This window comes from Oreochromis aureus, linkage group 3 (assembly GCF_013358895.1).
Source record: "Oreochromis aureus strain Israel breed Guangdong linkage group 3, ZZ_aureus, whole genome shotgun sequence".
Lineage (NCBI taxonomy): Eukaryota > Metazoa > Chordata > Actinopteri > Cichliformes > Cichlidae > Oreochromis > Oreochromis aureus.
In genome coordinates this window covers 108411824-108483912 of record NC_052944.1, presented here as the reverse complement: position 1 = coordinate 108483912, position 72089 = coordinate 108411824, and the positions used below count along the sequence as shown (strand labels likewise).

Here is a 72089-nt window from a genome sequence, read left to right as displayed (position 1 = left end):
GTTGCAGAGATCACCTGCGGCTTACCTTCCTGAAACCTCCATCGTGGCTGGTATGTGTTTATTCGGTGCAGTGCGTACATTATTTCACTCAGTGCTAAGCCAATGTAGTTTATAGGTTATAGCTGTAAAAGCCTCCTATGAGCCACTCTGTTAATGACTCGTGTGACGCCATTGATTTGGTACGTAACTCAGCTTTGTTATGATCTCTGCCTTTTATTGTTCTTTTATAGTAAACACTCATTATGTATTGCAGGAAGTGTGGGCCTTAGTAGGCGGCCAGTAGCTTTACAGCAGGGTCGCTATGGCTTTTCTTTTTATGGCCTTTTACCATCTGTTTCCGTTTACGAGGGCTCTTTTTCCCTGCTGATGCCAGCCTCTTAAGAGTGGACGTCGGCGTGGACAGCGGCTACATACATGCCGGCTCTTTGGTGGCAGGGCCCATCGGGTGGATGAGGTTCGTCCTGAGTTTCTAAAGTCTCTTTATCCTCTCTAGGATACATGAGGGTGCTTGGGAGTTTGCCCAACTAGTCTACATGTACTTTGTGGACTTGGAGAAGGCATTCGACCGGTTCCCTCTGAGTGTCCTGTGGGAGGCGTTTCAGGTGTGTGGGGTGTCTGGCCCATCTTGTAAGTTGATTGTGTTCAGCCGTTTTCCCCAGGTGTTTCCTCTCTGCCCTGAATCTGTCACAACAGCCAAAAGCTGGTAGGAAAACAAGATAAGTAAAGCACTTAGCAACAAAAACACGGAGCATGTGAGCCGATTACCAACTTGGTGTAATTGACAAACTGTCATTGAAGGAGCGTCAATGTGGAGCTTAAATCTCTCAGCCTGATTGCTCTGAATGAGCTCCAGGTATGTGAAGCTGCTGGAGATGTGGCAGCTCCGCCCAGGGGTGGAAACCAGTGAAACTCACAAACCAGGCGGAAACTTCCAGTCTCATTGCAGAATCCCTTTTGGTGTCCTTGTCTCCCAATGTTCTACGTCGTCTTCTCCCTCATGGCTGGCCGTGTGCTCCGTTTGTCAGTTTAGTTTCCTGAATTCCCAAGTTTAGCTTTGTATCTTTGGGACTCCATCAATAAAGGTGTGTTTGTGAGTTACAGGCAGACTGTAACATTTGAGTTACTTCACACTGTCATATGACATTTATTATCAACCTTATATTCTGTCACTCATACACTTTACAGGAATAGTTAGTAGAGCAAGCTTTCAATACTTCTTTTATACTTTTTCTCTCTAATGTTTTGGCCCTGTGAGAGACAGATAAGAAGCTTCATATACTGAGGTTGAGCTTAGCATAAAAACTAAAACAGAGGACTTGGCTCTCTCCAAAGTTAAAGAGCAGCTGTAGCTACGGGCCTCTTTTATCTGATGGTTATTTGTCCGAAACTGACATCTTCAGTTTTCACTGGTGATTACAGCTGACTCAGTCTCTGCAGAATAAATCATATCTAAATTACCACAGATACAACTACAGTAATACAGCCTAATAATATTATGAAGCATTATGGAGGGCTTTCTTATAAAGTAGCAAATTATTTTTTCAGGCTAAATGATGATCCTCTAAATTTGTTATACACCATTTCTTCTCCAGCTTTTGAGTTATCTGCTTTAAAATGCTGCATCCAGGATCAGTTGTATGAAAAATAATCAACTTTTTGGGATTAACTAACCTGGGTAACTGCGCATGCACCAAAACATTAGCCGGTTTAGGTTAATTGGTGATTTTAAATTGTCCATAGTTGTGAATTTGAGACTAGTTCTGTCTCTCTGTGTTGCCTCTAGGACAGGTTGGTGACCTGTCCAAACTGTACCCCACCTCTTGTCCCTCTGGAGAAGAGGAATGATCTATCAATTGAAATTGTTTGTTGCGTTCTTTCGGAGTACAGTGAGTCATTAAGCTGCTTGAATGTCAATAAAAATTAGAAAAATTGTGGTGTTCTGCAACCTTTGACAAGTAGTTATTATATAAACATAATTACATCATAGATGTGGCCACATGTGTGTGTGGACCACATCTACATCACATCAGGAGAACACAGCATGAACTGTTCCCACAGTATTGACCATCCTGCTGATCTTTGACCTTGTGACAGATACTCACCATCACACCTCAGCTTCATTATTATGAATTATTGAAATTGCTGTTTGTTTTAATCTTGTACAGCACTTATTTTATTTGAAGGTGCAAAGTAAAAAGAATAGCAGGAAGAAACCTCCAGCAGCACCAAGCTAAGGGAGGGAGGGCCATGTGAGAGCAGTTTGGGCGAGGGGAGGAAGACGGGACAGAGACACGCTGTGGAAGAGAGATTAATAACAATAACTGAAACTTAAATGCAGAGAGGTGTATAAACACATAGTGAGTTTGTGTTTCACATAGTGAATGGGCTAAACGCAGAGAGGAATTCCCCCACGGGGATCAATAAAGTATACATTATTATTACATTATTAATATTATTATTAAGAAGATACATTCAGCACACCATGGGTTGCATTGAGTGTGCATCGAATGCAGCACCCCAACCCCCCATACCCAGTCAGAAAAAGGTGTGAATAGGTTGCAAATAGCAGGAAACAGTCAGACGTGTACAGGAAACACTGAGTGTTGTTCTAGGTGAGTAGGTGAGAGTGCAGATGGCCGAACACATGAATTTACTGAACTATATAATATAATCCACCCACTGTTATATTATGTGCGAAGGAGGGTTATTGCAAATAAAGCACACACTGAAAAATGGCAGAACCAAACAAAAACTAAACTAAACTGCGACAAAACTAAAACTACAAAACAGCAAACCAGAACATGAAGGCAAAGGTACAAGAAAGTGACAGCAGGGAGAACACACAGATGAAGCACAGTGGGTACACAGACGGACCAGCAACTACAACAACAGAAGACACGACTTAAATACACTCAGAGAAACACAGGGAGATTACACACAGGTGGGGGACACAGCTGGGAGTGATTAACGAGACGAGACAAGGGAGGTAAAACTGAATATGCTCACATGAGACGCAGATCTTCACAATAGAACAGGAAACAAGAAATTACTACACAAAGACGCACACTAGACACAAAACCTGAGAACAAAACCCTGAACCACAATCGCTGAACAATAGATAAATAAATAATAAACAAAGCACCAGAAAAACAAAACGATCATTCAAAAATAAACCAAAACATAACTCGAAATGCTGGGTCAAACCCACGCAGAACCTTAGGTTTAATTCCTTTATTTCTATCACAAGGCAAAACAAAGTGCACACTTTGGAGACCAACACACTACATCTCATGCAGTCTATCATAAAGCTGATGTAAAAACATCCTAATGCAACGGTTACATTTATAATCTATTGCCCCCTCCCATTAAGGTTGATCTTTTGTACAAAGGAGAAGTACTGACAAAACATCTATGATAATTATAGTTACTTTGTCTACCCATCACCTACAGTAACTTTTACCACCTTTTATCGAAGAGGTGGTTTGTTCCTTAGATATATATATATATATGTATATATATATAAATATGGTTATATGTTTTCCTTCTACCAGCCTTCAGGGTCGGCGCCTATATTACGAAAAGCTTTTACATGCCATATTTGGCTTTAATACTCTTACACAACTCTGCTCATAAGATGAGCATGTTAAGGCATTTAAGTTTACTTCCTCTCATTTAGTATGCAAGCTCCACTCCTTTCTTCCTGTTATACTATTTACAATCACCCTATGCCCTACATTCTCTACACTAGTGAATAACATATGTAGGCTTATGAGCCTCAAAGTACTTGGTATAATAACTCGTAGGTTGGAGAGGAAATGGCATGTCACAAGTTTAAAAGATCATCATTTAGCCTGGAGAAATAGTTTGAAAGCCCTCTGTGAAACCAGAACATCTTACTATTCGTCACTGATTGAAGAAAATAAGAACAACCCCAGGTTTCTCTTCAGCACTGTAGCCAGGCTGACAAAAGTTGAAGAGTTGAACGCGCGCGGGCAGAAATGTTGAGAGCATAAGCAACACATTGCGAGCAAGCGCAAATGCAAAAACTGAGCAAGAGGGGCTGCTGTTGTGTGTGTGTGTGTGTGTGTGTGTGTGTGTGTGTGTGTGTGTGTGTGTGTGTGTGTGTGTGTGTGTGTGTGTGTGTGTGTGTGTGTGTGTGTGTGTGTGTGTGTGTGTGTGTGTGTGTGTGTGTATAACAGCAAACACTGAAATACATTTTTTGCACGCAGCAATGAATTTTGTTCACTCAAATTTAGCTTTTCTTCACTCAAAATAAATTACTCCTCAAAATGCAACGCTTGCAGCTGCAAGTTTTTTTTTTTACATGCGCTCAAAAAATTTTTCCGTGCGCTCAGAATAGTGGCACAAAAATAACAGCATATGATATGAAGCGTCAAAGTGTCACTTCAGTAATGCTGCTGGGAGAAAGACGTGTGGAACACTAAACTCTAATTTCAGGGGTTTATTTTTAGTTTATAGAAGTTTACAGAATATCTGGTATGACGATGAGTTTTACTTCTCACTGTCCGTGTTATGTGTATCTATTTATCATGTATGCTACTTTGCTCTGTGGACTGTAAAATGTTTCATTGTATTCATGAAATAAACCAGAATTTCAATGTCCGAATCTTTTACTGTTTTTCTGCTTTTGTTCACTCCAAGTTTGACAAAACCCACAGCTCACAAACAACGTGGAGCAATCTCAGTGTATTTATCTGCTTTTTCCCTAAACACAATCAGCTGACTGAGAGGTGTAAACTGATTGTTGACCAAATTAAGAGACACCTCACAATCAAAAAGTCCTTAGTCATCTAAATCTGCCATTTATCATCTTGTAAAATGTTCCCTCTGCTTCTCTTGCACATCTCCCCTGACACCTGCCTCCTTAAACTGGTGTGTTTAAATCTCTTTACCTCTGTTGTGAACTTCACACAAAGTTTGTGGTAACAAAATCAAACTGATGAATATCTCCTTTGAAAAACACACACTCACGAGACAAAATAAAACCAGACTGCTCAAAGTAAAAGCAGAGCCCTCACAGCTGGTAGTACAAAAACACAGTGACAACGTGTGTATCAGGTACCCTCACTCCAAAAGCATAAATATTAAAAAAAAGAATCTCCAAGAATCTCATCCTATAAAAATGGCATTGAGGGGGGCATAAAATGACTTTTGAGAGTGGATAAAAACTATTGAAAAACAGCAATGTTGAGCCTGTTCCAAAATTTGAATGTACATGTGTTGAAGGTGTGGTTGAATTGTCAAACATATTTTTCTTTAATCTGTAGAGCAACAAAAAAACACCTTAATTTTCTTCAGCTTAAATCTCGGCAGGTTCAGCAGGTTCTGAGGTAACTGTTTACAAGGTGTTGTATCCTATCCAAAAGTTCGTTGCAATTTTACATTGATAAACATTATCCTTAACATATTTGACCCTCATCAAGTTCTGTGGCCGTCACACTGTCATTTATAATTGTTTTAATAACTCGTGTCTTAAGTCCTTCCATCAGACAGAAAATAAAAAAGCTGTGTGGTTCACTTTTACATCACAAAATGTTAGAAATATAAGCCGTTCATAACAACCTGAAAGGTTGGGAGTTTAAAATGCAAACCAATGGAAGCAGAAGTAGAAGCCTATAATGTCACAGAGCACACGGTGTCTATTACTGTATAGACATTTATAAATAAGAGCTTATTAAAGACGCTTCATTTCTTAAGAAATATGCAAATGGAGTGATCTTTATCAAAAAGTGGAAGTTACATCTAACTTTAAAAATCTGAGGCTGTGTAAGTAAAGCTTGCCCTTCTCGCCCGCATGTGACAAACCATCTGTTGGAGGTCGTGGATTTGACACCTTAGCATTGTGAAAGTGGGGGAAACATGCTTCTGGCTGGGCATAAGATTTATGCTTACAACTTGTAATCTCAGTTCTAAATGAAATTAAAAAAAAATTTGTTGTAAGTGTGGCTAATTTATACTTTGACTTCCAAAGCATACACACACACACACACACACACACACACACACACACACACACACACACATAAGAACAACACCACAGAGAAGAAGAGGGGGTAGTTTGCTACGCATCATAAAACAACGCAATCATTAATCTTCCAACTGTATCTTTCTGTTCTGACTTCAGAGTTCTTGTTTGTTTACTGATCCGTACTTTGGGAGTCATACTGTTGTGATACTGGAGAGAAAAGAGTAAGGTGTGAGAGACTAAACCATTACACACAAATCTTCAAAAATCTAAAGAGTGTGTGAGACTGCTAGCTGTGTGGTTCAGCAATAAACTTATCTACAATGTGTTAGTAAAGAGTGACGTGTACTTCTGTCCCATTAAGCAATGGTTTAACAAATTTCACTGCAAACTATAAAAGGAATCTGAATTTAAATAGAACATAGTAGTGTTGGATTAAGTGTAGGAAACACTAGTATAAGGTGTCTATGGAACAAATCTCCTTCAGCGTTCAAAATGACCAAAGTGGATGACTACAGGCATTTCTCTCAGTCAACTGATTGTGTTTAGGGAAAAACCAGCTAAATACACTGAGATTGCTCCACGTTGTTTGTGAGCTGTGGGTTTTTGTCAAACTTGGAGTGAACAAAAGCAGAAAAACAGTAAAAGATTCGGACATTGAAATTCTGGTTTATTTCATGAATACAATGAAACATTTTACAGTCCACAGAGCAAAGTAGCATACATGATAAATAGAGTGAGAAGTAAAACTCGTCGTCATACCAGATATTCTGTAAACTTCTGTAAACTTAAAATAAACCCCTGAAATTAGTTTAGTGAGTCCACACGTCTTTCTCCCACCAGCATTACTGAAGTGACACTTTGACGCTTCATATCATATGCTGTTATTTTTGTGCCACTATTCTGAGCTCACAGAAAAAAAATCTGAGCGCACGTAAAAAAAAAAAACTTGCAGGTGCAAGCGTTGCATTTTGAGGAGTAATTTATTTTGAGCGAAGAAAAGCTAAATTTCAGTGAACAAAATTCATTGCTGCGTGCAAAAAATGTATTTCAGTGTTTGCTATTATCCACACACACACACACACACACACACACACACACACACACACACTATCAGCCCCTCTCGCTCACTGTTTTGCTTGCACTCTCAACATTTCTGCCCATGCGCGCTCAACTCTTTCTGTACACTGTTATATTTGTACCACAAAACCAGCCAATCACAGACTTGGATGCAAAAAAATCTGATTGGCTGTTTTGGTCTCCAATCAGCTCAAAATGACGAAATGCAATATCCCAGAATGCATTTCGTCCAAAACTTAAACGAGGCAATGGCGGAGGAACTCAGAGTGGTGGAGTTTGAAATATTAATCTTCCTGGGTCACAAAATAAACTTTTAAGATATTTTCATGCGATAATGTAGCTGTGTAAACTTCAAATATCTGCTCGATTTATCAAGACATCACATATTTGCACATTTTTTTGCCTTTTGCTTCAATTAAGATGTGTCTTTAAATCTACCACACCTTTCTTGTTCAAAAAGTTTACTGACATAGTAAAGAAGTGGTTAGGGAACTCAGTAAGTATGAGCAGCAATACCTTAGGGACACTTTCTCAAATAAAGAGGATTTCATCATCTGCAGTTCGTGAAAAAAAAGTGCCACATTAAAAAAGCAAATCAGCAGATCCACAAATTATGGATACAGACTCTTTTCAGCTATAGAAGCAGAGATACGCTTCATGTACTTATCAACATACAGTTTAAAGGCTTGCATTAGAGTGCATTGGTGCACACTTGGGCATCTTTTATTTAACATGGTTATACCACTGTGAATTTTGCTATATAAATATGCTCAAGAGTCTATCATGTGTTTGACATCTAGCTAAAAATTGAAAGTATATATTTTTAAATCAGTAACTTTGCAAATTTAGAGGAAATGTTTTTGGACAACAATGAGTCACGTTTTAAACAGGGTTAAAGTCCTTAAAATAAACCGTCCGTAAGTCCAGGGGGATGTGTGTGAAGAAAGGGAACAGCAAGTTCAAAGTGGCGTGGTGTGTTTTTGTTTTGTTGCAGCTGGCCTACCACACTCTGCTGTGCAGCACAGAACAAATTCAATTGGTCCTTCAACGGGGTTGGCTCGGCATCGATTACAGGATCCGTTGCAATGCATCAAAATGAAGATAGAAAGGGAAACAAAAAAGAAAACCTGACCTGTCAACGACAGTGTCATAGGACATGTTAAGTTCTCATATAATCACAGTTCACTATCACCTCAAATGTATTATTTGCAATGTTAGCCATGTTACAAATTGAAAATAAACAGTAAAACACACACTCTGCATTTGCTTCAAATGCTGTTTTTCAGAAGATTCAATAACGTTTTCAACAAAATATTTTTAAACAATTATCCAATAAACACTGGAACATTCTGCTTGCAAAGAACTCATTAAAAGTGCAGATAAACAATAAACTATTAAAATACTTTGCTCACCGATCTCAGAAAAGAAAGGCGGAGCAACGCAAGATGGCGCAGGAATGATGAAATGGCGTCGTCTCTGGTCGTGTCCAAATTCATGGGCTGCATCCTCCTGAGGACGCATTTGTAGACCGATTACGTCACAGCGACGCGCCGAAGGCTGTCCAAATTCGTAGACTCCTCCGAATGCAGCCCACAAATGCGTCCTCCTTTTCCCCGAATTTGAAGGATGGGTCGGGTGTGTCCTTCGTGGCCCACCATATCCCAGAATTCATAGCGTGGCCCAGCCAAACTCCAGTTTCCGGCAATGGCGGCCGCTACTAAGTTTTAAAATGACTTTTATTAATCTTTCTGGGTCACAAAATAAACTTTTAACATATTTTCAGGCGAGAATGTAGCCTGAAAATATCTGCTCGGTTTATCAAGGTATTGCATATTTGCAAAAGTGCTTCGACGTTTTCGGAGATGTCTGTTACCCACCAGCTCGATAGCAAGCCGGGAGCTCGAGGGTCACTGAAGCTGCCGAGAACGGCACAACTCCCGGCACATCATTTTCAGATCACCGCGGACTTTCGCTACTCAGGTTAAACGTAATATATAAGTCACTTAGACAACCTAAAAAGGATATTGTTTGGCTTTTTTCAGTGTTTTATTTGTTCGTGAGTAAATCGGTTTGGCTGAGATTAAAGTTATTAGATTAGATTAGATAAAATAAGACTTTATTAATCCCCCGGGTGGTTTTCACACAGCTGAATAAACGTCAAACAGAAAACTGATTAAACAGAAGTGTGAGATGGTCGAGAATTTACGCCAGTGTCCTGTTATATTTTACATAGCAAGGAGCAGACGGCTGAGTTTATTAAACTCCACCAAGACAGCGGTGACGCTAATCAGAAGGCTAGACCGTCCAATTTCACAGCCGTTTACTTCCAGCCTACCCGACCTTCTGAGGACCCGGCCCACGTAGACCACGAAGGCCAGGTCCTCAGGAGGATCCAGCCCATGAATTTGGACACGACCAGAGTAACTACTAAGATTAATGGTCCTGTTTTTTTCATTTTGGTATATTTTATCCAAGCCATCCTTAAATATGGGTTACACTAAGGTTAACAGGCCTATAGCCTACTTCTTGCTCTCGACAAATAACAAAGTAACTTAAAGGTACCATATAACTCCTACCAGTGCTGGTCAAGTCACTTGAAAAAAGTCATCAGCAACTAATTACTGATTACTTCCCCCCCAAAAAGTAATCCCGTTACTTTACTGATTACTTATTTTCAAAAGTAATTAATTACTTAGTTACTTTTTAAAAACACGATTTACAACCTGAATAGGTGATAAAGCGATAGATCTTTTAGCCCAATTCTACTTTTTCTGCATAATCCATCATACAAAATGTAATCAAATGGAAAAGTCTCTTTTTAAAACTTGTTTTATTAGTTTTAATCTTTTAACTTTATGCATCAAGCAAAAATTTAATTATATGCAACATTCTCTGACTGGAAGAAATTTGTTTAACATTTAAACCTATTTTCTGCACATTCCTGCACAGAAAATAAAATATTTTTTTGTGTTCACACTCATTCTTTCAAATAAATGCAAGTGAAACACAGCAGAAAATACATAAAATCAAAGACTCAGCGGTCCTGTTGCTCTATTTTCACCTGAAAGCAGGTGGATGTTTGCCCTGGTGCAGGTGTGCTACAGCGTTCAGTGGAAGAATCTGCAAGTTTGTCTTTGAATTTCCCATTCCGTGGTAGCGTACTCAGTGCTTGCTCGGAAGTTTAGGGTTTTCTTCCCACGCAGTGAACAGCGGACGCTAATGTTTTTGTCACTTTTTACGGAATCAAACTCAAAGTAAGGTCAGTACTTCCACGCTTCAAATGCTGCACGCTCATACTCTCTCCCGCACTCGATATATTATCCATTGTTGATCTGCACACAGCTGTTGCCACGAACGTCGCACTCGTTTACGTCATTGTCATGAAACACTCGCAAAAAGATCACGGTTTTAGTAACGCAGCATTCCTACGTGAATCTAATTACCGTTTTTGCAATAGTAATCCCTTACATTACTCGTTACTTGAAAAAAGTAATCAGATTACAGTAATGCGTTACAAGTAACGCGTTACTGCCCATCTCTGGTTGTTAGACAGTCGAGCTGAAGCAGTGCTTAAAGAATGGAGAACACAAACTTTGTCCAAAAACCTCTCATGTTTAGCTGTTTTCCACTTTTTCTTTGGTCATTTTAGCCTTTTTGGCCAGGTCGAAGGGAATATCTGCCATCAAACAAGAAGACAGCCGCATGTAACTATGACGGTGTTTGCTAGTTCACCTTACATGCATTAATTTAATAACGTGGTTAACCTACTCAATGTGAATTACACACGAACAACATTAAGCTACTCACGCAGACAAGAACGGCTGCTGCTGCCATCATCATCTGTCATCATTTCTGCTACACTGGCAGGGCTAGGGGCCAGGACTTTATTCTTCGGGTTCTTGGGGGATGTTGCTAACTCCGGGTCTGATAACAGGCACCACACCTGTAGTAGATGTGCTGCTCGGTGTGAGGTCTTGCAGCAAGCTATCAAATACGGTGCATTTCTCGGCATTTAAAAAAACGCTATGCATCGCCAGGTGTTTCATCAGATTCGAGGTGTTACCTCCTTTGCACAGTATCACCTTAAAGCACTTGTTGCAGGCTGCTGAGTTTGCATCTTTTGCTGTGAAGTACAGCCAGAGTTTTGACCACTTCGCCTTGGGCATTTTTAATCTGTAGCTCTGCTCTAAAAGAACGTACGTACCTGGGCCCGCCTACTACATTCGCGAAGGTAAAATGATTGGCTAGAATCCAAAGTATATGACATCTCAGGAAAAAAAGCACCGAAATAAAGCACCGAAATGTGCGCTGCTTTTCGGTCTGGTTGCTACCATTTATGTCAGAACCGGTGCCATTATGACGACTGCAGACGTCAATAATGCAGCATAATGGAATAATCTCCCGAGCTTCGCGAAAGTTATAAACTACCTCCAGAACCCAGTTAAGGTACAAAAACACCTATTCAGCAAAACTAGTGATGCAGTTCAGTCTTTTTTCGCTCAGCTGAGCCAATCTGTTACTGTGTGGAGCAGCCTGTCAATCACCTCTTTCACACGTCATTCACTCACTCATGCACTGTGGTCTCAACTAGTTCATGCATTCATTACTTCCAGGCTGGACTACTATAATTCTTTATTATCAGGATGTCCTAAAAACTTGCTGAAAATCCTTCAGCTAATCCAAAATGCTGCAGCAAGAGTCCTGACAGGGACTAGAAAGAGAGAGCAGATTTCTCCTGTTTTGGCTTCCCTTCATTGGCTTCCTGTTAAATCCAGAATTGAATTCAAAATCCTGCTCCTCACATACAAGGTCTTAAATAATCAGGCCCCATCTTATCTTAATGACCTTGTAGTACCATATCACCCTATTAGAGCACTTCGCTCTCGCTCTGCAGGCCTACTTGTTGTTCCTAGAGTATTTAAAAGTAGAATGGGAGGCAGAGCCTTCAGTTTTCAGGCCCCTCTTCTGTGGAACCAGCTTCCAGTTTGGATTCGGGAGACAGACACTATCTCTACTTTCAAGATTAAGCTTAAAACTTTCCTTTTTGCTAAAACATATAGTTAGGGCTGGACCAGGGGACCCTGAATCTTCCCTTAGTTATGCTGCAATAGGGCTTTGAAGTTGACGTCACCTCCCAGTGCATTGTGGGATCGCGGCGCCATGACAGAAGGCCACAAATCAAAACAAACACACTGTGTTGGAAGCAGGACTGCCAGAACCATGCTTAAAATCAGCGCAAAAGACAAAGGGTTGTATCGCGACCAATTGCGCCCAGACGCCAAGAGACGGTACTTGGAAAAAATAGCGTGCATCGGTAATGTGGACCCGTATGAAATACGGCAGTGGAGTGGAAACCCAGACAGGCTACCGCCGTTGTCCTATCCCGATATCTTCGCGTACCTTGTCTGTGGAGTCAGCGCATAGGGGAAATCATTTTCGTAATTATAAATCCCTGGAGGCGCACATCTAATTCACAAATGGTTGGGTATGAGATTTGGCCGTTTTTAAGCCTCCACGTTGTGAGTACGTTGGCCATATGACCAAGATACAGCCTGAGGTTGCACATAACATTGACTTCTCCTCAGCAGCTGCCCCCAAAATATGATGTCAGATCTTCATCTATTACTTCTGCACACCTTCATACTCTGCAGCTGCATAATGAAAGCATGTATGATAAAATTAGTGCATGCACATAAGGTAAATGTACACCAGTATTCCAGGTGCGTGATTCATCTGAAAGTTATGTGCAGATTAGCGTACAATGAGTGCAATTTTGTATGTTTTTGGGGCGGGGTTTACCTCCGATGGGTGCTCTTTTTTGCTTTCGTTGCACTCGTCTTGCATGCCGGTCCGAGTCTGACCGCTACAATCCAAGCCTGACATCTTTGTTTAGTAATATCGAATACATGAGATCCCTCCCGTTGCCTCCAGGAGGGGAAACGATGAAAAGAGAGCCCATTTTCCAGCTTCTTGCCTTCCTTATCATGTGATCTACCGTTGCAACCAGCAACACAGTATGTACGAACCATAGCTGACGCTTCCGTGTGCCTCGTTTGGCCTACTGTCATGGCAGGAGGGGGCGTGCCACCCCTCCGGTGACATCACGCTCCAAAGCCCTATAGACGTAGGCTGCCAGGGATTCCCATGATGCACTAAGTTTTTCCTTTCCAGTCACCTTTCTCACTCACTATGTGTTAATAGACCTCTCTGCATTGAATCATATCTGTTATTAATCTCTGTCTCTCTTCCACAGCATGTCTTTATCCTGTCTTACTTCTCTCACCCCAACTGGTCACAGCAGATGGCCCCACCCCTCCCTGAGCCTGGTTCTGCCGGAGGTTTCTTCCTGTTAAAAGGGAGTTTTTCCTTCCCACTGTCGCCAGGGTGCTTGCTCATAGCCGGTCATATGATTGTTGGGTTTTTGTCTGTATGTATTATTGTAGGGTCTACCTTACAATATAAAGCACCTTGAGGTGACTGTTGTTGTGATTTGGCGCTATATAAATAATATTGAATTGAATTGAATTGTGTTTTGTACACATTAACCTCTGCCTGACTGTGCACTTTTCCTAAACACACCTCCCCCAAAATGAGCCAACCCAGGTCTAGCCTTTGGGCATATGGTGCATAATTAGGTCCGTTGATTTGCTCACGTACATGGACTCTGAGGATGTCCCTTCCTGGGGGTAAAAGGATCCGGGCATGGTGGTCCGCAGGTGGGATTATCTGTGACTGGAAGAAGATGTGGGTGATGCTGGGCAATGTCTATTGAATTGAATATACATGTTTTTTAAATCAAAATAATGGTAAACTAGCTTGTATGGTGGGTCCCGCAGTTTTTTCATGTATTGCTGCTTACATACAGCCAATTTAAATGTTTTTAAATAAATCTTTTTGTGATATGTTTTAGGAACCAAAGAGCAACCGGCTCAATTTATTAATATGAGAGGAGAAAATGATCACCTCTTCACTGGGGTGAAGAATTCACCACTTTGGCATAGAGATACAAGAATAAATCAATTTACTCATCATATTCATATGAGGATGGTTTTATTAACCCTCATGCTGTGAATTTGACTGATCAGGACAACGGTCCTTTAATGCAATAAATCATTCTCATTTTGTTAGAGTTCTGAGTTTAAAACCACAGCAGCTACTTCCTGTTGTTGATTTCATTTGACATGTAGTCTCACACTACAGACACTACTCACCACAGAGTGCACTGGTTTGGCCAGTAACAGTCTTCATGTTATGAGAAAGTCTTCACTTTGTGGTGAAATGTGCGAGTGTGCAGTGAAAAAAGAGGACAGCTTTGTGGTTGTGTATGTTTCCTTCTCACTCAGTTCTTTGTTTCACAGCAGAGGTGTTCCGAGGTTTGAGGAAAAAACTGTGAAAACCTCCTAACAACTATTACTTAATGTCATTTTAAACAGAACTAAAGATATTTTGCCAGAGTGCTATTGTAATATTATTACAGTACAGTCGGCAGATCACATTGACATGCAGCACCTGAGTGCAATTGAGCCTGCCAGTTTTGTAAGGACCAGCGCTCACAATCGCACTTTGCCAGATCGTCTGCAAAACCTCGTTAGTCATGCTGCCACAGTAAAGGACTAATTCTTAGTCATTTTTTGTGTTTTCTAACCCCTGTGCCTTCTTCCTCACAGAAGACCACTGGATATTCTCAAGTCACGGCTTTCCTTTTTCCTTTTCCTTTTATTTGGACTTTCTTGCTTGACAATCAGCTTTTCTCACGCTCACCTGCTTATCCCAACCTGCCCAGCATTCGGACCCACGTTAAGTAAGACTGTGGCCATTTCACTGTGAACACTTTTGGATTGTTTTCTAAACCTTCCAATAACAATTATTTTTCCTCACTTTCTGCAGTGACCTCCCCTCTTCTCCTGCTCCCCTCCCTGGGAGTTCCTTCACTGGATGTTACCCAGTGTCGGGTTCTCCACCCTGTGCGGGACAGCCCCAACACTCCCTCACGGACACCCCCCATAACTCACCATGCTCAATTGTCTCTCGCCTTTTAGCAGTTTCAAAGTTAATATCTGGATGTAAACATCTGTTCACGAGTTTCTAGATTTCTTTTTTTATAAGACTAAGACTGAACTTTATTTTTCCATGTTTGTTCGCATTCTGTTTAACTTGCTGCTTTTTTGAAGAAGTAGTGCAGACTAATGAAGCAGTGTAGTGACAAAAGTTACAAATAGTTGTTTGTTTAAAACAAAAATTACTCAAGGATTCATTATGAATGAGTTTGTTATCTAAATAAATTTGCAGCTAGGTGTTTCTGTCACTGTTTTTTTTTTTTTTTCAATTCTGGATTTAACAGGAAGCCAATGAAGGGAAGCCAAAACAGGAGAAATCTGCTCTCTCTTTCTAGTCCCTGTCAGGACTCTTGCTGCAGCATTTTGGATCAGCTGAAGGCTTTTCAGGGAGTTTTTAGGACATCCTGATAATAAAGAATTACAGTAGTCCAGCCTGGAAGTAATGAATGCATGGACTAGTTTTTCAGCATCACTCTGAGACAGGATATTTCTAATTTTAGAGATGTTGCACAAATGGAAGAAAGCAGTCTTACATATTTGTTTAATATGTGCGTTGAAGGACATGTCCTGGTCAAAAAATAACTCCAAGGTTCCTCACAGCATTACTGGAGGCCAAGGTAATGCCATCCAGAGTAAGAATCTGGTTAGATACCATATTTCTAAGATTTTCAGGGCCGAGTACAATAACCTCAGTTTGATCTGAATTAAGAAGCAGAAAGTTAGAGATCATCCAGGTTTTTATGTCTTTAAGACATTCCTGCAGTTTAACTAATTGGTGTGTGTTACCTGGCTTCATGGACAGATAGAGTTGGGTGCCATCAGCATAGCAGTGAAAATGTATGCTATGTCTTCTAATGTTACTGCCTAAGGGAAGCACATATAATGTAAAAAGAATTGGTCCTAGCACCAAACCCTGTGGATCACCATACATTAACCTCAGTGTGTGAAGAGGACTCTCCATTTACTTGCACAAATTGGAGTCTATTAGATAGATATGATACAATCCACTGCAGCACAGTACCTGTAATACGTACAGTGTGCTCTAATCGCTCTAATAGGATATTATGGTCAACAGTATCGAACGCTGCACTGAGGTCTAGCAGGACAAGCACAGAGATGAGTCCACTGTCAGAGGCCATAAGAAGATCATTTGTAACCTTCACTAAAGCTGTTTCTGTGCTGTGATGAGCTCTGAAACCTGACTGAAACTCTTCAAATAAATCATTCCTCTGCAGATGATCTGTTAGCTGTTTGACAACTACTCTTTCAAGGATGTTTGATATGAAAGGAAGGTTGGAGATTGGCCTGTAATTAGCTAAGACAGCTGGGTCTAGAGATGCTTTTTGAGTAAAGGTTTAACTACAGCCACCTTGAAGGCCTGTGGTACATAGCCGAATATTAGAGATAGGCTGATCATATTTAAGATTGAAGCATTAATTAATGGCAGGACTTCTTTGAGCAGTTTTGTAGGAATGGGGTCTAAAAGACACGTTGATGGTTTGGAGGAATTAATTATTTTATTTTTAATTTTTTGCCTGTCCTGTTTGGCTATTTTGCAATCAGAATTATTGTCTAAAGGCAAAGAAAGATGGCCAACTGATTTACTTTACCAAATGGACCATCCCAGCCTTGCCGTAATAGTCTATTTGATTCACCTTTTATTGTTTATTTTATTTTATTTTCACTTGCTAAATACGGGACAGACGTGACTGAGGAAAAGAAAAGGGAGAATGAAAGAGGGAAAGACAAACAGCGGGGAAGAGGAACGGTCATAGAGGGCAAAAACCAACAAAACAAACAGTCAAAAAAAACCCACATATATCAATCACCTGATCACCTGTTGAGAAAGAAAAAAGAGAAAACAAGCAAAAAAAAGAGAGCGCAATATAATAAACAACATCATCACGATGATCTATGTGAATATAACAATACATACTAAATATTAAATATTTGCAGCACGTAAGATCGACGGCGCACAGTGTGCTTTGAGGTAGGAGCCAAAAAGGGTGTAGTTTGTGTGTGTGAGCACCCGTGTGTACACCTGTGAGCATGAACACGCTTGTATTTAACAGGTTCCTTCATGTAATGACCTGCCAGAGGGTGTGGGGGGGCCATAACCCCATCCTCCAGGGCATGAAGCAGGTATGGAGGAGATCAAGGCTCCAGACATCCAGAGACCCCCAGAACACAAGAGACCAAGGAAGACCAACAGAGGGGCAGCCGCACCACCATCCTAGAAAGAGCTGAGGAGAGTCCCAGACGAGGGGTCACTCAGTAGCCGCGGAGCAGAGGCCGGGGGGGTTGCAGTGACGTGCCCGTGAGCTCCGCCGGCAGCCAGCTGTGCCTGAGTGACCGAGCCCCAGGCCGAGAGGCCGAGGGCACCCCATCCCCAAAGTGGCCCGAGCGAGCTCCAGGCTCCAGGCCCCGACAAGCAGCCACCAGGAGTGAGCCGGTGTGTACCTGGACACCCATCCCCAGACACAAAGAACCACCAATGAACCAATGTCTGAGGGTGTCTGCCACTGGCAGGGGGAGTGGGGGGGGATAGGCCTCCATACCTTGGAGGGCCTGAGATGTCCCTAGAGAGGTGGCGTCTGATACCCGACCTGACATATAGACACAGACATACAGGCACACACAGATACAAACATCCACTCCCACCCTCATGCTCTCATAGACAATTACTCAGCACTCACCCAAAGTGTTGATGTATGTGTGTTCTAAGGTGCATTTAAAACCCAGGAGGGCATGGAGCTACCTGCCAGAGAGCAACAGGTAAGCGCATAGCCCCTCCTGATAGCCCTCAATGTCTACGTGTATCTAAAATTGAGACTCCAAAAAGTTGACTCTGTTCATCTGGACGTAGCGTTTTTATGGGAGAAACATTTCGTCACTCATCCAAGTGACTTCTTCAGTCTCAGCTGACTGCAGGGTTCCCCAATCTTATAACCAGTGCATTTGCATAATGACTGAAACTAGCACCACTGAAAGAACAATGGCCTGGGAGGTCAGTTCATCATGATTATGCAAATTCTTATGACCATTGACCAAAACCCACTGATCAAAGACCACTGATCAATGGCCATGAGTACCATTCACAGAGAGTTGGGGGATAGCTGCAATCACAGTATTGTAAGATGGTGACAGATGTACCCTTAGGCCCCCTCTTCGATTCAGAGATGGTCTTTGCCTTTTCACGTAAATGGTCTCCTTGACTCCACACTCAAACCAGCGTTCCTCCCTGTCCAGGATGTGTACATCCTCATCATTGAAAGAGTGTCCACTGGCCCATAGATGTAAATAGACTGCAGAGTCCTGGCCTGACGAGGTGGCTCTTCTGTGTTGTGCCATCCGCTTTACCAGAGGTTGTTTGGTTTCCCTGATGTATAAATCCTGGCAATCCTCTTGGCACTTAACAGCGTACACTATGTTACTCTGTTTGTGACGGGGGACCCGATCTTTGGGGTGGACCAGTTTTGCCGCAGCTTGTTTTGGGGTTCAAAAGCCACAGAGACCCGGTGCCTAGAAAAAAATGCGTCTCAACTGCTCCGATACTCCTGACACATATGGGATCAGTACAGGTTTTCGCTTGAGCAGCAGTTGTCCTTCTCTCCTGGATCGGCTGGAGCTTTCTTTAGGTGCCTTCCCAGCTTTGACAAAAGTCCAGCTGGGATAACCACATTTACTCAGGGGCTTCTTGATGTGCTGTTCTTCTGCCTCCCTGGCTGCTGTGTCAGTGGGTAAGGTGTTCGCTCTGTGTTGTAGCGCCCTGATGACACCCAGTTTGTGCTCCAGTGGATGATGAGAGTCAAACCTTAAATACTGATCTGTATGCATAGGTTTACGGTACACATCAGCTTTTAGATGTCCCCCATTACTGATGGAAATCTCACAATCTAAGAAGGCTAACCTGCCACTTTTCATATCCTCCCTGGTGAATTTGATGTGTCGGTCCACTGAGTTAATGTGATCTGTGAATTGTGGTACATCCTGAGATTTGATTTTCACCCAGGTGTAATCAACACTTGGGTGTTCACGGATCAAATCAAATCAAATCTCAAATTTGTGTAAAGTTGCAAATAGAAATTTCCAGTTAACTCTGTCAAACGCTTTTTCTGCATCTAAAGAAAATATTGTAGGTTCGATGTTTTTACTGTATGAGTAGTCTATCAAATTAAGTAATCTACGTGTATTTGTTGATGAGTTTTGGTCAGGATAATTTAAGAGGGGGGTTATTTTCTCTAGTCTCTTTGAGAGAGCTTTGCAGATTATTTTAAGGTCTACATTTATAAGGGATCTTGGACGATAGCTTGAGGGATATACAGGGTCTTTTCCTGATTTTAGCAGGAGATTAATGTTTGCAGAATTCATATTTGATGGAAGTCTGCCATTTTCTTTGATTTCCAACAACGTTCCGTAAAAACCGGTGCCAGAATCGTCCAGAATTCTTTGTAGAATTCTGCAGGAAAGCCGTCTGGACCTGGAGCCTTATTATTGGGCATACTTATCAGGGCTTTCTGGAGTTTACCTGGTGTCAGTGCGGAATCCAGTGCCATTGCTTGAGTGTCTAATAATTTTGGAAGAGTTACATTGTCAAAAACTGATCCATTTCATTTTAGATGGGTTTTTTGTGGTGAATACAATATTTTATAGAAATCCCTGAAAATTGTTTCGGTCGATATTGTTGTCATGGTTGTGCTGTGTGGCAGGCAGGCAGGCAGAAGTGGTGGACCCAAAATGCAGGACTCTCTGAGAAAGGACTTAAACTGAAAATGCAGCTTTATTGCTGGAGAAACTTACTCAAAAAATAAAACTCACAAAAGCAAAGCAAAAACAGGACTTAGAACCGAGGTGCAGGAAAACTGGAGATAACAAACACACAGCATGTTGAAAGTACAACGCGACACTGACACAGAGAAACACAGGGCTTAAATACACTGGGAAGTAATCAGGGAATGGGCAACAGGAGGGAGACACAGCTGGGAGAAATTAGGGCTCACAAGACAGGGGCAGGTAAAACAGGCTGTATCCCAATTCAGGGTCTGCAGCCTTAAAGGCAAGGCAAGGCAAGTTTATTTATATAGCACAATTCAACAACAAGGTGATTCAAAGTGCTTTACAGAGACATTAAAAACAAAAACAAATAAAAGCATGATTTAAAATTGATTAAAAAACAGTAGATAAAATCAGAACAGTAGATAAAATCAGTAGTTAAAATTTAAGTTTTGAAATTTAAGCTTAAAAGTGTGGATTTGGTGTTTTATTCAAATGCAGCTGAGAATAGGTGAGTCTTCAACCTGGATTTAAATAAACTGAGTGTTTCAGCTGATCTGAGGCTTTCTGGGAGTTTGTTCCAGATATATGGAGCATAAAAGCTGAATGCAGCTTCTCCGTGTCTGGTTCTGACTCTGGGGACTGATAACAGACCAGATCCAGATGACCTGAGGGATCTGGAAGGTTCATACTGGGTCAGGAGGTCACTGTTTTGGTCCTAAACCATTCAGAGCTTTATAGACCAGCATCAGAACTTTAAAGTCTATCCTCTGACGGACAGGCAGCCAGTGTAAAGACCTCAGAACTGGACGGATGTGGTCTACTTTTTTTGGTCTTAGTGAGGACTCGAGCACCAGAGTTCTGAATGAGCTGTAGTTGTCTGACTGATTTTAGGTAGACCTGTAAAGATGCTGTTACAGTAATCAAGCCTGCTAAAGATGAATGCATGGACTAGTTTTTCCAGTTCCTGTTGAGACATCAGATCTTTTATCCTTGAAATATTTTTAAGGTGATAGTAAGCTGATTTTGTTATTGTCTTACTGTGTTTTTCTAAGTTTAGGTCTGCATCCATCACTACACCCAAATTTCTCGCCTGGTTTGTGGTTTCTAGGTGTATAGATTGAAGTTCTCTGGTGACCTGTAATCGTTTTTCTTTGGCTCCAAAGACTATTACTTCAGTTTTGTTTAGCTGGAGAAAATTGTGGCACAACCAGTCATTAATTTCCTCAATGCATTTACCAAGAGCCTGTACAGGGCCTCGGTCTCCTGGTGACATTGTGATATATATTTGTGTGTCATCTGCGTAGCTATGATAGTTTATTTTGTTGTTCTTTTTATAATCTGTGCCAGTGGGAGCATGTAAATGTTAAACATAAGGGGTCCCAAGATGGAACCTTGGGGAACTCCACATGTGATACTTGTCTGCTCAGATTATTTCCTGTTTTCTAAGTATGTTTTGAACCAGTTTAGTACAGTTCCTGAAAGACCTGCCCAGTTCTCCAGTTGTTTGAGTAATATGTTGTGGTCAACTGTATCAAATGCTGCACTGAGATCCAGTAAAACTAAGACTGACATTGTTCCACTGTCTGTGTTCAGACATATGTCATTAAACACGTTGGTCAGAGTGGTTTCAGTGCTGTGGTTCTGTCTAAAACCTGACTGGAAGGCATCATAGCAGTTATTCTGTGTTAAGAAGTAATTGAGCTGTTAAGAAACTGCTTTTTCAATGATCTTACTTAAAATGGGAGATTTGAGATTGGCCTGTAGTTGTTCATTTGTGTCTTGTCAAGATTGTCCTTTTTCAGTATAGGTTTTATTACAGCAGTTTTTAGTGATTCTGGAAACACACCTGATGTTAAAGAAAAGTTGACGATCTGTAACAGGTCTGACTCCAAAGTCTTTGTGACCTTTTGAAAAAACTTGTTGGCAGGACATCTAAACAGCAAGAAGAGGAGTTCAGTTGACCTAAGATGTCCTCCAGGTCTTTGCTGTTAATAGGGTGAAACTGTTTGATGGTGTTTAAACAGTTTTTCGGTGGACACAGTACATATCCTGAATCTGCTGTTGATGTACCAATTGCTTGTCTAATCTTTTGGATTTTTCTGTGAAGAATTTGGCAAAGTCATTGCAGGCCATGGTCGAATGAAGTTCAGCTGCCACTGACACAGGAGGGTTTGTTAGCCTGTCAACTGTAGAAAATAAGACCCGAGCATTATGACTGTTTTTGGTGATGATGTCAGAGAAGTAGGACCTCCTTGCACTCCTCAGTTGTAAATTATAATTGTGAAGTTTCTCTTTATAGATGTCATAATGAACCTGGAGGTTTGTTTTTCTCCATCTACGCTCAGCTTTCCTACACTCTCTTTTTCATTTTTCGCCAGTGTGGAGTTTCTCCATGGAGACTTTTTCCTTCCAGACATAACCTTCACCTTAATGGGAGCAATAGTGTCCATTACATTTAACATTTTAGCATTGAAGCTATTGACGAGCTCATTGACTGAACCTCTGGACAGGTCAGGTGTTAATGGGAAGACCTGGTTAAAGATCTCACTACTGTTTTCAGTTATACACTGTTTTGTGATCACTGCTGTTGATATATTTGTGTGGGCTGAGATTTTACTTTCAAAGAAAACACAGTAATGATCAGACAGGCCCACATCAGACACAGTAACCTTTGAAATGCTCAGGCCCTTGGAGATCAGTAGGTCAAGAGTGTGTCCTCTATTATGTGTGGCCTCTGTTACATGCTGAGTCAGCCCAAAGTTGCCCAGAGTGTTACTCAGGTCTTTAGTCCCTTTGTCCTGAGGGTTGTTCACATGGATGTTAAAATCCCCAGCAATAATTACACAGTCGAAATCAACACAGATCACAGACAGCAGTTCAGTGAGATCATTAAAAAAGTCTGTGCAGTATTTGGGAGGCCTGTAAACATTAAGAAACAACTTTGGATGGGGCCTTCAGCTGTAAAGCCACATATTCAAAAGACTGAAAACTTCCAGGAGATAGCTGCTTACATTGAAATGATTCATTAAATAAGACAGCAACCCTCCTCCTCTCCTGATCACCCTGGCCTCACTGATAAAACTGTAGTTAGGAGGGTCGACTCGATGAGAACAGCTCCACTGTTACTTTGGTCCAACCAAGTTTCAGTTAAAAACATAAAATCAAGGCTGTGCTCGGTGATTAAATCATTAATTAAAAATGTTTTCCCAGCTAAAGATCTAACGTTTAATAAAGCCAACTTAAGTGTTTTAGAGGTATTATTTGCCCCCTCGTGTTTGGGAGCAGTCTGTGGCACACAAGGTATGTTTACTATATTTAAAGATCTATTAGAGTGCAGCTCTCTGTGTTTTGACCAGGCCACATGTCTCCTTCTGTCACCTAAAAGTACAGAAATTTTAAAACCTTCTAGTAAACAGGGTCCCAGCTTCTCCTGGGAAAAGTCACCACTGCCATAATCCTCACAGCCCGGACCCTCCACACATCACACATCAGACTGCGGAGACAGAGCATGAAGGTGGTAAGGAGGAACTAAGGGGGGCGAGGCTGGGCAATGTAACTTTGATTGCTCTGTTGAGGGCGGGGCTCGATGGCGAACCTTTGGCTGCTCTGGTGGGGGGTTTATGGGGGACAAAAAGGGATTGGGCCGGGGGGTAGATCTGAGCCCAGCACTGACCCGCTCCATCATCTCCTCAGTGAATTTCAGGTGTGGGGAGGAGGGAGAAAGGGAGGGGGAGGAGGGTGATGGCCTGTCAGGGGTTTGGGGGACTGGGGAAGGTCGTGGTCCCTGGTCCTGGTCGTTGGTGTTGTTGAGAGAGTTGGAGGCGGTAGGGACCCCTTCTTGCCTCAGATGTTTCTCCTTTCTGAGGCTCTTCCCGGTGGGGGCAGATGGAGCTCCTCCTCAAGGTTTCTGCTGGGCTTTGTCTGTTCTCGGAGTACTGTTTGTTCCTCTTTATGAGATAACTCCTCGTTTATCTCAGCCTTGGCACCAAGCACAGATGGATGACGTATGGAATAAAACAAGTTGGAGGTGAACAGTTTCACCCCAGACTTGTTAAAATTAAATCCATTTGCTTTAAACAGATGCCTGTGTTCCCAAAAAATATTAAAGTTGTTGATAAAATGCACTGAGTGGTCAGTACATACTGATACGAGCCATTTATTCAGTGCAAACAATCTGCTGAATCTCTCGTCTCCTCCTCTGATGGGCGGTACAGGTCCACTGATGAATACAGCTGCATTCAGAGAGTTTACAGTGTTTAATAATCCAGTAAAGTCCCGTTTCAGAACCTCCGATTGTTGTTTGGACACATCGTTTGACCCTGTATGCAGAACAATGTTTGTCATGGTTGGATATTCATCTGCAATTTGAAGAATTCTCTCCTTCAGGTTGTTGACCATATCCTTAGGAAAGCAGAGGACTTTAGTGGTCTTACCGCACATCCTTTGTACATCCTTTACGGCAGAGTCACCCAAAATCAGAGTTTCAGGCCTAGCCTTTAGCTTTCACTGTGGCCTTTTACTTTTCAACAGATTTTCAGACCTTACTTCGCTACTTTTAGATGGATGGTTGTCCGATATAGATGCAGGGTCCTTTGATAGTGGAGCAAATCTGTTCTGCAGTGTCACATTCAGGTGTTTTGGAGGTTTGTTGTTAACCTTCCTATTCACGGTTGTCCAGTCCTGTTTCCTCCCGTATACAGGGGTAGAAGAGCTTCTCTGTCTCGTAGGAAGTGAAGGCCAGTCGGTTTCAGAGATTTCAGCTCGCTGTGCTCTGCCTGTGATACGTCCTCCCCCTTCCAGGAGACATAATTTATGTCTTGTGTCTTTATGTTTATGTTTATGTCTTGGTTTAGCTTTCCCTGTGGCCTTTTAAGGCCGCATTTTAAGGTCGATTTGGTCACAGCAACGCAACGAAGGCTGTCCCAATTCAAAGGCTGCTCGAAATGCGTCCCTCAAATGCGTCCTTCATTTCCCTGAATTTTAAGGATATGACGATGTAGACTTCGTGGCCCAACATATCCCAGAATGCATAGCGCGGCGGTGGGTGTGGATAATTTTGCCGAAAAAAAACGCCGGGAGCGGAGCGGCAAGAGTAAACTTTAAAAGTAAGTATTGAATATTATGTCACTTATTTATGTGCAAATGTTTAATAATGAAGAACATTAAAACATTACTGTTGGCCACATGTCGGCAAAGTTATGTGACATTAGTGATGTTTGTACTAACTTGTTTTTAAAGCCTTTACTTTAAAATATACACCGTTCAATAGTTGACTTTAATCTTACAGAGAATGTGATGATTTTATGGATAATTAAAGTCAGTCATATATCCACAAACACAACAAGCTGAAAGTCAGTGATGCTGCTCGGTTTGCAGTCCTGAATATGACGGCACAAGCAGGATTCACTGCACTGTTCATGTTAGCTATGTTATATTGCTGCCTCTGTTCGGTGGTGTCGAGCCAAACGGACTTTAACGTGTGTTTGAACGAGCTGACGGTTCACTCGTTAAGCTGAAAGAAAGATGCTTTAATCACAGGAGTCACACATGTGTCCACTGGATCATCTGGGAACTCTTCTTGTTTAGCACTCGTAATAACACAAACACTAAATCCTCCTTCTCTTGTGCTGTTTTGTAGCAGTGTGTACACCTGAGACTGTCACCTGTCTGTCTGTCCTGCACTCTCTCTCTGTTTCTGTCTCTCTGATTGTGGAATAAAAGTATGAACATGTATTTATAAGTTACACTTGTGTTTGAATCCTGCAGCTTATCACACATTTGATTTCCATGTGTGACAACTGCAAGTGTCCAGAGTGAGGACAGACTGAGGGACCCACTGCTGCACATCATCTGTGAGGCTTTGCACCCCTGATGATTTCACATATGGGATCAGTACAGGTTTTCGCCTGGGCAGCGGTTGTCCTTCTCTCCTGGATCGGCTGGAGCTTTCTTTAGGTGCCTTCCCAGCTTTGACAAAAGTCCAGCTGGGATAACCACATTTACTCAGGGGCTTCTTGATGTGCTTTTCTTCTGCCTCCCTGGCTGCTGTGTCAGTGGGTAAGGTGTTCGCTCTGTGTTGTAGCGCCCTGATGACACCCAGTTTGTGCTCCAGTGGATGATGAGAGTCAAACCTTAAATACTGATCTGTATGCATAGGTTTACGGTACACATCAGCTTTTAGATGTCCCCCATTACTGATGGAAATCTCACAATCTAAGAAGGCTAACCTGCCACTTTTCATATCCTCCCTGGTGAATTTGATGTGTCGGTCCACTGAGTTAATGTGATCCGTGAATTGTGGTACATCCTGAGATTTGATTTTCACCCAGGTGTAATCAACACTTGGGTGTTCACGGATCAAATCAAATCAAATCTCAAATTTGTGTAAAGTTGCAAATAGAAATTTCCAGTTAACTCTGTCAAACGCTTTTTCTGCATCTAAAGAAAATATTGTAGGTTCGATGTTTTTACTGTATGAGTAGTCTATCAAATTAAGTAATCTACGTGTATTTGTTGATGAGTTTTGGTCAGGATAATTTAAGAGGGGGGTTATTTTCTCTAGTCTCTTTGAGAGAGCTTTGCAGATTATTTTAAGGTCTACATTTATAAGGGATCTTGGACGATAGCTTGAGGGATATACAGGGTCTTTTCCTGATTTTAGCAGGAGATTAATGTTTGCAGAATTCATATTTGATGGAAGTCTGCCATTTTCTTTGATTTCCAACAACGTTCCGTAAAAAACCGGTGCCAGAATCGTCCAGAATTCTTTGTAGAATTCTGCAGGAAAGCCGTCTGGACCTGGAGCCTTATTATTGGGCATACTTATCAGGGCTTTCTGGAGTTTACCTGGTGTCAGTGCGGAATCCAGTGCCATTGCTTGAGTGTCTAATAATTTTGGAAGAGTTACATTGTCAAAAAACTGATCCATTTCATTTTTAGATGGGTTTTTTTGTGGTGAATACAATATTTTATAGAAATCCCTGAAAATTGTTTCGGGTCGTATATTGTTGTCATGGTTGTGCTGTGTGGCAGGCAGGCAGGCAGAAGTGGTGGACCCAAAATGCAGGACTCTCTGAGAAAGGACTTAAACTGAAAATGCAGCTTTATTGCTGGAGAAACTTACTCAAAAAATAAAACTCACAAAAGCAAAGCAAAAACAGGACTTAGAACCGAGGTGCAGGAAAACTGGAGATAACAAACACACAGCATGTTGAAAGTACAACGCGACACTGACACAGAGAAACACAGGGCTTAAATACACTGGGAAGTAATCAGGGAATGGGCAACAGGAGGGAGACACAGCTGGGAGAAATTAGGGCTCACAAGACAGGGGCAGGTAAAACAGGCTGTATCCCAATTCAGGGTCTGCAGCCTTAAAGGCAAGGCAAGGCAAGTTTATTTATATAGCACAATTCAACAACAAGGTGATTCAAAGTGCTTTACAGAGACATTAAAAACAAAAACAAATAAAAAGCATGATTTAAAATTGATTAAAAAAAACAGTAGATAAAATCAGAACAGTAGATAAAATCAGTAGTTAAAATTTAAGTTTTGAAATTTAAGCTTAAAAGTGTGGATTTGGTGTTTTATTCAAATGCAGCTGAGAATAGGTGAGTCTTCAACCTGGATTTAAATAAACTGAGTGTTTCAGCTGATCTGAGGCTTTCTGGGAGTTTGTTCCAGATATATGGAGCATAAAAGCTGAATGCAGCTTCTCCGTGTCTGGTTCTGACTCTGGGGACTGATAACAGACCAGATCCAGATGACCTGAGGGATCTGGAAGGTTCATACTGGGTCAGGAGGTCACTGTTTTGGTCCTAAACCATTCAGAGCTTTATAGACCAGCATCAGAACTTTAAAGTCTATCCTCTGACGGACAGGCAGCCAGTGTAAAGACCTCAGAACTGGACGGATGTGGTCTACTTTTTTTGGTCTTAGTGAGGACTCGAGCACCAGAGTTCTGAATGAGCTGTAGTTGTCTGACTGATTTTTAGGTAGACCTGTAAAGATGCTGTTACAGTAATCAAGCCTGCTAAAGATGAATGCATGGACTAGTTTTTCCAGTTCCTGTTGAGACATCAGATCTTTTATCCTTGAAATATTTTTAAGGTGATAGTAAGCTGATTTTGTTATTGTCTTACTGTGTTTTTCTAAGTTTAGGTCTGCATCCATCACTACACCCAAATTTCTCGCCTGGTTTGTGGTTTCTAGGTGTATAGATTGAAGTTCTCTGGTGACCTGTAATCGTTTTTCTTTGGCTCCAAAGACTATTACTTCAGTTTTGTTTTTGTTTAGCTGGAGAAAATTGTGGCACAACCAGTCATTAATTTCCTCAATGCATTTACCAAGAGCCTGTACAGGGCCTCGGTCTCCTGGTGACATTGTGATATATATTTGTGTGTCATCTGCGTAGCTATGATAGTTTATTTTGTTGTTCTTTTTATAATCTGTGCCAGTGGGAGCATGTAAATGTTAAACATAAGGGGTCCCAAGATGGAACCTTGGGGAACTCCACATGTGATACTTGTCTGCTCAGATTATTTCCTGTTTTCTAAGTATGTTTTGAACCAGTTTAGTACAGTTCCTGAAAGACCTGCCCAGTTCTCCAGTTGTTTGAGTAATATGTTGTGGTCAACTGTATCAAATGCTGCACTGAGATCCAGTAAAACTAAGACTGACATTGTTCCACTGTCTGTGTTCAGACATATGTCATTAAACACGTTGGTCAGAGTGGTTTCAGTGCTGTGGTTCTGTCTAAAACCTGACTGGAAGGCATCATAGCAGTTATTCTGTGTTAAGAAGTAATTGAGCTGTTAAGAAACTGCTTTTTCAATGATCTTACTTAAAAATGGGAGATTTGAGATTGGCCTGTAGTTGTTCATTTGTGTCTTGTCAAGATTGTCCTTTTTCAGTATAGGTTTTATTACAGCAGTTTTTAGTGATTCTGGAAACACACCTGATGTTAAAGAAAAGTTGACGATCTGTAACAGGTCTGACTCCAAAGTCTTTGTGACCTTTTTGAAAAAACTTGTTGGCAGGACATCTAAACAGCAAGAAGAGGAGTTCAGTTGACCTAAGATGTCCTCCAGGTCTTTGCTGTTAATAGGGTGAAACTGTTTGATGGTGTTTAAACAGTTTTTCGTGGACACAGTACATATCCTGGATCTGCTGTTGATGTACCAATTGCTTGTCTAATCTTTTGGATTTTTCTGTGAAGAATTTGGCAAAGTCATTGCAGGCCATGGTCGAATGAAGTTCAGCTGCCACTGACACAGGAGGGTTTGTTAGCCTGTCAACTGTAGAAAATAAGACCCGAGCATTATGACTGTTTTTGGTGATGATGTCAGAGAAGTAGGACCTCCTTGCACTCCTCAGTTGTAAATTATAATTGTGAAGTTTCTCTTTATAGATGTCATAATGAACCTGGAGGTTTGTTTTTCTCCATCTACGCTCAGCTTTCCTACACTCTCTTTTTTCATTTTTCGCCAGTGTGGAGTTTCTCCATGGAGACTTTTTCCTTCCAGACATAACCTTCACCTTAATGGGAGCAATAGTGTCCATTACATTTAACATTTTAGCATTGAAGCTATTGACGAGCTCATTGACTGAACCTCTGGACAGGTCAGGTGTTAATGGGAAGACCTGGTTAAAGATCTCACTACTGTTTTCAGTTATACACTGTTTTGTGATCACTGCTGTTGATATATTTGTGTGGGCTGAGATTTTACTTTCAAAGAAAACACAGTAATGATCAGATAGGCCCACATCAGACACAGTAACCTTTGAAATGCTCAGGCCCTTGGAGATCAGTAGGTCAAGAGTGTGTCCTCTATTATGTGTGGCCTCTGTTACATGCTGAGTCAGCCCAAAGTTGCCCAGAGTGTTACTCAGGTCTTTAGTCCCTTTGTCCTGAGGGTTGTTCACATGGATGTTAAAATCCCCAGCAATAATTACACAGTCGAAATCAACACAGATCACAGACAGCAGTTCAGTGAGATCATTAAAAAAGTCTGTGCAGTATTTGGGAGGCCTGTAAACATTAAGAAACAACTTTGGATGGGGCCTTCAGCTGTAAAGCCACATATTCAAAAGACTGAAAACTTCCAGGAGATAGCTGCTTACATTGAAATGATTCATTAAATAAGACAGCAACCCCTCCTCCTCTCCTGATCACCCTGGCCTCACTGATAAAACTGTAGTTAGGAGGGGTCGACTCGATGAGAACAGCTCCACTGTTACTTTGGTCCAACCAAGTTTCAGTTAAAAACATAAAATCAAGGCTGTGCTCGGTGATTAAATCATTAATTAAAATGTTTTCCCAGCTAAAGATCTAACGTTTAATAAAGCCAACTTAAGTGTTTTAGAGGTATTATTTGCCCCCTCGTGTTTGGGAGCAGTCTGTGGCACACAAGGTATGTTTACTATATTTAAAGATCTATTAGAGTGCAGCTCTCTGTGTTTTGACCAGGCCACATGTCTCCTTCTGTCACCTAAAAGTACAGAAATTTTAAAACCTTCTAGTAAACAGGGTCCCAGCTTCTCCTGGGAAAAGTCACCACTGCCATAATCCTCACAGCCCGGACCCTCCACACATCACACATCAGACTGCGGAGACAGAGCATGAAGGTGGTAAGGAGGAACTAAGGGGCGAGGCTGGGCAATGTAACTTTGATTGCTCTGTTGAGGGCGGGGCTCGATGGCGAACCTTTGGCTGCTCTGGTGGGGGTTTATGGGGACAAAAGGGATTGGGCCGGGGGTAGATCTGAGCCCAGCACTGACCCGCTCCATCATCTCCTCAGTGAATTTCAGGTGTGGGGAGGAGGGAGAAAGGGAGGGGGAGGAGGGTGATGGCCTGTCAGGGGTTTGGGGGACTGGGGAAGGTCGTGGTCCCTGGTCCTGGTCGTTGGTGTTGTTGAGAGAGTTGGAGGCGAGTAGGGACCCCTCTTCTTGCCTCAGATGTTTCTCCTTTCTGAGGCTCTTCCCGGGTGGGGGCAGATGGAGCTCCTCCTCAAGGTTTCTGCTGGGCTTTGTCTGTTCTCGGAGTACTGTTTGTTCCTCTTTATGAGATAACTCCTCGTTTATCTCAGCCTTGGCACCAAGCACAGATGGATGACGTATGGAATAAAACAAGTTGGAGGTGAACAGTTTCACCCCAGACTTGTTAAAATTAAATCCATTTGCTTTAAACAGATGCCTGTGTTCCCAAAAAATATTAAAGTTGTTGATAAAATGCACTGAGTGGTCAGTACATACTGATACGAGCCATTTATTCAGTGCAAACAATCTGCTGAATCTCTCGTCTCCTCCTCTGATGGGCGGTACAGGTCCACTGATGAATACAGCTGCATTCAGAGAGTTTACAGTGTTTAATAATCCAGTAAAGTCCCGTTTCAGAACCTCCGATTGTTGTTTGGACACATCGTTTGACCCTGTATGCAGAACAATGTTTGTCATGGTTGGATATTCATCTGCAATTTGAAGAATTCTCTCCTTCAGGTTGTTGACCATATCCTTAGGAAAGCAGAGGACTTTAGTGGTCTTACCGCACATCCTTTGTACATCCTTTACGGCAGAGTCACCCAAAATCAGAGTTTCAGGCCTAGCCTTTAGCTTTCACTGTGGCCTTTTACTTTTCAACAGATTTTCAGACCTTACTTCGCTACTTTTAGATGGATGGTTGTCCGATATAGATGCAGGGTCCTTTGATAGTGGAGCAAATCTGTTCTGCAGTGTCACATTCAGGTGTTTTGGAGGTTTGTTGTTAACCTTCCTATTCACGGTTGTCCAGTCCTGTTTCCTCCCGTATACAGGGTAGAAGAGCTTCTCTGTCTCGTAGGAAGTGAAGGCCAGTCGGTTTCAGAGATTTCAGCTCGCTGTGCTCTGCCTGTGATACGTCCTCCCCCTTCCAGGAGACATAATTTATGTCTTGTGTCTTTATGTTTATGTTTATGTCTTGGTTTAGCTTTCCCTGTGGCCTTTTAAGGCCGCATTTTAAGGTCGATTTGGTCACAGCAACGCAACGAAGGCTGTCCCAATTCAAAGGCTGCTCGAAATGCGTCCCTCAAATGCGTCCTTCATTTCCCTGAATTTTAAGGATATGACGATGTAGACTTCGTGGCCCAACATATCCCAGAATGCATAGCGCGGCGGTGGGTGTGGATAATTTTGCCGAAAAAAACGTCGGGAGCGGAGCGGCCGAAGAGTAAACTTTTAAAAGTAAGTATTGAATATTATGTCACTTATTTATGTGCAAATGTTTAATAATGAAGAACATTAAAACATTACTGTTGGCCACATGTCGGCAAAGTTATGTGACATTAGTGATGTTTGTACTAACTTGTTTTTAAAGCCTTTACTTTAAAATATACACCGTTCAATAGTTGACTTTAATCTTACAGAGAATGTGATGATTTTATGGATAATTAAAGTCAGTCATATATCCACAAACACAACAAGCTGAAAGTCAGTGATGCTGCTCGGTTTGCAGTCCTGAATATGACGGCACAAGCAGGATTCACTGCACTGTTCATGTTAGCTATGTTATATTGCTGCCTCTGTTCGGTGGTGTCGAGCCAAACGGACTTTAACGTGTGTTTGAACGAGCTGACGGTTCACTCGTTAAGCTGAAAGAAAGATGCTTTAATCACAGGAGTCACACATGTGTCCACTGGACCATCTGGAACTCTTCTTGTTTAGCACTCGTAATAACACAAACACTAAATCCTCCTTCTCTTGTGCTGTTTTGTAGCAGTGTGTACACCTGAGACTGTCACCTGTCTGTCTGTCCTGCACTCTCTCTGTTTCTGTCTCTCTGATTGTGGAATAAAAGTATGAACATGTATTTATAAGTTACACTTGTGTTTGAATCCTGCAGCTTATCACACATTTGATTTCCATGTGTGACGACTGCAAGTGTCCAGAGTGAGGACAGACTGAGGGACCCACTGCTGCACATCATCTGTGAGGCTTTGCACCCCTGATGATCCACCAGGACAAACTCAGCAGTGTGTGAGGAAGAGGAGGAGGAAGAGCCAGCAGCAGCTGACAGATGGAGAGAATAGACAGACTGTTCCCTGTTTGTGAAGGACTGCTAGGAAAGTTTAACATAACTAATTGTCTGTCCTGAATCAGTCTTATTAGGTAATGTTCAATTGTTTATATGCTTTATATATTCTGAGGTAAGTTGATCTATAGTGTTACATCATATTCTATAAGGATGTTATGTGTTTGTGTACTTTCTGCCCAGTTTGACCCATTTAGCAGAAGTCAGCCTGTTTAAGGCTCTGATATCTATTCTGTATGACTTAAAGCAGTTATGACATGGTCTGATTTTCTCACCCAATAAAGGAATATTTCATATATCAGTCTGATCTTCATTCTATCAGAAACAATTTTCACAGTTCGTACATTTTCTTTTTACACATGTATGTAAGCATTGAGCCAAATTTAGTAATGCCAACATATTAAACGAACAATATTTGTCTCTTATATATAATACATCTGTATATACACTGTCAGAGATACTTGTCTTTGAGTGAAGATTTAAGGTGATAGGAAATATAATTAACTGCTCTTTACTGAAGCTCAGTATTTGACACAGAGTTCAAACTCACTGCTGTAATAACTTATGATGATTAATATAATAACTATAATATTGACTTTAGTCTCATGAACAACATTAACTAATTGTTATTTACTAGCTAATCTTAAATGACTGTTCAGTACAGATATGAAGCCCAACAATCATGTTTTACAGTCCTGTGGTCTCAGCCTCACATACTTATTAAATCACACAGAGCTCATGTAGAAACAAACAAACAAATGAACAAAATATGTTCTCCTTCATTTCTGTCAAACAAAGGTGTATGAAACGTTTCCAGCTGTTAGTATCATGGTTGCTAGGCAACCTGGGCAGCGCGACGGAGGCTAGACCGTCCCATTTCACAAGCCTACAAGTCTCACACTTCCGGCCTTAGCGGTCTTTGAGTACGCGGCCTTTGAGGACCGTTGAGGCTGTGTACTTTAAGGCTGCACACCCTGAATTGGGATACAGCCACAGAATACACTGACATAGGACTGGGACTATCAAAGTAAAACAGGAAACCAGAAACAATTCACAAAAAACGCAAACCTGACAATGAGAGAGACGGGAAGAATATGACACAAAACAGAGAAAACAGTGACTTAAACTAAAGGCCATAACACCAAAGTAAAGAGAACAAAACCAAGAATAACCCTTAATATAAAATCAAACCACCACAACTCAAAAACCCAAACAAGTCATATATCTGGAAAAACAAAACAGAAAAAGCTGGGTCAAAATTGACCCAGAACCGTGACAATTGTGTTCCCAGATAAATCTTGAACAGCACATATAGTTGTTTTTTATTTATTTATTTTTAGCTGGTTTGCTAGAAATTGGCCGGATTTATTACAATGTTCATAATTTTGTAAGCGTAGTCTTTGTACTAAGAATTCTGTTTTTTTATTAATTATCTCATTTAATTCTAGTTTTGTTTTGCATAAGGAATTAATTATTGAAGTTAACTCAGAAAGATCAATTGGAGAAAAAGAGTTTAACTTAACATCGATGGTACTAAAAGTAGCTGTAGATAATGTTACATCTGTGGGATGATTATTGGTAATTTTTTCTCTAATGATAAAAATTTTATTTGTGAAGAAGTTCATGAAGTCATTACTAGTTAACGTTAAAGGGATGGTTGGCTCAGTAGAGCTCTGACTTTTTGTCAGCCTGGCTACAGTGCTGAAGAGAAACCTGGGGTTGTTCTTATTTTCTTCAATCAGTGATGAATAGTAAGATGTTCTGGCTTTGCGGAGGGCTTTCTTATAAAGCAGCAAACTATTTCTCCAGGCTAAATGATGATCCTCTAAATTTGTGACACGCCATTTCCTCTCCAGCTTACGGGTTATCTGCTTTAGGCTACGTGTTTGAGAATTATACCACGGAGTCAGGGACTTCTGATTTGAGACCTTAGTTTTCAACACTGGAACACCACTTCAGTGGTGGTGTGTATACCCGGATGAGCTATGACATTACAGTCAGTTTTTTTATGTGACAAGCCTTTGTTCTTTTTATGTGAAATGTTAATATACTGTGGATTTGTCTGCCGAAAGAAAATATTTCATCTCTTATTTTGTTTTGTTTCATGTGTTTAAAAATCCCCACTGTGACAGTTTTAGATGTTTTAGCCTTAAAGTCATTATTATCCATTCTCGTGCCAGTGAGGAGACAAACAGAGGTGGAGAAAGCAGCAACTACATTTTCATTATGTAATTGGATCAAAGTACTCACAGACACATTTCACATAGAGCTCTATATTCACACACATTGTTTTGGTTTTTTTTTACGTTTCCCGGCCAACTTCCGCAATTGTATTTCAAGGACTGTTCGGAGACATTCTCTTGCTGTTTGCTTTAGACATCATAGTTTGGTTTTCATGGACTGACTGAAAGGCCATGTGCACATATCCCATTGTTTTGTTTTGTTTTGTTCTTTGTATTATAGTTTCTGTTGTACTATACTTAGTGGTCCTGGTTTCTGTTCTGTTCTTGTGCCTAACCTCTCCTCCCGTCATGTTTCCATGCCCCAGTGTCAAGTCTGCGCCTCTGTGTCTGTCTTGTATTTCCTGTTTTACTTTGATAATGGGTGTTTTGTGTCAATGCCCTCAGTTTTGCTCTCTTGCCCACCTTGTCACATGTGATTAATCCCAGCCATGTTCCCATCTGTTCCCCATCCTCTCGTTGTCCTGCTTGTGTATTTTTAGTGCGTTTCCCTCTTTTCCTTCTCAGATTGTCTGTTTATCGTCCTGCATGTCATCCCAGGTGTTTTTGTGCCGCTGGTTCCTAGTTTCAGATTTTTTGTATTATTAGTTTCTGTGTTGTTTTTCTTTGTATTTCACACTGTTAAGTTTAGCTGTTCCAGTTTATGTCTTTGTTAGTTTATCGTAGACTCCTGTCTTTTGTTTATAGTGTTTTTGTGCAGCCCAAATAAAGGCTTTTTTGTTAAACCTGCACCTATCTCTCTGTTGTCTGTAGTGATGGCCAAATGAAGCTTTCTGAAGCACTGAAGCTTGTTCTGAAAACTGATTCATTGCTCAAAGCTTTTCAGCACAGTCCTCTCTGGTGACATCTGGTGGCCAAAAATATGGAGAGCAGCTTGAATCTACAAATTAAAAGGAACTCACTCTGTGACTGCCCACTCTACAGAGTGGAGTTCACAATTCTGCCTGATATCGGGTCACCGTTGTGTGAATTGTCATGTTTATTTGTTTAATAAATAAATCTGATTAATAAACTTTCCTTGTTTAAACATGCACCATGCTGTGGTCTTTCTTTGCTTGTGACTTCTTGATGTTGGTAAATACAATAGATAAAAAACACATATAATATACACATTATAATGTACAACACATTATGGAGTATGCTTCTGCTGTGAGGTCCTGCCTCCATGTACTTACGCAATTAATCACTGGACAGCTGGACAGGTATGTTTATAAATATGATATTAGGCCAATTTTCTTCTACATATTTTTGGCCTGGGGGTCGAACTGATTGTGAACCGGAAAGGGAAAATGCTTTTAAACGTCTAAAGTAAAACATGATGTATTTAAGGTAACCCTTTTTCATTTTTATTTAAGAAAAGAATTTGTTCCACTGTGCGATGGCTGAGTGTCTTTTCTTGTAGATAATTTCTCCGACCTCAGAGAAAATCCTCTCACATGAACAGAAGACGCTGGAGTGCAGAAACTGTATAGATGCAGGTGTACAGTTTTCCTGGTTCCCACAGACTACCAGATAAAAAGAATAAACACATTGAATTGCTTCACATTTTTCAGAATAACATTTTAAGATTATTTTAAAAATACATATTTTTTTCATTTTGTTAAATTCAAGTCAAACGGAAATGTGTTAAAGTTATTTAATGATATTTATATTATCAAAAGCAGATTTTTGTTTTGTTCAGACATTTAAGGTTTTTCACATTTTCAGATAAATCAAACACACAAAACAAAAGCGAACAACAAGAACACAAAGCTAGCAAACCCACCCAACTGACCAAAGTCAACTCAAAATACTCCCACACGACAGAACCTCCTCTTTCTTTGCTGGCTCTGTATCTTCCAGTAGAATAATCAGTGGTTTGCTATCTGTTACCATGAAAACTCTCCACAAATCCCGGGAATGATTGTCCCCACCAATAATTTGATCTCTTCGAGTAAAGAAAAACAAACCCGATAGAAAGAAAAAAAACGATCTGTCAACGTCTCATTCACCCAGCGGTGCAGAAAGAGTTAGATTACGTTCTCTACTGGAGTCTTACCTCATGTGACAATGTGATTGGCTGCGCCTTTCAGGGAGCTCTGTTTACTTTTAGCAGCGGCAAGCCTGCGCTGCGAGGACCTGCAAGGAGGAGAGGAGGACGGCAGCACAAAGGAAGAACCTGGATATAAGAAAGTATTTTTCCAAAGAAACCTGTAAGTCACTTAAAGTTCACTCATAAAATGTGTCCGTCATAATAACGTTACAGGCTATGCATTTCAGTGCCCCTCCCGAGAATCTCCCGGAGCCACCATTCTCCCCAATTTCTCCCGATTTTCCACCCGGACAACAAAATTGAAAAACCATATCCCAGATTGGCTCAGCCAATTCCAGTTTCCAAAAATGGCTACTACTACTGCAGCTACTTAGTTTTAATATTACTCTTATTACTCTTTCTGGGTCACAAAATAAACTTTTAACATATTTTCAGGTGAGAATGTAGCTGTGTAAACTTCAAATAACTTAAACATGTTATTGTTTGGCCTTTTTCAGTGTTTTATTTGTTCGTGATGAAATCAGTTTGGCTGAGATTAAAGTTATTAGATTAGATTAGATTAAATAAACCTTTATTAATCCCTTGGGAGGGTTCCTCCGGGGTTTTCACACAGCTGAATAAACGTCAAACACATCACAGGCATCCAGTATCCGTAGTTTCAGGTGCTGCACATCTCGTATCTTCACACCATAGACAATTGCCTTCAGATGACCCCAAAGATAAAAGTCTAAGGGGGTCAGATCGGGAGACCTTGGGGGTCATTCAACTCGCCCATGACGACCAATCCACTTTCCAGGAAACTGTTCATCTAGGAATGCTCGGACCTGGCACCCATAATGTGGTGGTGCACCATCTTGCTGGAAAAACTCGGGGAACCTGCCAGCTTCAGTGCATAAAGAGGGAAACACATCATCATGTAGCAATTTCAAATATCCAGTGGCCTTGAGGTTTCCATTGATGAAGAATGGACCCACTATCGTTGTACCCCATATACCACACCAAACCATCACTTTTGTTGTTCCAACAGTCTTGGAGGGATCCATCCAATGTGGGTTAGTGTCAGACCAATAGCCGTGGTTTTGTTTGTTAACTTCACCATTCACATAAAAGTTTGCCTCATCACTGAACAACATCTTCTGCATGAACTGAGGGTCCTGTTCCAATTTTTATTTTGCCCATTCTGCAAATTCTGTGCGCCGATCTGGGTCATCCTCGTTGAGATGCTGCAGTAGCTGGAGTTTGTAAGAGTGCCATTTGTGAGTAGCTAATATCTGCCGAAGGGATGTTCGACTAATGCCACTCTCCAGTGACATGCGGCGAGTGCTACGCTGTGGGCTCTTGCTGAATGAAGCTAGGACAGCCACTGATGTTTCTTCATTAGTGACAGTTTTCTTGCGTCCACATTTTGGCAAATCCAACACTGAACCAGTTTCATGAAACTTAGCAAGCAGTTTGCTAACTGTAGCATGGGAGATGGGTGGTCTTGTAGGGTGTCTTGCATTGAAATCTGCTGCAATGACCCGGTTACTGCGTTCACCAGATATCAACACAATTTCGATCCGCTCCTCACGTGTTAACCTCTTCGACATGTCAATGGCTGTGAACAAAGAGAAACATGTAAATAACTCATGAAAGAATAAAGTTACGTTGAAACCAAGCACACCATTGTTTTTCTTGTGACATTACCAATAAGTTTAATGTGTCACATGGCCCTCTTCCTATTGAAAAAACAAAAGTTGTATCCAAGATGGCCGACTTCTAAATGGCCACCATGGTCACCACCCATCTTGAGGAGTTTGCCCCCTCACATACACTAATGTGCCACAAACAGGACTTTAATATCACCAACCATTCCCATGTTATTACGGTGTATCCATATAAATGGCCCACCCTGTATTTTAGACAGCAAGGAGCAGACGGCAGAGGTGGCGTAATTCTGAAGGCTAGCCCGTCCAATTTCACAGTCGCTCATTTCCGGTCTGCCCAGCTTTCGGAGGACCCGGCCCACTTAGACTGCGAAGGCCAGGTCCTCAGGTGGATGCAGCCTCTGAATTTGGACACCCCCAGCCTGTTTCCGGCTGGACAATAATAACGGTGACATTTAACTTATTTAATCCAATAAGTAAACACTGTAAAATTCAAATATTTTGTATGTATATGTATGCCCCCCCCACCCCCCCACAGCCCTTTTGAATGTCTCCCTAATTCTGAGGTCTCAATGTTGGCAAGTATGTGCGAGGCTTTGGCCCACATCAGTCTAAAATTGTATGTAACCATGAATAACGTGTTGCCATGTCCACCAGGAGAGACTGGACAGTATAGATGTAAAACAAATATGCCAGCAGTTTATCTCAGTCAACAAGAGGAGAAGGCATGTGTTTGGCTCCTTCACATGGTGGACATTGAGTTGTTGTGTGGGGCACCAGTAGTCCATGTCTGTTGCTGTAACAGTAGTTCATGTTTAGAATAAAAAATCCCAGCTCACTGACTTGATTGGGGCAATAGTGCCTAAAATGTTGCATAATTTTGCTGAGAGATCTTTTACTTTGTGGTAATCTTAGATGAGTAGTTTTATGGACAAAAACTACCAGGTCATTCAGTGTTCCCTTAGTGCTAATGTGTAAGAGATGTTGGTGTACTATAACTGAAGTAATGTTGTTAGGTCCTTAAAGTCATATTCTTTTATTGTCATGACTGTATTTGAAACTATTTTTACTTTTGTATGATACCTGATTTATATGGAATATGGCTGAAGTAAACTAAAGTCTAAAATACTTAGTCATTTGTTTAATAGTAATTTAACATTATATAATTCACATATAAAACTATGAATTGTGATTTTGAATGGTTTAAAAGGGTGTAGAATAGCATATGTAGGCAAGTATATTTCTCCTTTTTTATCAAGAAGCAAAGACAAAAAGGGGAAAAAAGAAGAGACAGGGCAGGGTTCGGTGGTTGAATCATCTGTCCCCACCAATGCCAAAACCAAATCTACGCCCTTGATCCACATTATTCTCTCCACACGGTCTGATTGCACAGACCATGACAGAAGTGTTGTAACTGATGCAAACATTTCTTTCCATTTCAATACTGATCACAAGTTAAAAGAAACAGATATTCAGATTTCACAATATTCGCTAAATGGGAAGTTTCAGCTATTGTTAGAGCGAGTTAAGTTTGCTTTAAATTTTGAATGCACTGTAGATGTGATGATGAGGATGATGTTCTGAAGCTGTTAAGAACATGCTCCAGTCCATAAAAAAAAGCATTCCCCAAGTCTGTGAATGGTATTCAGGGACATTGATCAATGGTCATGACAATTTGCATATTAATGATCAACGAACTGACCTCACAGCCCATTGTTCATTCAGTGAGCTGGTTTCAGTCAGTCAGTCTTCTATTTTCAATGGGAGAAACATTTCATCATCATCAGGTGACTTGTTCAGTCTCAGCTGACTGCAGGTTTCCAACCTTATAAACAGGACATTTGCACAATAACTGAAACCAGCCCACTGAATGAACAATGGACTGGGAGGTCAGAAATGTTTCTCCCACTGAAAATACTTCGTCCAGATGAACACAATCAACCGTTTGGGATATAATTAATTACTTTTTCAAAGTAATTGTCCAACACTGGTGGCATCAGGTAGAAGGTAAGTGATTTTGTACACATGTGTATAAAAGTTCTGCCTACATTGAGTACATGTTAGCTAAAATAACACAAACACAATATTTGCTGTTAAAGATGAAGTAAACTAGCAGTTTGTTTCATGTAGACATCTTGAGTTTAATTTCCACCCGCCTTTCTGTCCTTTCTTGAAACCAGGCTTCTTTTTTAAGAGTCATTCTACCTTCTATCATGTACTACCTGCTGATCAGTTACTTCCAAGATTAAACCCACTGACGTCTTTCTAATTTTTGTGAAATAGACGCGTTCAAAATAATCTTTTATTTTGAAAGTGTCATTTGATGCCCCGATGGTTCAGATTCTCTTCCGGTGTAAACAGAAAAACTACTTCTTACTTGTGCGTCAGCGGAGACGGAGGAGCGCGATGTGGCCGCAGGGTTAGTTCAGAGAGATTAAAGGCGATCAGCTGGATTTCCTTCATGATGAAGATGAAGATGTGTGTGCTGTTTGTGATCCTCGCTTTCGGTAAGATTCCCGTCCTTTCTCACCGCGGACACTCACGGGAGAGGAGCTGGGAGCTAACGAGTCTTAAAAAGTGCTTGGGCATCTATATCGCGTAGTACGGTAACAAGGGCTACTTTGTGGTGCATTTGAGTGCACCCCATAAACCCAGATATCTATCCGGTTGTTCAGTCTGACGTCACTAGCCGTGTCTGGGGGGCCTAAACTCCACTGCAGGTCCATATATCAAACGATCACTGTGGCATTACTGAGCGTTGAAAAACTGTCTAAAGTCTTTCATCTTTAATAAAATGATCAGTGTTCTGCTCTACCAGGTGTAACAATTGAGTTTAACATCCAGGCATCCATGAAAATGGAATTTATGACATTTAACGGAGTTAGAAGTTAGCAGGAAGTTAGCTCGCTAGCTTCTATCTAAATACAATATAGCATGTCCTGACTGCGGGGTTTTGGAAAAAAATTCAAACGTACAGCTCTGCTATCACTTCCAACATAAATGAAGACAGAAAACTAAACAGCAGTGACGTTTATAGGGTTACTGAAGTTTGGCTAGCTGGTATATAATGATGTGCTACGTGACCGCTAGCGACACAGCTGTGTTAGCATAACATAAACAAGCTAATTCTCCAAAAGTTGAATCTGTTCATCTGGACGTAGCATTTTGTGGGAGAAACGTTTCGTCACTCATCCAAGTGACTTCTTCAGTCTCAGCTGACTGCAGGTTTCCCCAAACCTTATAAACAGTACATTTGCATAATGACATTTACATCTGCAAATGTACTGTTTATAAGTCAGTGAGAGTCAGTACTGTTCTTAGAGCAGCGTCCACACTGAGGGATTAGATGCTGTTTTCAAAATAATAACAAACAATAATAAAGTTATAACAAAGTTAATCCATCTCCTGATGCCACACAGGTAAAATATTTTACTGGAATAAGGATCATATATTTATTAGAAAGCTGAAGTTTACTGACAGTATCTGTACTTGTTGATTCTTTGTGAAATAATTTTTTGGTTTCTGTTTAATGATTTTATGCTAACATGTCGTTACCTTAACCTGATACAAGACAATTTCCAGTTAATCAAAGTTGTGAGTGGGACAAACAGTGGTTATGATTATTAGCATTATTATCCATATTTGTGAGTGTTGTCCATTTACTAGAGTTACAGTTGGAAGAGAAGCTTTCCTGCTAAACTTACTTACGAGCGGTACTTAAACGCACCATGAAATCCCCGTTTGCGTCTACACGAGCCGTAAATACTGATGTAAACGCGCAAAGGTTTTTAACGCACAGTTGTCGTGACCGCGCTTCTTTTCTCTGATCATATCTGTACACATGTCACCAACGCGCGAGGCTCAGAGCAGCTTACATACACACACTGCTCTCTGTGTAACACACACACACACACACACACACACACACACAGCTGCTTTTGGTGATTTACGGTATGTCCTGTGGGCGCCATGTTTGGGCGGAACTTGCAGTGTGAGCCATGGCCTGTGTCAGGAAGCTGAAGGAGTTGCGCTTCATCAAACATCTGGAGCTGCTGGTGTGTGTGTGTGTGTGTGTGCTGCACATCTGTTTGACCTGCTGACCTCAGCAGCTCCTCCCCTCTGTGCAGTTTACTGTGACAGGAGGAGGGTGGAGCTGCAGCTGATCGCAGGTTGGAGGCTGCTGGTGTCAGAGCTTCTGTTCACAGCCTGCAGAACATCAGCTATGCTCCAGATGTTCCAGCAGACAGAACATCTGCAGGTGTAACAGACCTGTGGGTGCACAGTTTACTAACTGAGTCTACACAGAGACACGAACAGCTTCCTGTCGTGGAGATGTTCCAGATTCCCATCAGTGCACACGGTTTCTCCCTCACACACATGAAGTCTTTATCAAACATCTTGTGTTCATGATTGTGGGTCATGAGGACACATTCAGCATGTATGATGATGCTGATCAGCACAGACGTGTTCACACACTCAGCTGCTCGTCTCTCTGATAAGCTCACATTTACTCATTTTTTTAGTGTCATATTTCTCCTGACATCTCCTCCTCTCAGCCCCACACTGAGCTGCAGGTAACTGTTCACCTGCTCACACTGTCAGGTTACCACGGAAACCACACTGATTAAACTTGTGTTTGTGTCCTCAGTGTCCCAGCATGCATCAGGGGTGGAGGTGTTTGAGGCCGAGGAGTCTGTCCTGCTGCCCTGTAAGCTTGTTGTTCCTAAGGATCATGCAATCGTGTGGAAACGTGAAGATCTGACTTCTCAGATCGTTCACGCCATTGTGGAGGGAAAAGATGATCTTAGGAACCAAAACCCTCATTACCGCAACCGAACATCAATGAGAGCCCTGCAGACTGGAGACCTCAGCCTCACTCTGAGGAACCCCACGTTCACTGACAGTGGGACCTACACCTGTGCCACCCGCATCCATGGAGAGGACAAGGAGAAAACTCAAGCCCAGCTGAAGGTCAAAGGTCAGTGCTGCAAGTTCAGGTCAAAGGTCACACTGAATCATATCACACACATTCAGAAAGATAATGTTCAGTAACATGAAATATTCCACGTATGTAAACACGTTCAGTTACACAGAAGAGACTTAGGCAGGTTTGTGTTTCCATGGAAACCTTAATAAGTATATCATTGCTCTAGCTCTCTGTGACATCAGCATCCACCTGTAACACAAGGTGGATGCTTATGAACAGTCTGTGTGACCTCGTTAGTCACAGAGCTTCAGACCCCTCACTCCAGCTGTGGAGCTGACCCTGATGAGGTCAAAGGTCAGGTCCAGAGAAGATGGAGTCACAGACAGGACGTCTGTGCTGCTTCATGTTCTGTTAAAGTGATGAAGAACCATCAGCAGCCTCACACTCACTTATTATTGATCAGCAGCACAGACACTGATCACTGACTGGTTAAACAGGTCTGTGGTTCAGCAGTGCTCAGCTAGAAGGTCAAATAGAAGAACATGATCAGAGGTCAGAGGTCATACAGGATGATGTTCTGCTTCTTTGTGTTCCTTACAGAACGTCCTGTCTGGCCCAAACTCCTCCCAGCTGTCCTGGTTCCTGTGCTTCTCCTCGGTGCTGTCATTATTTTCCTCCTGTATCGTGTGACACAAAGAGAGAAGCTCATAACAGGTGAGTCTGTGTGTGACTGACATTCACTGCAACTAGTCTGTGACCTTTGACCTCCACACATGAACACACACACACACCTGTCAGCTCCTGTACGTCCAATCAGCCTGAATGACATCATCAAACAGTAGCTGATTGGCTGTTAGGTGGTTAGGTGGAGGTGATGCGGTAGCCAGGTCCAACCAACAGCAGCGTTAGTCTGTGGTTCAGATGCATGAGCTACTGTTTCCATGGACACAACCCCTGATGTTTCAAAATAAAAGCACAGCCAGAGTAAAACCAAACCTGCATTATTGTTTCTGTTAAATTATTATAAATTATTTATTTTTATCAGATTACAAACTGAAATCATTTGTCAGTTTATTACTATTATGATATGAAATTAATGACTGATGACATGATGGTGAGCTGAGGTGTTACCATGGTAACAGGCTGTTAATGTGATGGTCACGGGTGGAGAAGCTGATGGAGGCTGAATGAATCTAACAGCTGGTTAACCTGTTACCTGTGCTGTGGTTCAGTCTGTCCCTGTGCTCTGTCCCACAGTGGGTCAGCTGACACCACTGGAGGTGATGGAGGGGGCGCCGTCTGTCCTGCTGCCCTACACACACACATGCTGTCTGGGTGAGGTTCTCAAAGTGGAGTGGATCTTTGTGACGAATGAAAACAAGATGGTGTGTGTGTTTGACAACGGTCATATCAAACATGACCAACAACATAAGGATTACAGAGAGCGCGCAGAGATGGAGTCATTCCCACCCAAGGAGAAGAAGACAGACCAGCTGAATCGGCCTGAAGTTGACCTCAGTCTGACCCTGAGGAACCCCGTCTGTGCAGATGGAGGAGTTTACCTCTGCATCATCCACGACAAGGCTGTGAACACCATGAAACTCAAGCTAGTGCCGCTCCTGGTCAGAGGTCAGTGTGAGAGAGTGTGAGCTGACAGCAGCTGCTGATGGCTCACATATATTTATTTAAACAGTTTCTACATGAAGTTTCATACTGACACCTTTTACTGTGACAGTACTGACTGCAGGGATCATCTTTAACATGCTTAAACAGTCACAACCATCATCTGCACACACACAGTGTGACCCCAGAGGCATGCTGGGTAACTGTCATCCAGCAGTGAGCACCTCTGACCCACTGATCCACCAACACATGACAACAGGGTGACCTGAGCTTCAGTCTGAGGCTTCATTAGCTTCACTGCTGTGTTTCTCTTCTGCAGAGCCCCTGATGACGACCATTAGAGCTTCACTCGGGAGAGGCAACAGTGCGGCTTCCAAGCCTTTGCCTCCATTTCGTGTGTCTAAAGAGTAAGTCCAAGTTTGGCCCTGCTTTTGACTGAATAACTGATTCAACCTCTGTGAGTAAAGGGGGGGGGCTAGTGTAATAAACACAGTTTAAAGAGGTAGAAATGTTGGTTGGATTATAATATAAATAGAGATACGATGTGTAAATAAAATGTAATGTCCATGAGTTTAAAGAGCATAGTTATCCTCCAATCATAGTGTTTGACAGCCTGTGGGTAAAAACTTCTGTTAAGTCTTTTTGTCTTCGTCCTGATGGACCTGTAACGTTTACCAGAGGAGGGGGGTGTCCAGGGAGTGAGGGGTCCTTGATGATAATGCTGGCTTTCTGCTAAGTCCCTAAGTCTGCCAGTATAAATGATGAGCTGCTCAAAACATTTGGTGATTATGGTGTCAAAGCAACTGGACGATAGTCATTCAAGCAGCTGTGTTCTTCTTGGGCACTGTAACGATGGTGGCTGACTTAAAGCAGGACGGTCCTACAGACTGTAGCATGACTGTGCCACACACATCACACCATGAACACGCCTTACCGTTGGCTTCCTGTGGATACAGGTGGCCTCTTCATGGTGAACCAGAGCAGGACTTAGGCATACACTAGCTTCTCTAAACACATATACTATATAAATAAACTAGAGAGGGACCGAGCCGGCATTACGCATCAGTATTGGTCCAATCCTGACCTAAATTACTGAAAAAACGTAACACAATCCATTAAATATAGTGACCTTTGCATGTTGGAGCAGTGTGCATCACGTGATAGAGCGGCTGTTGTGTGCGAGACCTGTCGGTGGTCTGGAGTTCGCAGCATCTGGAGCCTCGCTATGTGCTGCCAAACCAGGTGTTGTGCCAAGGTAGGCGTCCCTGACAAACTGTGCTCCCCCTGCGTTGTGAGCATTCACTAGGCATGGTGTGCGGATCCAGTTTGCTCCGCCTCCATTACAGACAGACGTGGCAGTAGTGATGTTTTAGTTTAAAAAGAAAGAGTTTAGACAGTTTGTAACTCTCAGTGATGCCACAGTGTTCCTTTGACTTTGAAACCTGAAGCAGCTAATGGCATCAGACTTAAAGACCAGATAGGAACTGACTCCCTGCTGCCTCTGCTGGACACCAGAGGACCTGCAGGTGCAGTTTAGACTCAGAGTCCAGAGCTCAGTCTGTGTCTGTCTGTCCACAGAAAGAAGAACGTTGGAGAATCTCATCTACTGAACAGTCAGCCAGTCTGATGTGATGAAGCTGGAGATGATGAAGAGGAGGCTGTCTGTCAGCTCGTTCTTCTCCATGGATGTAAAACAGGAAGCTCAGTGTAAAAGCTGAAGCTGTCTCTCTCATGTATGAACTAAAGATGGAGCGTTGTTCTCCTCAGTTTCTTCTTCTGTCTGCTGCAGACTCTGCATTGATCACATGATCCATCCGCTGTCTGCATGTTAGTGGATCAGCATCATGCATGTTCATGCAGCCCCTCTGTGATCTTCACACTGAGCATCATCGTCGTCTGACTGTCAGAGAGGACCAATCAGAGCTCAGCTCTTGGCTGTGTCTGCAGACTTACCACAGATCAGCTCAAAGCTGTGTGTAACATGTCCTCAGAGGTCAGCTAGATCAGCTCAGTGTGACGCTCTCAGAGGAACCTTTAACTTCACTCACACGTCCACCTGAGATCACAGGGAGGGTGGAGGTGTTCACCTGTGCTGCAGTGTTTTTAAATAAAGCTTCTTTAGACTGTGTGTGTGTGTGTGTGTGTGTGTGTGCGTGTCTCCAAACAGGACTGCAAGGTTTGGGCAACCTGCCTGACTCAATCAGGCGGGTTTTCCCAGCATCCCTCTGGGAAAAGGTCAAATACATATTATGAGAGATGCAAGTGGAGGGCACGCACACACACACACACACACACACACACACACACACACACACACACACACACAGAGTGACCACTCTATCTGCAATATATGATGAGACTTATTTAAACGAATGTTAGGCAATTATTGCTATTGCGTGCAAAATGAAAGCACTGCGTTGTTTGTTTTATTTGTTTTTTGGTCTTTTATTTTGGAAAATCGTTTGGGAAGTAAGAGGTTTTAGTCAAACCCAGCTGAGGAGCTAATGTAATTTTGCCAGTGTGTAGAAGTGCACAGCAGCTCACGTGTAACACTTAGCAGTGTCATTGTTTTTCATTTAAACATAAAAATAAAAAACTTTGTTGCTCAGACTCTGAATGTGTATTTTTATGTGAGCAAACATTTACTCTGACTCTCCTGGGGCCATGCCGCACATAGTGAGACGTCACTGCTGACAAAGCGTCTCAGCCCGCTCTCAGAAACTGGACTATCATGAAGTGGCGCTCGTGCACCTTTGCTGCACACTAATAAAGTCCAGTTGCTGGAGGCAACTGAAGAAATGCTATTTGTGTTTTATTGATGGCTGTTTTTAAAAAATTATAAGTTTAACTTATAAATTTGAACATTAATGTAATGTAACGAACCATTAATGTAATCCCAAACCAAATGTTCAGAATATCCCTTCGCCACACCATCAACGGTCCCTTGAAGTTTGCTACCACACACACAGCACATGATGTTGACATCCAAGGGATGGGTGTGGTTACTCAGATACAGGTAGTGTTAATAATTAAACTTCAACTTGGTTGAGAACAAAAATTCAATATTCAAATAGTGTTTGTGATAATATTTGTTATAAATTCTGTAACTGTCTGTTTTAAATTAGCATGACATATATTCAGTGGTGACTTCATTAGCTACACCTGTTTGATTGCTTGTTAACGCAAATATCTAATCAGTCAATCAAATGGCAGCAAATCAGTATATTTATGCATGTAGACATGGGCTGTATCACAATTCAGGGTCTGCAGCCTTAACAGTCCAAGTGCGATGCTTGTAGGCTTAAGGAGCCAAGGTGTGAAAGTGGGTGTGGGTCACAATCAGCCAGGGTTTCGGGTGAGCTCATTGGGAAACCTGGCCCCAGCCTATCATGTGATTTCCTGAGGTCAGATGGCACAGGATGTGAGTGGGCGTTAAGGCGTCTGGGAAGGGATCTCAAAAGTGGATTATAGATGGCAGATTGCCGCTTTCACACCTAGGCTCATGTGATTAGGTAGAGGATCATCAGGGGGTCCTTTGTCCCTCTTTGGGGGGGAAACTCCCACTGGGTTTAAATCTGGGACTCTCCACCACTGATCCTTAGAACTGAAGAAGCTTCTAGGATGAGAGGTGAAACGTCTTCAAGCAACTCAAGAAGTCCAGACGCTTTTCTTTCCAAGCTCCTTAGTCTACGATGACCTGGATGACTGAGAACCTTCACAGACGCTTGTAGGCTTGTGAAATGGGACGGTCTAGCCTCCGTCGCACTGCCCAGGAAATGAAGGACGCATTTGTGGGCCGCATTTTGAACAGCCTTTGAATTGGGACAGCCTTCGTCGCGTCGCTGTGACATAATCGGCCTTAAAATGCAACCTTTAAGGCTGCAGAGCCTGAATGGGGATAAAACCAGTGGACATGGAAACACGAGACCTTCACGATAAAACAGGAAATGGAGAAACATGATGCAGGAGTGGAAGAGAGGCAGATAAAAGGGAGCGAGAGCAGACATGACAGGCTTGGAAACATAAACATGATGGATTAAAACACAAGGAAACGAGGCACAATAACTCACACAAGCACATCTGCTGTTTTACAACTGATCAAAGGTTTAGGGCCACACCTAAAAAAAAAACTGTAAACCCCACAACAACAGAAATCAAAGTTCCAAACATGAACTCAGTAATGAGCAGCTCAGGTACTGAAAACTCAGTACTGAAAACATTCATTATCCAAAGACACATTTTTGAGAATTTTTGTACAAATAAACAGTGTTTGTAACATGTGACTACTCTTCTGTACATATCAGTACACACTAATATTATCTTTAGGCAGTAGTCATGTCTAAGCACTGTGTATCCATCCAGTCAAAGCTTGTTTCCTGCTGGAGGTGGAGCTGCCTCTGGTTAAACTGGTTTCTGTGACATCAGTAAGATCTGCAGTCAGTCTGTCATTAATGTGTTTATGCAAGTAAACAAACACACAGCTGAGAGTTTGTGTTGTTTTATTTTACGTATGTCTTTGAAGGTTCTTGGTCATCCAGGTCATCGTAGTCTAAGGAGCTTGGAAGGAAACCAAACAATGAAGCCATCTATGTCCACTGTGAACGACCATCTTTGAACAGAGGGCGGGGAGAACTGTCATCCAGGGAAGGACGGATGTTGTTTTTGTTTTGCGTTTTAATGTGAAGTGTGTTTATTTATTTTATATTGCATGTTTTGGTTATATTTTGTGCAGTGTTTTATTTATATTGCATGTTTTGGTTACACCGTCAATCTGTCCTGGAGAGACTCCGCCTTTTCCCATTTTACTGATTGGACACACCTGAGAGAAAAGGAGTGAGTGGTAACACAGACAGGCTCGGAGAGCTTGGCGTGAAGCGAGCCAGGAGGATACAGCGCGGATACGCAAGGACGCAGGGCGAGGTGTCCGACTGCTTCAGCAACTGGAGGCCAGATTTCGCGTCTGCGGAAACTAGAGGCGGCGAGGTGGGCCGGTGCCGATTGGCGATTACAAAGAAGCAGCGGGCAGAGTTAAGAGCTCTGCCCACTCGTGGTAAGTCTTTTGACTTGTCCCCGTTAATGAATGATAGCTGCCGAAAAGAGTAGTGACTGCCGCTGCCTTTCTTCCTTTAGCGCACCGGGGCGCAGAACGCGAAGAAGGAGACGAGGACGCCGCCGGGTTTCCCTCCTGCACCGCTTCACTGGATTTTTAAATTTTTAGTGACTTCTATACCGTGGCGATCGCCACTGGACTTTTAATCTTGTGTTATTGATGTTCATGGTGTGTTCTCCCCTGGCCAGGGCTGTTTTAATCTATTTTACATTTTTTTTACTGTTTAAATGTAATAAATTATATTTTATCTTTACAGTTTTTAAATTTGTTCTGCATTCCCTTGGCTGCCCCACTGCTCTGTCCGTTTTAGGAGGGTTTCTCTCTTTTTAATATCTGTGCAAAGAAACACCCACCTTCCCTCCGTTACAGAACCAACTATCACACCACACATCAACTATCTGCCATCTGTAGCCCAGTTTGGAGATCCTTCCTAGACACCTTAACACCCACTTACTCTCCACCAGCTGCTCTTAGAACTGAAGAAGCTTCTCTGATGAAACGTCTTCAAGGAAACTTTCCAAGTTCCTTAGAAGACTTTGTGGGGTCCGTCTCCTCTTCTCTTCTTCTTTCTCCAGATCGTGATTCAGAATTATAGATTTTTACACAAATTCTGAAAACACATCATAGACACTGGTTTCAGTCAGGAATGAACTGGTTTCAGGTATGAACTGGTGTCATGCTCTGACCTCAGGCCTTCCTCCTGTAGTAGATGAAACCAGCCAGAGGTATGATCAGACCCAGGATCAGTCCTGAGGCTCCAATGGAGAGATTGTTTCTCTCTGACTCAGGTATGGACGGGTCTGAGGACACACAGGTGAAAGTCAGACAGGTGTATATACATCTGCACAGACAGGTGTGTAGATACAGGCAGGTATTTACCCCAGTCAGTGATCAGAGGCGTCTCCAGGCTGCTATTCTCCAACATACAGGAGATCATCTTCTCTCTTCAACACAAATATCAGTGATTCTCTTACAACACTCTAAGAACTGAACCACTACTTTACCATCAAATACATGTAAAAAATAAAAATGATAAAAATGACAATTCGGTTCAACCCAGTGTTATTTACACAGCACCAAATCACAACAACAGTCGCCTCAAGGTGCTTTATATTGTACAGTAGACCCTACAACAATAATACATACAGAGAAAACCCCAACAACCGTTTGACCCCCTATGAGCAAGCACTTTGGCGACAATGTGAAGGAAAAACTCCCTGCCACTGAGCTCTAATGGGGTGGTATGGTACTACAAGGTCATTAAGATAAGATGGGGCCTGATTATTTAAGACTTTGTATGCCAGGAGCAGGATTTTGAATTCTGGATTTAACAGGGAGCCAATGAAGGGAAGCTAATACAGGAGCAATATGCCCAGGCTCATAGAAAACAGGTCTGGCCCGGTTCCAGCAACAAGCTGGCATTTCTGACTGATTGGTGTCATGGCAGGGTGTATGTCAGCCAGATGTGGGCCAGGTCTGGCAATGTTGGCACTATTTATGTTCCTATCTTACTATTTAAGTTAGAAGACCCAAATGCCATGTTGCAATACTATACTGCTATGGTAGCCAACATTTGAAATGCAGATATGACAGGTTTGTGAGTGTACACTTTATCCAAAACCTAGTGAGGGTTTTCTCATGTTTGCCAGTGGGTGGCTGTAGCTCCGGAGGTAGAGCAGGTCACCTACTGATCTGAAGGTTAGTGGTTTGAAACTTGGCTCCTCCAGTCTGCATGTCAGGTGTGTAAATGTAGTTAGACAGCACTCAGTTTAGAGAAAGTGGGTGAATGTGGCATGTTATATAGAGCACTTTGAGTAATCCAGGAGAGTAAAAAAGCATTGCATAAGAATCAGTCCATTCACTGTCTGAACAGAGTTTTGTCATGTTACTTTTGCACTATTATGCACATTTCAATTTCAATTTCAATTTATTTATATAGCACTTTTCACAGGATAAAAACCACAAAGTGCTTCACAGTAATATAAGACAGAAATACATAAAATACATTAAAATACATTAATAATCAAACATACAGCACAAATCTAATTAAAAGCCAATCTAAATAAATGAGTCTTAAGCTGCTTTTTAAAAGAATAAATACAATCAAGACAACGTAAAGATGGAGGGAGAGCATTCCACAACCTGGGGGCCACCGCTCTAAAAGATCTATCACCTCTAGTCTTAAAACGAGTTCGTGGGACGACCAACAGCCTTTGATTAGAAGATCTCAGGCTGCGAGAGGGAGTGTGGGGTTCTAAAAGATCAAAAATGTAGGCAGGGGCATCACAATTCAAAGCTTTAAAAGTCAGTACCAAGATTTTAAAATGAATTCTAAAATGTACTGGAAGCCAGTGTAATGAACGTAACACTGGTGTAATGTGCTCTCTTTTTCGTGTCTTGGTTAAAAGCCTTGCAGCAGCATTCTGGACTAACTGGAGACGCTCAAGATTCCTTTTGCTCAAACAAAGAAAAAGGCTGTTACAATAATCTAAGCGAGATGAAATAAAAGCATGAATAACCATTTCTAACTCAGATTTAGACAGCAAAGTTCGCAGTTTGGAGATGTTCCTTAGCTGAAAAAGGCAATTCCTAATTAACTGTCGAGAGTGTTGCTCTAGGGATATGGCAGAATCAAAGATCACACCAAGGTATCTGAGGCTCAAGTGAACAGATGAGCCAAGAGAACCAAGGTGCTGTTTGCATGTTCTTATTACATGGCTTGGTTAAGGTAGGCTGACATCTGGGGCCAGAGCTGAAACTGTTCTGGGTCAGAACAGGACAACCAGTGTGTCTGCAACTGTGGGCCACCTCTGGCAAACCAGATTTGGGCCACCAAAGGGCCGTCATTCTTTGCAGTATGTGGGCCATGTGTAAGCACATTGTGTGGGCCAGATCAATTTTGCTATGTGGGTATAGGAGAAATCTGCTCTCTCTTCCTAGTCCCTGTCAGTACTCTTGCTGCAGCATTTTGGATCAGCTGAAGGCTTTTCAGCGAGTTTTTAGGACTTCCTGATAATAATGAGTTACAGTAGTCCAGCCTGGAAGTAATGAATGCATGAACTAGTTTTTCAGCATCACTCTGAGACAGGATATTTCTAATTTTAGAGATGTTGTGCAAATGGAAGAAAGCAGTCTTACATATTTGTTTAATATGTTCGTTGAAGGACATGTCCTGGTCAAAAATGACTCCAAGGTTCCTCACAGTGTTACTGGAGGCCAAGGTAATGCCATCCAGAGAAAGAGTTAGTCAAGACTGATGCTCTGCACTTAGACCCAACTCACCTGGGTGTGTACTCCAGGTGGGCGTGAGCCTGGTAGTACCAGTCACCTTTGCCATCTCCTCAATGGAAGTGACATCAGAGGTGACTTCCTGTCCATCTCTGAGCCAGCTCACATGGACTGATCAGAGGATCAGTATCTATCATTGCTTACTGTACGGATCAGTGATCAGTGTATTGGTGGTACCTGATGTGCTGAGGCTGATGAAGAGGAGGCTGAGGCAGACGAAGGATGAAGCCATGTTCCTGAGTTCTCTTGACAAACTGACTCAGTCTGACTGAGAGCTGCTCAGAGGACAGGTCACATGACCACAGCATCATCTGTTACCAGGAACTCTGTGATACCTTCATCATCACAGAGTAACATTTAGGTCACAGAGACCATCCATTACTGTTATTATTTCACATGTAGAGCAGCTTTACTTTGATGTTAAAGTGTGGAATCATACTGTATGACATGCGAATGCAACTATAGACTACATGATAATAAACATCTGTTTTATGTTCACTATCAAAAACGCCTGTGTGTGTTTGCAGCATCAGTCCAAACATCTGGCAGCTTTCTACCGACCTGATGCTGGAGCCATCGTTACATTCAGGTTTATGTTTGTTTATTTTAAAAGTCCAAAAATGAAGTCAGAGCCGAACACCACAGTTCCCTGAAATCATTCTGGCCATGAGACATATTTGTTCTAAGTGTCAGTGTTATTTGTTACTGTATCACAAAGGTTAACAGCAGCACTTGTTGTACAGGATCATGTTGCTACAGACAGGTGGAGACAGTTTCAGAGGATGGCTGAAGGATGTTCTCAGTGAAGATGAGAAGATCTGCAGGGAGCAGCAAACCCACGAACAGGATGAGCATCTGAACATGGACCAGAAGTCTCAGTGTGGAGCCATCAGACCTGCTCCTCTGGTCTTCAGTTCTTGTGTCCTTTTCAGACCTCAGCCTTTCCTCCCGTCTCCCCTCATTAAGAACGTCTTCTGACAGCCGTCCTTCATTGAGACATTTCTGATGAGGCTTCAGTGAACAGTATCAGCTTTCAGCTGTTGTGTCAGGTCATTTAGATCCTGTTCAGCTGCTGTGGAGTTTTTAGGCCTCACACTTCTGTCCTGCTTCCTCAGGTTTATAAGGACACTCTGACACAACACTGAGATATGCAGTTTTCACCTAACGGCTCTTTGGAAAATCAGCTTGTTGGGACAAAAATACTGTTTTATGTTAAACTGTGTTTTCTTAACAGATTCAACTAGAGAAAAGGGAACAGATGAAGTGTTTGTGTGACAGGCTGCTGGGAGGTAAGAGCCTACAGATACCATTTCAGACTGGTTCTTTGCGCAGTCATCTGTTATGTGCAGACACAACACTGGTCTATCTCACAAGTTTGGACAGTTTTGTCTTTGTTTACCTTCAAAAGTCATGATAACATGTAGAGTGTTTTTATACTTGGATTTAGTTGTTTATAAAGGGTGTGTTGATGTGAAACACTTAATTTTATAGATCAGACATTTTTCCACAATCACAGTGAAAAAAGATAGGCTCTCCAGATAGATATGATGTTTTAAGAGATAAGATAGAACTTTATTAATCCCTCGGGTGGATTCCTCTGGGAAATTCGGTTTCCAAATAGCACCAACAGAAGTTACAGAATGTGAGCAGAATACCATATATACACATATATAAATACAGAGACACTAATCATACAGAAAGAAATATGTTTAGATGTAAAATATGACATCATTATAGCATGTTGATGTCTACTGTATTTTCCACACTATAAGGCACACTTAAAATCCTTTAATTTTCTCAAAAATCGACAGTGCACCTTATGTATGAATTCTGGTTTTATGTGGTACATAAAAATCTGTCAAAAATGTTTTAGTAGGACTTTGGTAAGCTACAAAGCCGCACCGCTTGATGGATTGTTGGAGCGTTACAGCTACAGTAGTCAGGAGCCTCGCGGAGTAATCTGGGTCCAAAACTCCGTCCCCCTCAGGTCCCGAAGTCAAACGAGCATTGCAGCATCACTGAGAGTTAAAAACTGTCTAAATTCTTTCATCTTTAATAATAAAATGATCAGCGTTGCTGCTTTACCAGGTGTAACGATTACGTTTAACATCCAGGCATCCATGAAAACAGATCTCATCTGTATCACAGATGAGATCCTTTAAACAAGATTAAACAGATTTAAACAAATCCTCTCCCGCAGCACATTTCCTCAGAATCTCGTCTATTTTAGGAGCCATGCTTATAGGTACAAGTTGTGATAGGGTTTTGTAGACTTTCAAAGGTCTGATTGCTCTTCATACATGCATTCTTATATTTGCAATCTGACACATGCATGTTACCTGTTCATCACTCCATGTTGGGTTTTTTTTGAAGGAGGGTATTACTGTAGTCTTTAATTGTAAAACCTCTGCCATGACTTCATCACCAGGTTTTAGGAACGTTAATATTCCAGAGTCCATTGTGATCAATTTGTCACTACGTCAACCACCATATGCTGCAGACACAAACATGATGAGTCCACATGGTGCAACAACAACCAAATATTAGACTAGATTGTGTGAATAACAATGGCTGTATGATTCCCCTCTGAAACGCAGATTTCTGTAAAAGGGTCTCACTGCAGTCATGTAGTATTCAGAATGGAATTAATGGCCAGTTTACCGAACCAGTGTGAGATGATCTTGTTAGTCATGCTCTGTGATATATGAAAATGGCGGCTTAGGTCGCCTATTACACGGGTTCTCTTTGATTTCATAAGTGTCATGAGGACTTGATCTCGTACAGGCATGTAAATTCATGGTTGTCATAGAGCTCGTTCTCAGTCCGACCACGTAATATACCGAATATTTGTCGTGTTCCTCTGGAAGGTGAAAAGAATCTTCTTGCGTTTCACACATGCGCAGTACTGGAACATAAGCATTTTTGGCCGTTTCAATGTGGACGCACAACTCTGTGAAAACGACTGAAAACGCTAGTGTGGATGCGGAACGCTTTCAAATCTATCTGGCCTACTGTGGGCGTAGTCTAAAGCTATTCCAGTGTACAGCAAAGCATCTGCATCATCTTGGAGAATGAAATATGCAACTTCATCTTATTCTGCACATCTTTTCTGCGAGACCTGTTGCAGTATTGATGATCTTGTTGTGAAGGGTCCTCCCACTGTGTGTGGACTGAGTGCAGATGTGGCTCAGGGGGTTGTGTGGAGATGCTGGTCTGGTCTAAGATGACCGAAGGTTCCACTGCACAAAAATATCATCAGATGTACACTCAAATAAAATGTTAGCATAAGAGAAAGTCTCAAGTGTCACTTGGCTTATTACATATTTAAGGAAAAATTCTTATTCCACTCTCTCTCACACCTGCAAATTCATAAATCTCAACATCAAATGTTCCCCCCCAAAATTTGTCAGTTTTATTAAATGGTTGTGATTAGATTTTAGTTTTCATTCTAAAATGAAAAGAAAATGACAAATTTTGGTACGTTTGCAAAGGTTGCATTAATGTTTTTACTTGAGTTTACATCAAGACTAAATGAAGCTCTGTGGGCTTTTTATCGATAAATTAAAAGGAGCAAACATAAACTTTCTTCAGAGGGTATTTGAGTCTTTAACTTGCTTGAATCGTTTCTCGTAGAAGCCATGGAATTAATTTGAGTCTTAAAGCTGCCAGCCACACCTCTCCCACTTATTGATGCTCAAGGCAAAATGTTTCAAATGCTTTTTACAATTTCCTGGAATTACTGTGGCAGCTGACAACAGCACATGTTGAACCTGAGCTCATCCTCCAACAGGTAAAGCCGCTGATTACAGCACAAAGTAGCTGATTTTGTTGTTTGCAACGAGTGACTTTGCCGTTAACGGTGGCTCTTGCTTTGGGTAACTGGAAGTATAAAACCAGACTGTGGAAGTAGTGGTCTGTCATGGCAGCCTATGTGCACTCTTACAGAAACATGTGGATAGCAAAGTAAAGACGACTGGAAATTCTACTTAAATACAATAACGAAGTATTCGAACGTTGTTACTTTTCGCCTCTGGCCACAGGTTTACTGTAACTCAGAAAGTGGCCACTGTGTACCTAATAAAGTGTCAGCCATGTTAAATGTGTTTCCCACAGACACAGAGCTGTGTTTTTAGGTCATTACGAGTCACTATATGTACTGATCTACAATATTTTTATACCACAGTGAAGTGTTTGTAGTTAAATCTTTGTAAATATAAATCAAATACTCAAGGATCAGAGTTACCTGCCTTCTTCACATATTTAAGTTTGTAGTAGCACAGTCAGAGATGCTGCTGTTGTTCATTTGAATGTTTTTAACTTTGTATGGTAACCTACAGCAGTCACAGTTTAATGTTTCTTGTTCTATTTTGAATAAATATTGTAACATGAATGAATTTCTGCTTCCCTGTATTCATTGAGTTGTCAGTAATGTGACAATAACTCAGACTGGAAGTAATCTTAATGACAAAGTTTAAGACTTTCAGAGGACAGAAGGAGACTGACAGGTGACTCAGTGATGTCAGCAGAACCATTCAGTGCATGAGGACCAGAGTGTTTGCTGAGGAATGTGGAGGCAGGTTTCTTTTCTCATGTATTAATCACTTATTTAATCATATCACATTAGTTATAGTAATACCACTTTCTCACTTTGCTATAGTAAGAGCACTGCTGTCACCAGTTTACATGCATGTGGAAAGTTAACACAGTGAGGCCGTTGTAATGGGAGACATTAAACAGATAGTGAGGCTCCTTCTGCTTATCAGGGATGTAAATCCTTTGGTGACGGCCAAGCAGAAAACAAGGTCATAATTCTCTCTGTGAGGGAGGAGGTATACAACCTCACCCCAGGTTCCTGCTGGTCTGAGGACAGCTGTCCTTATTCTAACTGTGAGTTTCAGCTCTGTGGGCTCACCTGGTTCCTCTTCAGACTGTGACAGACGTCAGGGATTAAACACGATTATATTTAACATCAGTTTAACAGGGAATCATAGCTGAGTTAATCACACACGTCTTTAAAACACTTCTGTTGGATCCATAAAGGGCAGTGAGGTCACTAACAAACATATCTGTGGTTTCTCCACACTGACCTCACACCTCCCAGCTCCTGATTGGTCACTTCAGTCACATGTCAGAGTAAAGGTCCCGTCTCTCAGCCCTGTGTCTCCATCTAGCTGTTTATTATAAGTAAAATGTGTTTATGTGGCACTTTTCACAGATAAAAATCACAAAGTGCTTCACAATAAAACCACAATAAAGCCTCAGTGCCTGAAAAGCCAACAGTGGGACCAACAGTGACCTCTGACCTGCAGACCTGAGTGCTCGGGAACAAGCACGAGGTATCCACAGGTCAGAGACACACATTGTCCTGACTCTGATGCCTCAGTGTTTATAATGTCATTATTATTATCCTTTGTTTGGGTTAAATTCTTGTTATATATACACCTAGCTGATTATTATAGCTATAATAACTGCAAAGTATCTGTATTCCATTTACAGTAATGTCTGAATAAGTTAAATAATAAAAAATAAATCCACAGATGCACAATTCATTATTTAAGCACAGAATTCTTCGTTTTAATGACTCTTGTGGTCCTGCAGATATAACAGATTCTCATGTGTTGATGTAAATGGAGAGTCCTCTTCACACACTGAGGTTACACCACGTTCCAAATTATTATGTAATTTGTATTTAGGTGTTACACAGATTACATATGTTGTTTTTCAGTTAAACCCATGGATGGCATTGTGTCTCAGGACTCTCTGGGTCACTGACATCAATCTCAGGCACCTGTGATCATTAGTTTGCCAGGCGAGCCCAATTAAAGGATAAACTACTAATAAGGATGTTCTACATTATTAAGCAGACCACCATTTTCAAGCAATGTGGGAAAGAAAAATTATCTCTCTGCTGCATGAAATAATTGAATGCCTTGGACAAGGAATGAAAACCTTGTCCAAGCGTGATCACCATAATGTTAAGAGATTTGTGGCTGAGTCTGAGCACACGCGGGTTTGTGCAGATAAAGGCACAATGAGGAAGGTTTCTGCCAGACAAATACATCAGATTAAGAGAGCAGCTGCTATAAGACCATTACAAAGCAGCAAACACATATTTGAAGCTGCTGGTGCTTCTGGAGCCCTGCAAATATCAAGGTGAAGGATCTTCCAGAGACTTGCAGTTGTGCATAAACCTTCTGTTCGGCCACCTCTAACCAATGCACACAAGTAGAAACGGCTGCAGTGGGCCCAGAACTACATAAGGACTAGTTTTCAAACTGTCTTGGTCACTGATGAGTGGATAGCAACCCTGTATGGTCCAGATGGATGCAGTGGTGGACAGCCACCATGTCCCAACAAGGCTGCGACATCAGGAGAGAGGTGGTGGAGTCTTGTTTTGGGTCGGAAACACGGGGAGAGAGCTGGTCGGCCCCTTTAGGCTCCCTGAAGGTGTGAAAATGACCTCTGCAAAGTATGTGGAGTTTCTGACCAACCACTTTCTTCCATGGTAGAAAAAAAAAGATCCATGCTTTCCGCAACAAAACAATCATCATGCAAGACAATGCACCATCTCATGCTACAAGGAATACCTCTGCATCATTGGCTGCTATTGGCTTAAAAGGAGAGGAACTCATGGTGTGGCCTCCATTCTTCCCTGACCTCAATCCCAGTGAGAACCTTTGGAGCATCCTCAAGCAAAAAAATAAGAGGGTGGGAGGCAGTTGACATCCAAACAGCAGCTCTGGGAGGCTATTCTGACATCCTGCAAAGACATTCAAGCAGGAAATTTCCAAAAACTCTCAAGTTCCATGGATGCAAGTATTGTGAAACTGCTATCAAATAAGGGGTCCTATGTTAATATGTAACTTGACCTGTTAAGATGTTTTTGATTGAAATAGCTTTTGATTTCAGTAAATATGATCTCCTAATGCTGCAAATTCAACAAATGATCATTTTTAAGTTTGTTATTTTTGAAAAACATACCGTTTTCATCGGGAGGTTTGTTCAGTAACATTGGAATTATACTCTATATGGTTGATGATTCGAAAATTATGCTGACAGTCATTTGAATCGACTATTTAGGAAAAACAGAGAAAAATATCATTTGCATAATAATTTGGAAAGCGGTGTAATTGTGGAATTCCACAGTTTTTGGTGCTAGGGCCAATTCTGTTTACATTATACATGCTAATAAAGACAGCAACAACAACAACAGACACCACCCCACGATCCTGAGATGTCTACTTGCTCTCATGACTTGTACTCGAGTCTTTACGATCAGCTGTATCCATGTAAATACGGTCAAACTAAGACTAAGGGTCAGATCACAGCCCTGAGCTGCACACTAGTTCATGATGCGTTTGTGGACTGTAGGTTATTTGGATAGTAATGAGATGTACATGTAACCGGTATGTTCCTGCGTTGTGTCTGACAAAGAAAGGTAAAAGAAAGAAAGACCTCCAAGTAAATAACTTCCTCCCTCCAGCTCCTACGACCACATACAAACATTTGGGAAGAGGGTTAGCTCAACCCCATCACAACTTCCAAGCTAGTCGGAATTATTTATTCATGCTAGCGTTAACGGCGTTAACTACACATCTATAGCGTCTAACAAAAACAGGCACAATGATGACAATAACTGAACTAAAATCACAATCAGAAACATCAGGGTTACTAAATATACATTATATGTGTGTTTTACAGTGTTGGAAAGAAATGACACCCACCTCTCCCAAAAGGGAATTGTAGAAAAGGGGCAAGGCCAAAGGGGTACACTGTCTTTATAGGGTTGCACCAAAGAAGAAGAAGAACAATGAGGGGCTCCAACTGATAATGAACATAACTACAGGCTTGGAGGTCCTAACAGCCAGGTATATAGAACACATTTTGTGTAATTATAACAATATGTAATTTATGACACAGCAATATGTCTCTAATATTTAATGAAATGTTCTGAAGATGGTAATAATTAGTCAATTTTGTATTAAACTAGTCTTTAATTATGTTGTAAAAACTTTGAATCTCATGAAGATTTTCACATGAGTGTGCTTTATAATGTGCTAATAATGAAAATGACGCAGGACCCTGAACACATCATGTGTTAACGCCTTCATTCAGAGCCTGCAGTGACCACAGAAAACTGAGCATAAGAAAGTGTGCAGCTGATAAATGAGGGTCCACGTCCTTCATGCACACTGACAACAAGGACAGTGTGTTTATGAAGATCACAGAGGAAGCTTCAACAACGTCACATTTCATACAGCATCTCTAATCACAGCCTCAGAGGCCACAAAGTGAAGGAGACAGGTGCATCCAGGTGTAACCACCGATAAAGTTCACATTTATCAGTGTTTACCTTTGTGTTTGTTCATGTTTATTGCAGCCGCCCTGTTAACTGAGCGTCATCATTTTAATGCTGTGGTGCTTCAGTACAGACCAATCAGATAACACAGTGGTACAGGGAGACTCCTCTGTGTTTATCTGACAGAAGAACATCAGCTTCATCCACCACAGACTCGAGGCTGGACCGCCTGACTTTAACAAGAATATGAAGCCTCAGTTATCCACACCAGCAGGTGGCGCGAACGCACCGGTCTCACGCCCTTTCACCTCCGACAGCGAAGAAGAAGTGGTGGAGTAAAAGAAGAAGAAAGGAGCGCAGAGCTGGAGTTAGCAGGTGAGAAGTCTCTCTGTCCCGGTTCTGTACTCTCATTGGACGGTTCTGGTCGTGTTTCCGGATCGGTCCGGTTCCCAGCAGCGCTCGGTTCCGGTTCTGGTTAGCTGCAGCTAGCTGCCCGTTAGCTCTCCGTGCTAATTGCTACGGTAGCCTGTGTGCTGCTAGCTGTTAGCACCAGGCTGTCGTAAATAAGCTTCCATTATCGGACAGAGACGCCTGTCAGTCACACCTGAGCGTGGCGTGACTCCAGCCCGGTCACTGCACAGGTGAGAGCACCTGTCACACCTGCAGGCTGATGACGACGACCGACAAGGTCAGTCTGAGAGGCTCTGTTTGTTCTGGTCCCGGTCCAGATGAGGAGTTGGTTCCTCAAGGTGTTTCTGATGTTGGGGTAGATCAGTGTGTCAGCCTCTATAATCCAGATGTTTGTCACATGTGGACTCCAGCTGTAGAAGTGTGTATGTGTGTGTTTGTCAGCGGGGAGCTGGTTCTGATTGGTCCAGGTGTTCTCCTCACAGTCATGTTCAATGTGGAGGAGGCCTCATGTTCATGTTGACTCCACCACAGCCTGAGGGCCCTGCAGGAACCTCTGATGCAGACACGTCTGCACCTTTAACCCTGTGAGGAGCGTTCAGTGCCAGAACCCTGCGATGGTTCCTCAGAGGTCTCTGATCGCGCTCAGTGGCTCAGGTGAAGGATCCAGAACACCTGCTGCTCCTCCTCCATGTTTAGAGTAGGGATGGAAGCTGAATACAGATGTTTCCACAGTGTGGAGCTTCTGAACTGCAGATGTTTGAAACACGCTTTCTTCTACTTTAAAAAGAAAATGTCGAGCATTGATGTCGTCCTCACTATAACCTATGACTCACACACTGCCCCGCCATAAAGGAAATATCTATACTGATGTGGTGTGCAGGTGTGACTGCCTCCATTATGAAGATGTACTGAGAGTCCTCAGCACTATTAAAAACACAGTTACAAAGAGTAAAAAGGCCCACACTGAACTACAGGCTCCTGCCAAGGGACTGCAGGTGGAGCTGACAGTTAAAGCTGATTCACTGCTTCTTTGTTTTATCTTCAGGGTGTCATCGAGCTCTGTTGCCATGGACGACCATGCTGACGTTGCCATGGAGAACAAGACAGAGGTCCCGGCCTCTGACGCACCGTCCTCTCCTGACAAAGAGCAGGCAAAGCCCGCTGCGCGTCAGTCACACCGCCGCACATTAGGGAGGAGGGGCCAGAGAGCAAAGAGGCGGGGTCTTATAGAGAAGAAGCGGGGTCAGAAATCGAAGAGGCGGGGCCAGGAGGACAAGAAGGAGGGCGTGACGGTGAAGAGGACGTGGAGCGGCGGGAAGCGCCGTTGGGACAAGAAGCATTACTGCGTGTTCTGCCGACGGCCACAGGTGAAGATCGCACGCCACCTGCTGAGGAAGCATGCCGACGAACAGGAAGTACTGGCTGCCAGCACCCTGCCGACAGGCTCCAAAGAACGCCACCTGCTGCTGGAGCACCTGCGCTGCCGAGGCAACTATCTACACAACATCGAGGTCAGTTTGTGTGTCTTACCGGTGTGTCTGCTACAGGTCAGTTTACCTGTTTCTTTCAGGTGCCTTTAGTTGTTTGTGGGGGGGTCTGTGCAACTAAATTAGATGTACATTTTTCATAGCCCCTCCATGGACTACTGCCTTTGGCGGGTGTGCGCTTTGTGTCTACGTCTTTTTTTGTGTTCGATTCTCAAGGTGCAGTTTTGTCTCTCTCCAACCAAAATTGACTTAAACCATCGACAAAAGAAGATCCAAACTACGCTTCACATAAACATCGTCATGAATTCCCTCTTTGGGGACTTTGGTTGTTTTGCTTCCACCACGATAAAATCAGACTTCATGCACATCTCGCTCTCTCTCAGTGTAGAGTCCCCCAGGATGTGGAATTCCCTGGATTGTATTTATTCTTTTAAACATCATCTTAAGACTAATTTATTTAGACTAGCTCTTAATTAGATTTGTGCTGAATATTTCATTGTGCTGTTTTATGTTTATCTGTTTTATATTATTCTGAAGCACTTTGTGGTTTTTGTCCTGTGAAGAGTTGAATAATATATATATATGTGTGTGTGTGTGTGTGTATATATATATATATATATATATTAATAATAAATAATAATAATAATATTATAAATCAGTAAAGTAAGTAAACCAGATGGTGGACACCAGAGGTGAAGGGGACCATCAGGCTGAAGGAGGAGTATCAGGGTTCGTTAGTCTGTGGCGCCTCAGAGGCAGCTAACAGGTACAGGCCAAATGAGACGTGGCTGAAGGTAAACCCCAGGTGTCTGAGCAGTTTGGAGAGGCTGTGGATAAAAACCTCAAAGAGGTTTGGACAAACTGTGATTCAGGAGGAGAAAGCAGTGCTCCACCTGCAGTGTGTATAGTTTAGGTAGAGTGCTGCTGACTTCAGCTGAGGACATAATCAGACAGTGGAAGGAATACCTCGACGACCTCCTGAATCCCACTGGGACATTCACCGTAAAGGAAGCAGAGTCTATATTAATATTGTCAAGGTTTGAAAAGTGCTCAAATTTCAGGTGTGGTGCTTAAAAGAGCTTGAAACTGTAACAGCATTTCATTCAGCATAAATAACTGTCTGATTGAATCTTTTTCTCATCAGAGAAACAAAATGAGTCTAAAAGTGTAAAAGCAACATTTCTGCACCTCTGCCTCTTTGGACCGCTGCATATCTGTTTGAGTGTGTGACACTCACTGAAGTCACTGCAGTCATGACAAGGTCCAAATCCACCTGAAAAGTAAAAGGATTTGACCCTTTCCACAATGTCAGAGTTTTCAATTCAATTCAATTTTATTTATATAGCGCCAAATCACAACAAAAGTCGCCTCAAGGTGCTTTATATTGTACAGTAGATCGCACAATAATAGATACAGAGAAAAACCCAACAATCATATGACCCCCTATGAGCAGCACTTTGGCAACAGTAGGAAGGAAAAACTCCCTTTTAACAGGAAGAAACCTCCGGCAGAAGCAGGCTCAGGGAGGGGCGGGGCCATCTGCTGTGACCGGTTGGGGTGCTCAGTAAATAGTTTTCCAGATTGTTCACATTGCTAATTTTTAAAAATACTAATTTTTAAAATTATTATTATTTTGCTAGCTAGCAAACTCACAGGATAAATGATTGAAATGCACTGAGTGTAATGCAATAAAGCAATGCTTTGCTTGTTTTCAAAATGTACAAGTTGTATTTGCATTTGCAAGTTATGAAAATAATTTTATAAACGTGTGTGGTTTTTACAGTTAAAAAGAAACAACTACTAGGATTTTATGTTTTTGTGTGATTTCAGGTCAGTTGTGTTACTACAGTATGTCAGTGAACACATATCTGTAAATTCGGACACGTGAGATTGAGCTGAAGAGAATGATACCAAACAAGGCAAAAAAACATTTGAAGGTGAAATACAAGCTTTCTCTGAAAGGTGGCTCTCCTCCCCCTTAGAGATGGGGCGAGGATGCGCCCTGGACGCCTCCTGGTGAGGTGTTCTGGGCATGTCCCATCAGAAGACCCAGGACACAGTGGAGAGATTATATCTCTAAGCTGGCGTGGGAATGTCTTGGTGTTTCCCAGGGCAAGCTGGAGGAAGTAGCCAGGGAGAGGGAGGTCTGGGTTTGCCCCCAAGACTCGACCCCAGATAAGCAGAACAAAATGAATTAATGGCTGTATTTATAGCAGCAAATCACATAAACAGTTGCCTCAACCTTTATAGTTTAACTTAAAGATGCTACAATAACACCTGTGTTTACCTGTCTGTTACGGGTGAGGTTTTCTGTTCCTTACAGGTACATTTACTCCGCCTCCCTGTGTGTCCTCAGGTGATCCGGCAGGGCACTGGTGAGATTGTGCCATGGCGTCAGCCCTCTGAGGATGTGGATGCGAGGAACTACCTGCCATGCCCATTGTGTCTTGGATTTTTCCTTCGTGCTGACCTGTGGAAGCATCAGGTGTCGTGTCGCAAGAAGCTCGCTATTAACCCGTCCAAAGCCGAAGCGAACGCTGACCCCGCCAACGACGCCACCTCTGGTTCCACAAGTAAGTTGCCTTGTGATGTCACCAGAGAGGACATGCCTGAGGATTCCCTTGGTGAGACTGCAGAGACCGGGACCAAACAGCTTATGACCTCTGACCCAGGTGTTGATCAAAACACGACCTCTGACCCCGCTGTGAACCGAGCCAGGAAACGGACCAGAGTGCAGGCAGCAGCGTCGCGGCTCCTGCCCATCTCCAGTGGAGCGTCTGAGAGCTGCAGTGAAATCCTGCATCGCATGAACCAAGATAATGTGTCTTACGAGGTCAGCTCACCTGTCTCCACACCTGTATCTGTGCACCTGTCCTAACACTACACTCTCTGACCTTTCTCTGTGGTAACTGGCTCCTCTCTGCCTCCAGGTGAAGTCTGATTGGCTGATCTGTAAGTATGGCAACAAGCTGATGGGGAACCAGGATAGTGGTCAGAGGAGGTACGACTACGTAAGCCAAAAGCTCCGGGAACTTGGCAGGTTGCTCCTGGCCGCTAAATCCCTTGACTCCGGCATCCAGAGCCTGCAGGACCTGCTGGCCCCAGGCCGCCTTAGCCTGGCGCTGTCCGCAGCCAGGAAGGCAGCGGGAAACAGGTGGAGCCGCCCTCCACTGGCGGTGAAAACAACACTAAAGACAGTCTGTGAGATTGCTATTGGAGAGAGCCTGCAGGATGGAGACTGGGAGGCTGCCGCCAAGACCACCGACTTCTACCACATGCTGGGCCGGGAGTGGGACAACCTGGGGCTGCAGAACCCAGATCCAGGTGAGACCACAGTCCAGCCCGTCCTGCTTAGTTTAGCATCTTCAGTAACGTCCAGTAAAGTTTGGGTTAGGAAGAACCAGGATGTGACTGTAGTTTTGGAGTTTCAGCTGGAGAAGTTTGGATACCAAAGTTTGTGTTACTGACCCAGTTTTTCTCCTTTTCCAGCTGCTACAGATGGAGGAACTAAACCAAAGAAACGACCTGTCCAGATAAGACTGGACAAGGACCTCAGACAAGAAGGTGAGTCGACACCTCGCCGCAGGTTAGGATCAGTTCCCAAACTTCTAACTTTATTGAACCAGTTGTTGGAGCTGTTTACCTGTCTGTTCCCACATTTGTTCACAGTTCTGTCAAAGTGTTCTAACAAACCAGTGACCTCTGCGATTCCACCTGAAGCCAGAATGCAGACATCTGTCTCAGGTGAGTCCACCTGGATTCATGTTACTACTTTGACTTTAGCAGATTAGTCTCATCGTGCAGCGCTCCAATTCTGTTGGTTTTTCAGTCCCTGTGGCTCCCAGGAAGGTCCGACGGCGGCCCTGGTCCTCTGCAGAGAAGGAGGCCATCTGGAGGCAGTTAGGAGTCCATGTTCTGGTCCAGTCCGTACCAGGTAAGGAGGTCTGTCAGCGCTGTCTGGACTTGGAACCTGTCCTCAGGGGGCGGCACTGGAAGGACATCAAGAACCAGGTCCACAACCAAATCCAGAGCCAAAAGAAGCAGCAGTTCCACGCTCAGATGGAACTCGAGAAGAACCAGGATCACCAAGACCAGCTCCAGAACCAGAAAAAGCCAGAGCAGCAGCAGTACCAGGCTCCAGTCGATGAACAGGGAAAGGACCACCGTCTGAACCAGAAGAAACCACCATACCAGTCCCAGATGGACCAGCATGATCCGGATATTTCTCGGAATCAGAAGAGATCACAATACCACATCAACATACACCACCAGGCCCAGGATAGCATCCAGAACCAGAAGAAACAACAGGAGCACACCCAGCTGGATCACCAGGACTATCTACACAACCACAAGAAGCAGCTGTGTACCCCTAGAGTGGACCACCAGGACCACAGCCAGGTCCATAAGAAGCAGCTGTATCAGATGGACCAGCAGGCCCAGCCTCTGCAGACCCTGGACCAGGAAACATCTCTTCTAACCATCGCACCCTACAGACCTGATGGGTCAAATCGAGCCCCTGGACATTTGCTGCTTGAGCGGGAGCACAACATTACAACCTACCCAGTTCTGCACAGACCACCAGGACCTCACATGGACCAGCTGCTGCCCAGAATAGACTGGGCCGAGGATGCTCCAGCCCAGAACTATCCTATCAGCAGGCCACTGGGCAGGAACCTGCTACAGGATGTGCCCCCAGGAGGACCACCCTCTGACCCACAGTCGGGACATGTACACTTCTGACCGACCAGGACGAGCGATGGACGGTCCTGGTCCAGGTCTAGAGGACTTAATGATAGGTTGGCCCTTCTCAAAGGGTGCATATCAGATTTGGTAGTAAAAAGACCTGCTTTTATGATAACACATGTAAACCTTTCTTAGAAGGTCCTTGAATTTCCTGTGTGAAATGAGTATTTGCCTCCTACAGGACTATATACCCCATATTATATACCCCCCTGTATGTTCTGGCAGTTCCAATGGATCTGGTTCTGATATGTCAGTCTAGTCAGGAGATCAACCTGGATCCTGGTTGAGGTGCTGTTAGATAGGTGAAACAGTTCAGCTGTGATGCACCTGAGTTATACCGACTACGTGCCAGTTCCTGATCTTATTATAAAAGGCGGGTACCAAAAACCAAAACCAGCACCTTAGTGGTCCAGTGTTGGAGCCTTTGAAGATACCTGTTCTGGGAGGAGCTCCTGCTGAAAGATCACGGATGGTAGTGTCAGTCATCAGATACTGTCTTCCATAATCGGAATTTACCGGAATTTATTTCATATGAACCAGCCCACAGCTCTACTTCTTAAACCTGTAGAACTGTGGGCTGGTTCTCTGAAGGCACTGAGGCAGAACCAGCTCTGTGTTGGTGTGAAAGAGCTAATGAAGGGATCAAGGCCCTTTTCCCTCATTTAGTCATAAAGGTGTTCAAAGTTCTCTGTATGTTTAGCGTATGGTTCTCCTCACACTCCTCTGTGTGATGAGCACTGGGGCACAACCCCTGACAGTGAGGCCAAACAGACTCCTCCAGGTGGTTCTAAATGGTTCCTGCAGGTCCCTGTGAGTCCTGGTCTGTGGTGGTCCTGTGATGGTACCACTGCATCCTCAAACATAACAAGTTGTCATGTCACAGGTTTATTCCAAAATGGATGAAATTCATTTTGACCTCAGTATTCTACACACAGTACTCCAAAAAGGTTTGCTTAAAATTCTTAAAAGATTCATTAAAACATTAAAGAGAAAAATATAACACATGCACAGGTATTCTCAGCCTTTGTTAAATACGTTGTTGAAGCACTTTTTGGCAGCAGTTACAGAAGATGAACCTTCGCCCAAGTTCAATGTCCAGCGCACTTTTGGACCAGGTTATGTCTCTGTACATTCATCTTTTCCTTCAGAGGCCTTTGGGCAAACTCCAGGTGGGCTGTCGTAGCCTGGTTTCCTTACAGGGGTCCCCAATCCCAGTCCACGAGGGCCGGTGTCCCTGCAGGTTTCAGATGTGTGCTTGATCCATCACAGCTGAGTTAAATGTAAATTACATTTTCAACATGCCTTGGGCCTGGTAATGAACTAATCATGTGATTCAGGTGTGTTGACCCAGGGTGAGATCTAAAACCTGCAGGGACACCGGCCCTCGTGGACTGGGATTGGGGACCCCTGCTTTAGCACCTACTCGCCTGAGCCCGCGTTTGTTTGTGTCATGTTCTATTACATTTGAGTTCCACCTCAATATGTGTGGGGTTGTCATAGGAACACAACCAAAATCCCATGTGTCTATGTGCCACAAACACAATGGAGGACACTGAGGCGATGGTATACCCGCTGCTTGGTCTGTGGGTGTTTGTCAGACTCGAGGACCATGATTGTCAGTTTGTATGTAACCATTTCCCTTGTTGCCGAGTTTCAGAAATGCCAGGTTTCATCTAACTCGTGATTCATCTAATGACACCTCTGGCTGGCCAGTCGGGGGCTTTTGATGTCACATTTTTAGACTGACTCTGCTCGGTTGGAAAGCCGGGCCAGCATTTGCTAAAAAAGTACCTGGTACCAGGTACTACTCCCTGATGGAAAACCATAGAAACTAGGTTGAGCTCAGCCGAGTAGGTACTAGATGAGGGGCGCAGAAGATTGCCCAGATTGCCAGACCAGATTGGTCTCTAGGAAGAGACCCGGTGGTTCCAAAACTTCCTGTATGGATGGTGGAAGCCACTGTGCTCACTGGGTACGTCAGTGCTGATCCCTGGATCTGTGCCTCCATACAGTCCCGCCTACAGACCTGCCTCTGACTTTGTGCTCTGTCAGTTATGGGAGCTTATACAGACAGGTGTGTGCCTTTCCAAATAACGACCAGTCAGCTGAAAGGTGGACTCCAGGCGTGTTGTAGAAATATCTGACAGACGATCAGTGTGCACAGCTGAACAAACATGTGAGTGTCTGGGCTGTGAGTACTTCTGTCCATGTTATACTTTAGTTTTTTATTTTCAGTGCATGCACAAGAATGTCAGCTGACTGTGTGCAGAGACTGTTTACTGTACTGTGTGCAGAGGTGAAAATGAATGTCATGTTGGAATAAGACTGTAACGTGACAACACGAGGAACACTGAATGCTTCCAGGATGATCATAGATGAGATCATCTATGATGTTTCTGTGTCTCCTGCTCGTCTCCCTTTAATCTGTGTTCATCCACCCCTCAGTGTTTCTGCTGTCCTCTCCACTTCTTCATGTCCCTGCAACTTCACTTTATCACCACTAGATGGCAGACCTCTCCCTGTTTCTGGTCCCTGTTAGAGGATAAGAACATGTTACAGTCCAGACTGCGAGCTGCTGCTTTTTCCTCCACATGTCGCATTTCTGATGTCCTGTAGAGTCGCTGATCCACAGGTGATCGATCCACAGCTGTGGCCTGCAGGAGGAACATCAGCTCAGACACTGAATGGCAGCAGGAGGCTCTGTGTGTGTTTAATGTGTAATAAAAGTGTCTGTAACTGTCTGTATCCTGTGATGGAGCCCTGTCATACTCGGTCCTTTTATTTCATTATATCTGTTTCAATAAACGAGTCCCCGCTCTGTGAAGGTTCAGACTCATGTTCTTCAGTCTGGAGGAGACTTCAGCAGCTCTCTAACTGTGCTTCTGTATTTCTTCATGAGTTAAAGGTCCGCTGTTTAGACACACCTGGACAGGTTAAGATGATGTGCGGAGCAGATGGAGAGACAGATGCTTTTATTTATGCACAGGAAACGGAATTCTATTATTCATTATGATGAAGATGATGACGATGATGATGGTGTGCCATTAAGAAACATGTAGAATATTCATGATAAAACCAAGTTTACCACAGAGACGAGGTCTGAGTTTGGACCTCAGCACGACTGTAATAGAAGAAAGTTGGGTTTAAGTTACTGCATCATAAACTCATCATAAATAAACTGTGTGTTAATAAACCAGAACATGAGGACCTGTCTCTGCTCTACTGTGAAGTCAATCTGCAGATTACCTGAAGGTTAAAACACACCTGAGGTACTCACAGAGAGGATACAGCCAATCAGGAGGGCCGAACACAGACCACAAA

At 42.6% G+C, this 72089-nt stretch overlaps 2 protein-coding genes and 1 pseudogene across 2 annotated transcripts; 2 read left to right on the top strand and 1 right to left on the bottom strand.

The window, feature by feature from the left end:
• Positions 1 to 41229: 41229 nt before the first annotated feature.
• Positions 41230 to 48040, top strand: LOC116329879. Its single transcript, XM_031751997.2, has 6 exons — positions 41230 to 41387; positions 43529 to 43858; positions 44408 to 44521; positions 45065 to 45436; positions 45750 to 45837; positions 47009 to 48040. The coding sequence occupies exons 1-6, from the start codon at positions 41342 to 41344 to the stop codon at positions 47055 to 47057; spliced, it is 999 nt and encodes a 332-aa protein (XP_031607857.1). The 5' UTR covers positions 41230 to 41341; the 3' UTR covers positions 47058 to 48040.
• A 3150-nt stretch (positions 48041 to 51190) lies between these two features.
• LOC116329875 lies at positions 51191 to 54060 on the bottom strand (annotated as a pseudogene).
• Positions 54061 to 62386: 8326 nt separating this feature from the next.
• LOC116329880 lies at positions 62387 to 71592 on the top strand. Its single transcript, XM_031751999.2, has 7 exons — positions 62387 to 62502; positions 63584 to 64049; positions 66382 to 66858; positions 66956 to 67349; positions 67515 to 67589; positions 67695 to 67769; positions 67855 to 71592. Exons 2-7 carry the CDS (start codon positions 63606 to 63608, stop codon positions 68763 to 68765), a joined length of 2376 nt encoding a protein of 791 aa, XP_031607859.2. The 5' UTR covers positions 62387 to 62502; positions 63584 to 63605; the 3' UTR covers positions 68766 to 71592.
• Positions 71593 to 72089: the final 497 nt, after the last annotated feature.

Bases quoted from the DNA above. Each gene is read 5' to 3' on its own strand.
- LOC116329879 (XM_031751997.2), top strand. From the start codon at position 41,342: ATGATGAAGATGAAGATGTGTGTGCTGTTTGTGATCCTCGCTTTCG. The intron at 44,522-45,064 runs GTGAGTCTGTGT...TCTGTCCCACAG, and splicing joins AAGAGAGAAGCTCATAACAG to TGGGTCAGCTGACACCACTG. The intron at 45,838-47,008 runs GTAAGTCCAAGT...GTCTGTCCACAG, and splicing joins CCATTTCGTGTGTCTAAAGA to AAAGAAGAACGTTGGAGAAT.
- LOC116329880 (XM_031751999.2), top strand. From the start codon at position 63,606: ATGGACGACCATGCTGACGTTGCCATGGAGAACAAGACAGAGGTCCCG. The intron at 64,050-66,381 runs GTCAGTTTGTGT...GTGTGTCCTCAG, and splicing joins ACTATCTACACAACATCGAG to GTGATCCGGCAGGGCACTGG. The intron at 67,770-67,854 runs GTGAGTCCACCT...TTGGTTTTTCAG, and splicing joins AATGCAGACATCTGTCTCAG to TCCCTGTGGCTCCCAGGAAG.